This window comes from Rutidosis leptorrhynchoides, chromosome 3 (assembly GCF_046630445.1).
Source record: "Rutidosis leptorrhynchoides isolate AG116_Rl617_1_P2 chromosome 3, CSIRO_AGI_Rlap_v1, whole genome shotgun sequence".
Lineage (NCBI taxonomy): Eukaryota > Viridiplantae > Streptophyta > Magnoliopsida > Asterales > Asteraceae > Rutidosis > Rutidosis leptorrhynchoides.
This window is the reverse complement of record NC_092335.1, coordinates 314,595,409-314,667,497: the sequence shown is the minus strand read 5'-3', so window position 1 is coordinate 314,667,497 and position 72,089 is coordinate 314,595,409. Positions and strand designations below refer to the sequence as shown.

The following is a 72,089-nucleotide window of genomic DNA, read 5'->3' as shown; positions in this document are numbered from 1 at the left end:
TTTAGGTTAATGATCTTGTTAAATGTTGTTAACCCAATGTTTATAATATCAAATGAGATTTTAAATTATTATATTATCATGATATTATCATGTATGAATATCTCTTAATATGATATATATACATTAAATGTCTTTACAACGATAATCGTTACATATATGTCTCGTTTAAAAATCATTAAGTTAGTAGTCTTGTTTTTACATATGTAGTTCATTGTTAATATACTTAATGATATGTTTACTTATCATAGTATCATGTTAACTATATATATATATATATATATATCCATATATATGTCATCATATAGTTTTTACAAGTTTTAACGTTCGTGAATCACCGGTCAACTTGGGTGGTCAATTGTCTATATGAAACATATTTCAATTAATCAAGTCTTAACAAGTTTGATTGCTTAACATGTTGGAAACATTTAATCATGTAAATATCAATCTCAATTAATATATATAAACATGGAAAAGTTCGGGTCACTACAGTACCTACCCGTTAAATAAATTTCGTCCCGAAATTTTAAGCAGTTGGAGGTGTTGACGTATCTTCTGGAAATAAATGCGGGTATTTCTTCTTCATATGATCTTCACGCTCCCAGGTGAACTCGAGTCCTCTACGAACATTCCATCGAACCTTAACAATTGGTATCTTGTTTTTCTTAAGTCTTTTAACCTCACGATCCATTATTTCGACGCGTTCTTCGATGAATTGGAGTTTTTCATTGATTTGGATTTCATCTAACGGAATAGTGAGATCTTCTTTAGCAAAACATTTCTTCAAATTCGAGACGTGGAAAGTGTTATGTACAGCTGCGAGTTGTTGAGATAACTCAAGTCGGTAAGCTACTGGTCTGACACGATCAATAATCTTGAATGGTCCAATATACCTTGGATTTAATTTCCCTCGTTTACCAAATCGAACAACGCCTTTCCAAGGTGCAACTTTAAGCATGACCATCTCTCCAATTTCAAATTCTATATCTTTTCTTTTAATGTCAGCGTAGCTCTTTTGTCGACTTTGGGCGGTTTTCAACCGTTGTTGAATTTGGATGATCTTCTCGGTAGTTTCTTGTATAATCTCCGGACCCGTAATCTGTCTCTCCCCCACTTCACTCCAACAAATTGGACACCTGCACTTTCTACCATAAAGTGCTTCAAACGGCGCCATCTCAATGCTTGAATGGTAGCTGTTGTTGTAGGAAAATTCTGCTAACGGTAGATGTCGATCCCAACTATTTTCGAAATCAATAACACATGCTCGTAGCATGTCTTCAAGCGTTTGTATCATCCTTTCACTCTGCCCATCAGTTTGTGGATGATAGGCAGTACTCATGTCTAGACGAGTTCCTAATGCTTGTTGTAATGTCTGCCAGAATCTTGAAATAAATCTGCCATCCCTATCAGAGATAATAGAGATTGGTATTCCATGTCTTGAGACGACTTCCTTCAAATACTATCGTGCTAGCTTCTCCATCTTGTCATCTTCTCTTATTGGCAGGAAGTGTGCTGATTTGGTGAGACGATCAACTATTACCCAAATAGTATCAAAACCACTTGCAGTTCTTGGCAATTTAGTAATGAAATCCATGGTAATGTTTTCCCATTTCCATTCCGGGATTTCAGGTTGTTGTAGTAGACCTGATGGTTTCTGATGTTCAGCTTTGACCTTAGAACACGTCAAATATTCTCCTACATATTTAGCAATATCGGCTTTCATACCTGGCCAACAAAAATGTTTCTTAAGATCCTTGTACATCTTCCCCGTTCCAGGATGTATTGAGTATCTGGTTTTATGAGCTTTTCTAAGTACCATTTCTCTCATATCTCCAAATTTTGGTACCCAAATCCTTTCAGCCCTATACCGGGTTCCGTCTTCCATAATATTAAGATGCTTCTCCGATCCTTTGGGTATTTCATCCTTTAAATTTCCCTCTTTTAAAACTCCTTGTTGCGCCTCCTTTATTTGAGTAGTAAGGTTATTATGAATCATTATATTCATAGATTTTACTCGAATGGGTTCTCTGTCCTTCCTGCTCAAGGCATCGGCTACCACATTTTCCTTCCCCGGGTGGTAACGAATCTCAAAGTCGTAATCATTCAACAATTCAATCCACCTACGCTGCCTCATATTCAGTTGTTTCTGATTAAATATGTGTTGAAGACTTTTGTGGTCGGTATATATAATACTTTTGACCCCATATAAGTAGTGCCTCCAAGTCTTTAATGCAAAAACAACCGCGCCTAATTCCAAATCATGCGTCGTATAATTTTGTTCGTGAATCTTCAATTGTCTAGATGCATAAGCAATCACCTTCGTTCGTTGCATTAATACACAACCGAGACCTTGCTTTGATGCGTCACAATAAATCACAAAATCATCATTCCCTTCAGGCAATGACAATATAGGTGCCGTAGTTAGCTTTTTCTTCAATAACTGAAACGCTTTCTCTTGTTCATCATTCCATTCAAATTTCTTCCCTTTATGCGTTAATGCAGTCAAGGGTTTTGCTATTCTGGAAAAGTCTTGGATGAACCTTCTGTAGTAACCAGCTAGTCCTAAAAACTGACGTATGTGTTTCGGAGTTTTTGGGGTTTCCCACTTTTCAACAGTTTCTATCTTTGCCGGATCCACCTTAATACCTTCTTTGTTCACTATGTGACCGAGGAATTGAACTTCTTCCAACCAAAATGCACACTTTGAAAAATTAGCGTACAATTCTTCCTTCCTCAATACTTCTAACACCTTTCTCAAATGTTCACCGTGTTCTTGGTCATTCTTTGAGTAAATAAGTATGTCATCAATGAAAACAATGACAAACTTGTCAAGGTATGGTCCACACACTCGGTTCATAAGGTCCATGAACACAGCTGGTGCATTAGTTAAACCAAACGGCATGACCATAAACTCGTAATGACCGTAACGTGTTCTGAAAGCAGTCTTTGGAATATCATCTTCTTTCACCCGCATTTGATGATACCTGGAACGTAAGTCAATCTTTGAATAAACATACGAGCCTTGTAGTTGATCAAATAAGTCGTCGATTCTCGGTAGTGGGTAGCGGTTCTTGATGGTAAGTTTGTTCAACTCTCGGTAGTCGATACACAACCTGAATGTACCATCTTTCTTCGTGACAAACAAAACAGGAGCTCCCCACGGTGATGTGCTTGGTCGAATGAAACTACGTTCTAATAGTTCTTGCAGTTGGCTTTGCAGTTCTTTCATCTCGCTGGCTGCGAGTCTATAAGGAGCATGAGCTATTGGTGCAGCTCCTGGTACAAGATCTATTTGAAATTTAACAGATCGATGTGGAGGTAGTCCCGGTAATTCTTTCGGAAATACATCGGGAAATTCTTTTGCGACGGGAACATCATTGATGCTCTTTTCTTCAGTTTGTACTTTCTCGACGTGTGCTAGAACAGCATAGCAACCTTTTCTTATTAGTTTTTGTGCCTTCAAATTACTAATAAGATGTAGCTTCATGTTGCCCTTTTCTCCGTACACTATTAAGGGTTCTCCTTCTTCTCGTACAATGCGAATTGCATTTTTATAACATACGATTTCTGCTTTCACCTTCTTCAGCCAGTCCATGCCAACTATTACATCAAAACTACCTAACTCTACTGGTATCAAATTAATCTTAAATATTTCGCTACCCAGTTTAATTTCTCGATTCCGGCATATATTATCTGCTGAAATTAATTTACCGTTTGCTAATTCGAGTAAAAATTTACTATCCAACGGCGTCAATGGACAACTTAATTTAGCACAAAAATCTCTACTCATATAGCTTCTATCCGCACCCGAATCAAATAAAACGTAAGCAGATTTATTGCCAATAAGAAACGTACCCGTAACAAGCTCCGGGTCTTCCTGTGCCTCTGTCGCATTAATATTGAAAACTCTTCCGCGGCCTTGTCCATTCGTGTTCTCCTGGTTCGGGCAATTTCTAATAATGTGGCCCGGTTTTCCACATTTATAACAAACTACATTGGCATAACTTGCTCCGACACTACTTGCTCCGCCATTACTCGTTCCGACACCATTTGTTCCTTCCGTTCTGTTAACCCCTGGTCCGTGGACCTCACACTTCGCCGTGCTATGACCATTTCCTTTACACTTGTTGCAAAATTTGGTGCAGAACCCCGAGTGATACTTTTCAAACCTTTGGCATAGCTGCTTCTGATTGTTGTTGTTGTTGCGGTTTTTATTACTGTTGGGATGATTGTTGTAGTTGTTGTTGTTGTTGTTGTTGTTGTTGTTGTTGTTGTTGTTGTTGTTGTTGTTGTTGTTGTTGTTGTTGTTGTTGTTGTTGGGCCATTTGTTATAGTTGCGATTGATGTTGCGATTGTTGGGATAATTGTTGCGATTATTATTGTAATTGTTGTTGTTGTTGTATTGGTGATTCTTATCACCGTTTTCCTCCTACTTTCTTTTGACTTGCTTCACATTGGCCTCTTCAGCCGTCTGTTCTTTAATTCTTTCCTCAATCTGGTTCACTAGTTTGTGAGCCATTCTACATGCCTGTTGTATGGAGGCGGGCTCGTGTGAACTTATATCTTCTTGGATTCTTTCCGGTACTCCTTTCACAAACGCGTCGATCTTCTCTTCCTCATCTTCGAACGCTCCCGGACACAATAGGCACAATTCTGTGAATCGTCTTTCGTACATGGTAATATCAAATCCTTGGGTTCGTAACCCTCTAAGTTCTGTCTTGAGCTTATTGACCTCGGTTCTGGGACGGTACTTCTCGTTCATCAAGTGCTTGAATGCTGACCACGGTAGTGCGTACGCATCATCTTGTCCCACTTGCTCTAGATAGGTATTCCACCATGTTAACGCAGAACCTGTGAAGGTATGCGTAGCGTACTTCACTTTGTCCTCTTCAGTACACTTACTTATGGCAAACACCGATTTGACCTTCTCGGTCCACCGTTTCAATCCGATCGGTCCTTCGGTTCCATCAAATTCCAAAGGTTTGCAGGCAGTGAATTCTTTGTAGGTGCATCCTACACGATTTCCCGTACTGCTAGATCCAAGGTTATTGTTGGTATGTAGCGCAGCCTGTACTGCGGTTATGTTTGAAGATAGAAAAGTACGGAATTCCTCTTCATTCATATTCAGGGTGTGTCGAGTAGTCGGTGCCATTTCCTTCAAAATATTCAAATGGAACAAGTTAATCATACAGAATATTAAGAGTAGTTAATAGTATTTCGTAGCATAATATGAACTCATTTATAAAAGCTTTTTCTTCATATTAGCGTTTTATAAGTTTAAATTCGGGTAGTACCTACCCGTTAAGTTCATACTTAGTAGCTAATATACAATTCAACTACTACAATTCTATATGAAAAACTAATTATAATAATATTTCGCGTTCAAACTTTTACACAATATTTTACAAACTTACAATACCGCTTATTTTACATATAGCATGAAATATAGCACACAATAAATTTGAAACAAGATGGTTGTGAAGATAATTCTAGCTAGTACACAAGTCGTTCAGCAAAGGCAATAAAGACACGTAATTCATACGTCCAGAAACAAGTCATGCATTCTGGTTTTACTAGGATTACTTCCCATCCTTGGTCTTGTGGAACATAACCGTTATGGCCGTTGATAAGACAGCGTGTTGTAACTTCGTCAAAGGGACGTGGGTTACGTAATGTCCAACAGTCCCGTAACAATCTAAAAACCTCATTTCTTACCCCAATTACCGACTCCGTCACTTGTGGGAACGTTTTGTTTAATAGTTGTAGCCCGATGTTCTTGTTCTCACTTTGGTGAGAAGCGAACATTACTAATCCGTAAGCATAACTTGCTTCTTTATGTTGCATGTTAGCCACTTTTTCTAAATTACGAAGTCCAATATTCGGATATATTGAGTCAAAATAATTTCTTAACCCATTGCGTAAAATAACATTTGGGTTCCCCGCAATATATTCGTCAAAGTAAACACATCATAACTTATGGATTTCCCAATGTGATATCCCCCATCTTTCGAACGAAAGCCTTTTATAAACCAAGGCATTCTTGGAACGTTCTTCGAATGTCTTACAAATTGATCTCGCCTTAAATAGTTGTGCTGAGGAATTCTGACCGACTCTAGACAAGATTTCATCAATCATGTCTCCGGGTAGGTCTCTTAAAATATTGGGTTGTCTATCCATTTTGTGTTTTTATACTGTAAAATAGACAAGAGTTAGATTCATAAAAAAAATACTTATTAATACAAGCAATTTTTACATGTATCATAAAGCATAAGCACACTATATTACATATATTACACCACACGAATACAACTATCTTATTCCGACTCACTCGTTTCTTCTTCTTCGGTTTTGGTTCGTTTTGACAAGTTTCTAGGGATATATGATGTTCCCCTAATACGAGTCGTCGTTTTCCACATTGGTTTAGAAAAACCTGGTGGTTTAGAGGTTCCCGGGTCATTGTTACAACTTAAGGACTTCGGGGGTTGACGATACATATAAAGTTCATTGGGGTTGGAATTAGATTTCTCTATTTTTATGCCCTTTAACTTATTTTTTTCTTTTGCCTTTTTAAATTCAGTTGGGGTAATTTCTATAACATCATCGGAATTCTCGTCGGAATCCGATTCATCGGAGAATTGGTAATCCTCCCAATATTTTGCTTCCTTGGCGGAAACACCATTGACCATAATTAACCTTGGTCGGTTGGTTGAGGATTTTCTTTTACTTAACCGTTTTATTATTTCACCCACCGGTTCTATTTCTTCATCAGGTTCCGATTCTTCTTCCGGTTCCGATTCTTCTTCCGGTTCCGACTCTTCTTCCGGTTCCTCTTCGGGAACTTGTGAATCAGTCCACGAATCATTCCAATTTACATTTGACTCTTCATTATTATTAGGTGAGTCAATGGGACTTGTTCTAGAGGTAGACATCTATCACATAATATCAAACGTGTTAAGAGATTAATATATCACATAATATTCACATGTTAAAAATATATAGTTTCCAACAAAATTTGTTAAGCAATAATTTTTCAAGTAAACACGGTCGAAGTCCAGACTCACTAATGCATCCTAACAAACTCGATAAGACACACTAATGCAAAATTCTGGTTCTCTAAGACCAACGCTCGGATACCAACTGAAATGTCCCGTTCTTATTGATTAAAAACGTTCCATATTAATTGATTTCGTTGCGAGGTTTTGACCTCTATATGAGACGTTTTTCAAAGACTGCATTCATTTTAAAACAAACCATAACCTTTATTTCATCAATAAAGGTTTAAAAAGCTTTACGTAGATTATCAAATAATGATAATCTAAAATATCCTGTTTACACACGACCATTACATAATGGTTTACAATACAAATATGTTACAACAAAATAAGTTTCTTGAATGCAGTTTTTACACAATATCATACAAGCATGGACTCCAAATCTCGTCCTTATTTAAGTATGCGACAGCGGAAGCTCTTAGTATTCACCTGAGAATAAACATGCTTTAAACGTCAACAAAAATGTTGGTGAGTTATAGGTTTAACCTATATATATCAAATCGTAACAATAGACCACAAGATTTCATATTTCAATACACATCCCATACATAGAGATAAAAATCATTCATATTGTGAACACCTGGTAACCGACATTAACAAGATGCATATATAAGAATATCCCCATCATTCCGGGACACCCTTCGGATATGATATAAATTTCGAAGTACTAAAGCATCCGGTACTTTGGATGGGGTTTTTTAGGCCCAATAGATCTATCTTTAGGATTCGCGTCAATTAGGGTGTCTGTTCCCTAATTCTTAGATTACCAGACTTAATAAAAAGGGGCATATTCGATTTTGATAATTCAACCATAGAATGTAGTTTCACGTACTTGTGTCTATTTTGTAAATCATTTATAAAACCTGCATGTATTCTCATCCCAAAATATTAGATTTTAAAAGTGGGACTATAACTCACTTTCACAGATTTTTACTTCGTCGGGAAGTAAGACTTGGCCACTGGTTGATTCACGAACCTATAACAATATATACATATATATCAAAGTATGTTCAAAATATATTTACAACACTTTTAATATATTTTGATGTTTTATGTTTATTAAGTCAGCTGTCCTAGTTAGTAACCTACAACTAGTTGTCCACAGTTAGATGTACAGAAATAAATTGATAAATATTATCTTGAATCAATCCACGACCCAGTGTATACGTATCTCAGTATTGATCACAACTCAAACTATATATATTTTGGAATCAACCTCAACCCTGTATAGCTAACTCCAACATTCACAAATAGAGTGTCTATGGTTGTTCCGAAATATATATAGATGTGTCGACATGATAGGTCGAAACATTGTATACATGTCTATGGTATCTCAAGATTACATAATATACAATACAAGTTGATTAAGTTATGGTTGGAATAGATTTGTTACCAATTTTCACGTAGCTAAAATGAGAAAAATTATCCAATCTTGTTTTACCCATAACTTCTTCATTTTAAATCCGTTTTGAGTGAATCAAATTGCTATGATTTCATATTGAACTCTATTTTATGAATCTAAACAGAAAAAGTATAGGTTTATAGTCAGAAAAATAAGTTACAAGTCGTTTTTGTAAAGGTAGTCATTCCAGTCGAAAGAACGACGTCTAGATGACCATTTTAGAAAACATACTTCCACATTGAGTTTAACCATAATTTTTGGATATAGTTTCATGTTCATAATAAAAATCATTTTCTCAGAATAACAACTTTTAAATCAAAGTTTATCATAGTTTTTAATTAACTAACCCAAAACAGCCCGCGGTGTTACTACGACGGCGTAAATTCGGTTTTACGGTGTTTTTCGTGTTTCCAGTTTTTAAATCATTAAGTTAGCGTATCATATAGATATAGAACATGTGTTTAGTTGATTTTAAAAGTCAAGTTAGAAGGATTAACTTTTGTTTGCGAACAAGTTTAGAATTAACTAAACTATGTTCTAGTGATTACAAGTTTAAACCTTCGAATAAGATAGCTTTATATGTATGAATCGAATGATGTTATGAACATCATTACTACCTTAAGTTCCTTGGATAAACCTACTGGAAAAGAGAAAAATGGATCTAGCTTCAACGGATCCTTGGATGACTCGAAGTTCTTGAAGCAGAATCATGACACGAAAACAAGTTCAAGTAAGATCATCACTTGAAATAAGATTATTATAGTTATAGAAATTGAACCAAAGTTTGAATATGATTATTACCTTGTATTAGAATGATAACCTACTGTAAGAAACAAAGATTTCTTGAGGTTGTATGATCACCTTACAAGATTGCAAGTGAGCTAGCAAACTTGAAAGTATTCTTGATTTTATGTAACTAGAACTTGTAGAATTTATGAAGAACACTTAGAACTTGAAGAAAGAACTTGAGAGAGATCAATTAGATGAAGAAAATTGAAGAATGAAAGTGTTTGTAGGTGTTTTTGGTCATTGGTGTATGGATTAGATATAAAGGATATGTAATTTTTGTTTTCATGTAAATAAGTCATGAATGATTACTCATATTTTTGTAATTTTATGAGATATTTCATGCTAGTTTCCAAATCATGGTTCCCACATGTGTTAGGTGACTCACATGAGCTGCTAAGAGCTGATCATTGGAGTGTATATACCAATAGTACATACATCTAAAAGCTGTGTATTGTACGAGTACGAATACGGGTGCATACGAGTAGAATTGTTGATGAAACTGAACGAGGATGCAATTGTAAGAATTTTTATTAAGTAGAAGTATTTTGATAAGTGTATTGAAGTCTTTCAAAAGTGTATAAATACATATTAAAACACTACATGTATATACATTTTAACTGAGTCGTTAAGTCATCGTTAGTCGTTACATGTAAGTGTTGTTTTGAAACCTTTAGGTTAACGATCTTGTTAAATGTTGTTAACCCAATATTTATAATATCAAATGAGATTTTAAATTATTATATTATCATGATATTATCATGTATGAATATCTCTTAATATAATATAATATATATATATATATATATATATATATATATATATATATATATATATATACATTAAATGTCTTTACAACGATAATCGTTACATATATGTCTCGTTTAAAAATCATTAAGTTAGTAGTCTTGTTTTTACATATGTAGTTCATTGTTAATATACTTAATGATATGTTTACTTATCATAGTATCATGTTAACTATATATATATATATATATATATATATATATATATATATATATATATATATATATATATATATATATATATATATATCCATATATATGTCATCATATAGTTTTTACAAGTTTTAACGTTCGTGAATCACCGGTCAACTTGGGTGGTCAATTGTCTATATGAAACATATTTCAATTAATCAAGTCTTAACAAGTTTGATTGCTTAACATGTTGGAAACATTTAATCATGTAAATATCAATCTCAATTAATATATATAAACATGGAAAAGTTCGGGTCACTACAGTACCTACCCGTTAAATAAATTTCGTCCCGAAAATTTAAGCTGTTGAAGGTGTTGACGAATCTTCTGGAAATAGATGCGGGTATTTCTTCTTCATCTGATCTTCACACTCCCTGGTGAACTCGGGTCCTCTGCGAGCATTCCATCGAACCTTAACAATTGGTATCTTGTTTTGCTTAAGTCTTTTAACCTCACGATCCATTATTTCGACTGGTTCTTCGATGAATTGAAGTTTTTCGTTGATTTGGATTTCATCTAAAGGAATAGTGAGATCTTCTTTAGCAAAACATTTCTTTAAATTCGAGACGTGGAAAGTGTTATGTACAGCCGCGAGTTGTTGAGGTAACTCAAGTCGGTAAGCTGCTGGTCTGACACGATCAATAATCTTGAATGGTCCAATATACCTTGGATTTAATTTTCCTCGTTTACCAAATCGAACAACGCCTTTCCAAGGTGTAACTTTAAGCATGACCATCTCTCCAATTTCAAATTCTATATCTTTTCTTTTAATGTCAGCGTAGCTCTTTTGTCGACTTTGGGCGGTTTTCAACCGTTGTTGAATTTGGATGATCTTCTCGGTAGTTTCTTGTATAATCTCTGGACCCGTAATCTGTCTATCCCCCACTTCACTCCAACAAATCGGAGACCTGCACTTTCTACCATAAAGTGCTTCAAACGGCGTCATCTCAATGCTTGAATGGTAGCTGTTGTTGTAGGAAAATTCTGCTAACGGTAGATGTCGATCCCAACTGTTTCCGAAATCAATAACACATGCTCGTAGCATGTCTTCAAGCGTTTGTATCGTCCTTTCGCTCTGCCCATCAGTTTGTGGATGATAGGCAGTACTCATGTCTAGACGAGTTCCTAATGCTTGCTGTAATGTCTGCCAGAATCTTGAAATAAATCTGTCATCCCTATCAGAGATAATAGAGATTGGTATTCCATGTCTGGAGACGACTTCCTTCAAATACAGTCGTGCTAACTTCTCCATCTTGTCATCTTCTCTTATTGGCAGGAAGTGTGCTGATTTGGTGAGACGATCAACTATTACCCAAATAGTATCAAAACCACTTGCAGTCCTTGGCAATTTAGTGATGAAATCCATGGTAATGTTTTCCCATTTCCATTCCGGGATTTCGGGTTGTTGAAGTAGACCTGATGGTTTCTGATGCTCAGCTTTGACCTTAGAACACGTCAAACATTCTCCTATGTATTTAGCAACATCGGCTTTCATACCCGGCCACCAAAAATGTTTCTTGAGATCCTTGTACATCTTCCCCGTTCCAGGATGTATTGAGTATCTGGTTTTATGAGCTTCTCTAAGTACCATTTCTCTCATATCTCCAAATTTTGGTACCCAAATCCTTTCAGCCCTATACCGGGTTCCGTCTTCCCGAATATTAAGATGCTTCTCCGATCCTTTGGGTATTTCATCCTTTAAATTTCTCTCTTTTAAAACTCCTTGTTGCGCCTCCTTTATTTGAGTAGTAAGGTTATTATGAATCATTATATTCATAGATTTTACTCGAATGGGTTCTCTGTCCTTCCTGCTCAAGGCATCGGCTACCACATTTGCCTTCCACGGGTGGTAACGAATCTCAAAGTCGAAATCATTCAATAATTCAATCCACCTACGCTGCCTCATATTCAGTTGTTTCTGATTAAATATGTGTTGAAGACTTTTGTGGTCGGTATATATAATACTTTTGACCCCATATAAGTAGTGCCTCCAAGTCTTTAATGCAAAAACAACCGCACCTAATTCCAAATCATGCGTCGTATAATTTTGTTCGTGAATCTTCAATTGTCTAGACGCATAAGCAATCACCTTCGTTCGTTGCATTAATACACAACCGAGACCTTGCTTTGATGCATCACAATAAATCACAAAATCATCATTCCCTTCAGGTAATGACAATATAGGTGCCGTAGTTAGCTTTTTCTTCAATAACTAAAACGCTTTCTCTTGTTCATCATTCCATTCAAATTTCTTCCCTTTATGCGTTAATGCAGTCAAGGGTTTTGCTATTCTGGAAAAGTCTTGGATGAACCTTCTGTAGTAACCAGCTAGTCCTAAAAACTGGCGTATGTGTTTCGGAGTTTTCGGGGTTTCCCACTTTTCAACAGTTTCTATCTTTGCCGGATCCACCTTAATACCTTCTTTGTTCACTATGTGACCGAGGAATTGAACTTCTTCCAACCAAAATGCACACTTTGAAAACTTAGCGTACAATTCTTCCTTCCTCAATACTTCTAACACCTTTCTCAAATGTTCACCGTGTTCTTGGTCATTCTTTGAGTAAATAAGTATGTCATCAATGAAAACAATGACAAACTTGTCAAGGTATGGTCCACACACCCGGTTCATAAGGTCCATGAACACAGCTGGTGCATTAGTTAAACCAAACGGCATGACCATAAACTCGTAATGACCGTAACGTGTTCTGAAAGCAGTCTTTAGAATATCATCTTCTTTCACCCGCATTTGATGATACCCGGAACGTAAGTCAATCTTTTAATAAACAGACGAGCCTTGTAGTTGATCAAATAAGTCGCCGATTCTCGGTAGTGGGTAGCGGTTCTTGATGGTAAGTTTGTTCAACTCTCGGTAGTCGATACACAACCTGAATGTACCATCTTTCTTCTTGACAAACAAAACAGGAGCTCCCCACGGTGATGTGCTTGGTCGAATGAAACCACGCTCTAAAAGTTCTTGTAATTGGATTTGCAGTTCTTTCATCTCGCTGGGTGCGAGTCTGTAAGGAGCACGAGCTATTGGTGCAGCTCCTGGTACAAGATCTATTTGAAATTCAACTGATCGATGTGGGGGTAATCCCGGTAATTCTTTCGGAAATACATCGGGAAATTCTTTTGCAATGGGAACATCATTGATGCTCTTTTCTTCAGTTTGTACTTTCTCGACGTGTGCTAGAACAGCATAGCAACCTTTTCTTATTAGTTTTTGTGCCTTCAAATTACTAATAAGATGTAGCTTCGTGTTGCCCTTTTCTCCGTACACCATTAAGGGTTTTCCTTTTTCTCGTATAATGCGAATTGCATTTTTGTAACAAACGATCTCTCTTTCACTTCTTTCAACCAGTCCATACCGATTATCACATCAAAACTCCCTAACTCTACTGGTATCAAATCAATCTTAAATGTTTCGCTAACCAGTTTAATTTCTCGATTCTGACATATATTATCTGCTGAAATTAATTTACCATTTGCTAATTCGAGTAAAAATTTACTATCCAAAGGCGTCAATGGACAACTTAATTTAGCACAAAAATCTCTACTCATATAGCTTCAATCCGCACCCGAATCAAATAAAACGTAAGAAGATTTATTGTCAATAAGAAACGTACCCGTAACAAGCTCCGGGTCTTCCTGTGCCTCTGCCGCATTAATATTGAAAACTCTTCCGCGGCCTTGTCCATTCGTGTTCTCCTGGTTCGGGCAATTTCTAATAATGTGGCCCGGTTTTCTACATTTATAATAAACTACATTGGCATAACTTGCTCCGACACTACTTGCTCCGCCATTACTCGTTCCGACACCATTTGTTCATTTCGTTCTATTAACCCCTGGTCCGTAGACCTTACACTTCGCCGCGCTATGACCATTTCTTTTGCACTTGTTGCAAAATTTGGTGCAGAACCCCGAGTGATACTTTTCACACCTTTGGCATAGCTGCTTCTGATTGTTGTTGTTGTTGCGGTTATTATTGTTGTTGGGATGATTGTTGTAGTTGCTGTTGTTGTTGTTGTCGTTGCTGTTGTTGTTGTTGGGCCGTTTGTTGTAGTTGCGACTGATGTTGCGATTGTTGGGATAATTGTTGCGATTATTGTTGTAATTGCTGTTGTTGTTGTTGTATTGGTGATTCTTATCACCGTTTTCCTCCCACTTTCTTTTGACTTGCTTCACATTGGCCTCTTCAGCAGTCTGTTCTTTAATTCTTTCTTCAATCTGGTTCACTAGTTTGTGAGCCATTCTACATGCCTGTTGTATGGAGGCGGGCTCGTGTGAACTTATATCTTCTTGGATTCTTTCCGGTAATCCTTTCACAAACGCGTCGATCTTCTCTTCCTCATCTTCGAATGCTCCCGGACACAATAGGCACAATTCTGTGAATCGTCTTTCGTACGTGGTAATATCAAATCCTTGGGTTCGTAACCCTCTAAGTTCTGTCTTGAGCTTATTGACCTCGGTTCTGGGACGGTACTTCTCGTTCATCAAGTGCTTGAATGCTGACCACGGTAGTGCGTACGCATCGTCTTGTCCCACTTGCTCTAGATAGGTATTCCACCATGTTAACGCAGAACTTGTGATGGTATGCGTAGCGTACTTCACTTTGTCCTCTTCAGTACACTTACTTATGGCAAACACCGATTCGACCTTCTCGGTCCACCGTTTCAATCCGATCGGTCCTTCGGTTCCATCAAATTCCAAAGGTTTGCAGGCAGTGAATTCTTTGTAGGTGCATCCTACACGATTTCCTGTACTGCTAGATCCAAGGTTATTGTTGGTATGTAGCGCAGCCTGTACTGCGGCTATGTTTGAAACTAGAAAAGTACGGAATTCCTCTTGATTCATATTCACGGTGTGTCGAGTAGTCGGTGCCATTTCCTTCAAAATAGTCAAATGGAACAAGTTAATCATACAGAATATTAAGAGTAGTTAATAGTATTTCGTAGCATAATATGAACTCATTTATAAAAGCTTTTTCTTCATATTAGCGTTTTATAAGTTTAAATTCGGGTAGTACCTACCCGTTAAGTTCATACTTAGTAGCTAATATACAATTCAACTACTACAATTCTATATGAAAAACTGATTATAATAATATTTCGCGTTCAAACTTTTACACAATATTTTACAAACTTACAATACCGCTTATTTTACATATAGCATGAAATATAGCACACAATAAATTTGACACAAGATGGTTGTGAAGATAATTCTAGCTAGTACACAAGTCGTTCAGCAAAGGCAATAAAGACACGTAATTCATACGTCCAGAATCAAGTCATGCATTCTGGTTTTACTAGGATTACTTCCCATCCTTGGTCTTGTGGAACATAACCGTTATGGCCGTTAATAAGACAGCGTGTTGTAACGTCGTCAAAGGGACGAGAGTTACGTAATGTCCAACAGTCCCGTAACAATCTAAAAACCTCATTTCTTACCCCAATTACCTACTCCGTCACTTGTGGGAACGTTTTGTTTAATAGTTGTAGTCCGATGTTCTTGTTCTCACTTTGGTGAGAAGCGAACATTACTAATCCGTAAGCATAACATGCTTCTTTATGTTGCATGTTAGCCGCTTTTTCTAAATCACGAAGTCCAATATTCGGATATATTGAGTCAAAATAATTTCTTAACCCATTGCGTAAAATAGCATTTGGGTTCCCCGCAATATATGCGTCAAAGTAAACACATCGTAACTTATGGATTTCCCAATGTGATATCCCCCATCTTTCGAACGAAAGCCTTTTATAAACCAAGGCATTCTTGGAACGTTCTTCGAATGTCTTACAAACTGATCTCGCCTTAAATAGTTGTGCCGAAGAATTCTGACCGACTCTAGACAAGATTTCATCAATCATGTCTCCGGGTAGGTCTCTTAAAATATTGGGTTGTCTATCCATTTTGTGTTTTTATACTGTAAAATAGACAAGAGTTAGATTCATAAAAAAAAATACTTATTAATACAAGCAATTTTTACATATATCATAACGCATAAGCACACTATATTACATATATTACACCACACGAATACAACTATCTTATTCCGACTCGCTTGTTTCTTCTTCTTCGGTTTTGGTTCATTTTGCCAAGTTTCTAGGGATATATGATGTTCCTCTAATACGAGCCGTCGTTTTCCACATTGGTTTAGAAAAACCTGGTGGTTTAGAGGTTCCCGGGTCATTGTTACAACTTAAGGACTTCGGGGGTTGACGATACATATAAAGTTCATCGGGGTTGGAATTAGATTTCTCTATTTTTATGCCCTTTCCCTTATTATTTTCTTTTGCCTTTTTAAATTTAGTTGGGGTAATTTCTATAACATCATCGGAATTCTCGTCGGAATCCGATTCATCGGAGAATTGATAATCCTCCCAATATTTTGCTTCCTTGGCGGAAACACCATTGACCATAATTAACCTTGGTCGGTTGGTTGAGGATTTTCTTTTACTTAACCGTTTTATTATTTCCCCCACCGGTTCTATTTCTTCATCCGGTTCCGATTCTTCTTCCGGTTCCGATTCTTCTTCCGGTTAGGACTCTTCTTCCGGTTCCTCTTCGGGAACTTGTGAATCAGTCCATGAATCATTCCAATTTACATTTGACTCTTCATTATTATTAGGTAAGTCAATGGGACTTGTTCTAGAGGTAGACATCTATCACATAATATCAAACGCGTTAAGAGATTAATATATCACATAATATTCACATGTTAAAAATATATAGTTTCCAACAAAATTTGTTAAGCAATCATTTTTCAAGTAAACACGGTCGAAGTCCAGACTTACTAATGCATCCTAACAAACTCGATAAGACACACTAATGCAAAATTCTGGTTCTCTAAGACCAACGCTCGGATACCAACTGAAATGTCCCGTTCTTATTGATTAAAAACGTTCCATATTAATTGATTTCGTTGCGAGGTTTTGACCTCTATATGAGACGTTTTTCAAAGACTGCATTCATTTTAAAACAAACCATAACCTTTATTTCATCAATAAAGGTTTAAAAAGCTTTACGTAGATTATCAAATAATGATAATCTAAAATATCCTGTTTACACACGACCATTACATAATGGTTTACAATACAAATATGTTACAACAAAATAAGTTTCTTGAATGCAGTTTTTACACAATATCATACAAGCATGGACTCCAAATCTCGTCCTTATTTAAGTATGCGACAGCGGAAGCTCTTAATAATCACCTGAGAATAAACATGCTTAAAACGTCAACAAAAATGTTGGTGAGTTATAGGTTTAACCTATATATATCAAATCATAATAATAGACCACAAGATTTCATATTTCAATACACATCCCATACATAGAGATAAAAATCATTCATATGGTGAACACCTGGTAACCGACATTAACAAGATGCATATATAAGAATATCCCCATCATTCCGGGACACCCTTCGGATATGATATAAATTTTGAAGTACTAAAGCATCAGGTACTTTGGATGGGGTTTCTTAGGCCCAATAGATCTATCTTTAGGATTCGCGTCAATTAGGGTGTCTGTTCCCTAATTCTTAGATTACCAGACTTAATAAAAAGGGGCATATTCAATTTCGATAATTCAACCATAGAATGTAGTTTCACGTACTTGTGTCTATTTTGTAAATCATTTATAAAACCTGCATGTATTCTCATCCCAAAAATATTAGATTTTAAAAGTGGGACTATAACTCACTTTCACAGATTTTTACTTCGTCAGGAAGTAAGACTTGGCCACTGGTTGATTCACGAACCTATAACAATATATACATATATATCAAAGTATGTTCAAAATATATTTACAACACTTTTAATATATTTTGATGTTTTAAGTTTATTAAGTCAGCTGTCCTCGTTAATAACCTACAACTAGTTGTCCACAGTTAGATGTACAGAAATAAATCGATAAATATTATCTTGAATCAATCCACGACCCAGTGTATACGTATCTCAGTATTGAATACAACTCAAACTATATATATTTTGGAATCAACCTCAACTCTGTATAGCTAACTCCAACATTCACATATAGAGTGTCTATGGTTGTTCCGAAATATATATAGATGTGTCGAGATGATAGGTCAAAACATTGTATACGTGTCTATGGTATCTCAAGATTACATAATATACAATACAAGTTGATTAAGTTATGGTTGGAATAGATTTGTTACCAATTTTCACGTAGCTAAAATGAGAAAAATTATCCAATCTTGTTTTACCCATAACTTCTTCATTTTAAATCCGTTTTGAGTGAATCAAATTGCTATGGTTTCATATTGAACTCTATTTTATGAATCTAAACAGAAAAAGTATAGGTTTATAGTCGTAAAAATAAGTTACAAGTCGTTTTTGTAAAGGTAGTCATTTCAGTCGAAAGAACGACGTCTAGATGACCATTTTAGAAAACATACTTCCACTATGAGTTTAACCATAATTTTTGGATATAGTTTCATATTCATAATAAAAATCATTTTCTCAGAATAACAACTTTTAAGTCAAAGTTTATCATAGTTTTTAATTAACTAACCCAAAACAGCCCGCGGTGTTTCTACGACGGCGTAAATCCGGTTTTACGGTGTTTTTCGTGTTTCCAGGTTTTAAATCATTAAGTTAGCATATCATATAGATATAGAACATGTGTTTAGTTGATTTTAAAAGTCAAGTTAGAAGGATTAACTTTTTTTTGCGAACAAGTTTAGAATTAACTAAACTATGTTCTAGTGATTACAAGTTTAAACCTTCGAATAAGATAGCTTTATATATATATAAATCGAATGATGTTATGAACATCATTACTACCTTAAGTTCCTTGGATAAACCTACTTGAAAAGAGAAAAATGGATCTAGCTTCAACGGATCCTTGGATGGCTCGAAGTTCTTGAAGCAGAATCATGACACGAAAACAAGTTCAAGTAAGATCATCACTTGAAATAAGATTGTTATCGTTATAGAAATTGAACTAAAGTTTGAATATGATTATTACCTTGTATTAGAATGATAACCTACTGTAAGAAACTAAGATTTCTTGAGGTTGGATGATCACCTTACAAGATTGGAAGTGAGCTAGCAAACTTGAAAGTATTCTTGATTTTATGTAACTAGAACTTGTAGAATATATGAAGAACACTTAGAACTTGAAGATAGAACTTGAGAGAGATCAATTAGATGAAGAAAATTAAAGAATGAAAGTGTTTTTAGGTGTTTTTGGTCGTTGGTGTATGGATTAGATATAAAGGATATGTAATTTTGTTTTCATGTAAATAAGTCATGAATGATTACTCATATTTTTGTAATTTTATGAGATATTTCATGCTAGTTGCCAAATGATGGTTCCCACATGTGTTAGGTGACTCACATGGGCTGCTAAGAGCTGATCATTGGAGTGTACATACCAATAGTACATACATCTAAAAGCTGTGTATTGTACGAGTACGAATACGGGTGCATACGAGTAGAATTGTTGATGAAACTGAACGAGGATGTAATTGTAAGCATTTTTGTTAAGTAGAAGTATTTTGATAAGTGTATTGAAGTCTTTCAAAAGTGTATAAATACATATTAAAACACTACATGTATATACATTTTAACTTAGTCGTTAAGTCATCGTTAGTCGTTACATGTAAGTGTTGTTTTGAAACCTTTAGGTTAACGATCTTGTTAAATGTTGTTAACCCAATGTTTATAATATCAAATGAGATTTTAAATTATTATATTATCATGATATTATCATGTATGAATATCTCTTAATATGATATATATATATATATATATATATATATATATATATATATATATATATACATTAAATGTCTTTACAACGATAATCGTTACATATATGTCTAGTTTAAAAATCATTAAGTTAGTAGTCTTGTTTTTACATATGTAGTTCATTGTTAATATACTTAATGATATGTTTACTTATCATAGTATCATGTTAACTATATATATATATATATATATATATATATATATATATATATATATATATATATATATATATATATATATATATATATATATATATATCCATATATATGTCATCATATAGTTTTTACAAGTTTTAACGTTCGTGAATCACCGGTCAACTTGGGTGGTCAATTGTCTATATGAAACATATTTCAATTAATAAAGTCTTAACAAGTTTGATTGCTTAACATGTTGGAAACATTTAATCATGTAAATATCAATCTCAATTAATATATATAAACATGGAAAAGTTCGGGTCACTCCAGCGACGGCGTCGATCTCCAATTTCGTTGAACCGACGGTGACAAAAACTAGCCGTTTAATTTTGAATTTTAAAAAACTAGCCGTTTAACGGCTAGTTTGATATTTTTTTTCTTATAAATACCACAATTTTTTCTTCATTTTTCTCACACAACTTTATATTTATTTATGTGACGACCCGACAAAATCGCCATTGACGGCGCCGTCAACTTAGGTCCCGTTACGTGGTCATGGTCCCTAAATGAGACGCGTTTGACCAAATTTATGTCGCATTCATTTGAAACGTGTATGACTTGCAAAGTTTTAAGTTACCAAACGGTTCGACAACAAGTTTAAGTTTACAAAAGTTGTAAAGTAAAAATGAAATAACTTGCGACATAATATAAGTTGAAATTCACGAATGCTATCAATAGCGTATGCATGTATGCTTGACCCCAAGCAAGTAATCAAAGTGTGCGGAAGCATGTATCAAGTAGCCAAGTATGAACCTGAGAAACATATAGAAAACTGTCAACGAAAAACGTTGGTGAAATCATAGGTGTATTTGTAAACGTTGTTTTTGAACCACAAGATTTAGTATAAGTTAATTATCCAAATAGTTTGCATTCCAAAGTTGTTGTACGTTCGCGAGCACCCAATTATCAAGACTTAACTGTTTTACGAACCCCGTTATCATAGTGTTAGAACCTATACTATACCCGAAAATATATTTCATCCGCTAACGGTAGCGAACCGTCCGAATGAGGGCTCGTCAAGCTTGTATGGATCCACACAACATAAGTTCGCTTTTACACCCTACAAGTGTAACTAATGATAATTGAATTGAGGCTTTTTGTTCTAACTCACTGTGGAATGTTTGTTTTCGTACTTGTGTTCAAAGCATAAAAGTATGATACATATATGTTTCTCATCCCATGATTTAAAGAATAAAAGTTGTTGAAAATATGGGACTATGATCTCACGTTGAGTGCACGAGTATAAAGGTACTTCACAAAGTAAACGTGTGCATGAAAGTTGTTTAGTCTTGACCTAAACAAGTAAGTTGTTTAATCATGTTAATGAAGTTTTTCTAAGTCAACTTGCATACCAAAATGTAGCTAATGATGCTAGTAACACATTTAATACATGAACTTTAACATAACAATAACATTTAATCAACCAAAACTCAAGATTAAACACACCCATTTCAAGTGTTCATGCTAGTTACTCAAAACAACAAAATCGAGCAAACCAATCACATATTCATGTTAGAATCGAGCCATAGACACTAACTAACACACTTTAAATTTTAAAGGTCTAATTTATGAAATTTAGATATTTTGAAAAGCTTACTCCAAGTTATGAAATTGGTACCAAAACGTAGAGGTTGAAGAGAGGATTCCAAAAGTATAATTTGTTTTGATGTTAGCCTCCTAGATCGGATTTAGATGATGATTCTTTGATGTTGGGGTTTGAGAGAAAAAGATGGAAGTATGCAGAATGAGGGAGGTGGAAGATGGATGGAATGAATGGTGGGGAGGTGGGTTGACTAGTTGACCTAGTCAACTAGTTTGCCCACTTGGCAACTTTAGTCCCTCGAGTTTAAAAGCGGGTGCGTGAATTAACCACACGAATTATTTTAAATACGTTAGAGTAAACGAGAGATGTTATAATTAAATAACGGTAATATTAAAAACGCTAATTTACGGAAGTTACGAATTTAGGTAACGAAAGATATTATCTAAAAAAAATGGGCGTTAAAATAAATTAACGGAAAAATGCGGGTTATTACATTACCCACACCTTAAAAGAAATTTCGTCCCAAAATTTAGTTGGAAGTAGTAGTTGTTGTTTCTTTTTAGAGACCTTGCGATGCCAATTCTACGAATAAGTGAGGGTACTTCCTTCTCATTTGATCTTGGCATTCCAACGAACTTTGACGATCGGGATTTTACTTTGTTCTTAAGGCTTGGTTTCACGATTCATAATTTCAACCGGTTTTTCCATGAAGTGGAGTTTGTCATAGATAGTAAGCTCATCGAAAAGGGATAACAAGTTCTTGTTCGGCAAGACACTTCTTCAAGTTTGGCACATGGAATGTAGGATGAACGGGACTCAATTAAGTCGGAAGGTCTAAACGGTAAGTAACAGGTTTAATATGCTCCAAGATTACAAAAGGATCAATATTCCGCGGATTTAGCTTTCTACGTTTCCCGAAATGGATTACACCTTTTCAAGGTGCGACTATTAACATTACGCGGTCATTCACTTAGAATTCGAGGGGTTTACGTCTAACCTCGTCATAGCACTTTTGGTGACTACGGGCAGTCTTGAGCCTTTCTTGAATTGGACAATTTCTCGGTTGTTTCATGAATGAGTTCGGGTCTGGTGAGTTGCTTATCGCCTACTTCAGACCAACAATTAGACGAACGACATTTGCGGTCACATAAAGCTTCGAAAGGTGCGGCGTTAATACTCGAATGATAACTATCATTGCATGAGGAAATCGGCTAAAAGCAACAATACAAGTTCGTAATACGACTTCCAAAGTTTGAATCGTACGTTTGCTTGGTCCGTCGATTTGTGGATGGTACGCGGTACTCATGTTTAAACGTGTCCACAAGACTTCTTGTAAGGCACTCCGAAATTTAGAAGTGAAATGAGTATCTCAATACGAAATAAATGACAATGGCACACCGTGTCGAGATAGAATTCCTATAATGTATAGTCGTACAAGTCTTTCCAATCTTGTCGGTTTCTAAAAGACGTTTCTTAGGACAAGTTTCTTATTGGTTTCTGAAAAACATTTGTTAGGACCATTCACCCTCGTGGCGAATACTAGTATAACGTGAAGAGTCTCTCTCTCCATTGAGAATTTAGATAAAATATTTCCTTACACGGAAGTACGAGTGTAATGCGAGAGAAGTTTCCGCCTCGATGTGAGCATAACAAGCGTGTTGTAGTTCGTCGATAAAACTTGTGCGAAAATGAGATACACGTGTAACATATGTTTTGAAGTTGAAAGAATTTGTCATTTATTCAGAAGCATCAATATGGTTTGGAAATAATCAAAGATGTGTCCTTGGTATGGTTGTTATCAATATTCTCGGAGTTCTAGGATGTTCAATAAAGAAAAATAAAGTCATGTAACATGGCACATGGTGACGATTAGGTTGATAGAGTCTAATCACCATCACGAGTCATTAGAACTTTGCTATGACTTACCATAATATAACCACGTTGATCGAGTGTCGTTATATTATGCCAACTCATACCTCCATTCCCACATCACTCCATAGAATTAAGTTCGTGTAATCGTGAAGATTTAAAATGAACAAATTGTAACGACATCTCTAACGTTGCTCGTATTTAATCGAAAGAATTAGTGAAACTCTGAAGATGTGTTTCCGAAGGGAAGTGTATAACTGGTTGTTCACGTCAATGCGGTTCAAGTCAAACAATAATGTCTTTAGGTACGAAAAGAGTAACGGATTATGATAACAAATAGTACGCAACCGTAGTGATAAGTAGTGATGACGATACTCACCTAGAGTAGTGGTGGTAGTAACAAGAAGTGGTAGATAGTGATGAACACGGGTGTATCATCGGCAGTGGCTAGTGATTTCCATAGTGGTGGAAACTTTATACTACTTGTGGATAGTAAGCTGGGACGGTGGTGAATAACAATCTAGGAGACAGAGTTCCCGAATTAGCGTAACTTATGAAGTCGTCATCCTCCTTACGCGTATGAATCTTAAGTTTACGTGTCTTACCCGAAAGTGGCAGAGTACGAGTTCGTATGATGAAAATTTGGTACCATTAAGAAGTTCACCTAAGAAAGATTCAAGTATAAATGTACAAGTAGTCAAGTAAGTGCTATCTATAGCAAATGCAAGTCAAAATGCAATGATTAACTATCCGATTGTAGTCTAGATTCACTAATGCGTCCTAACGACTCTGTCAGACACACTAATGTACATCCTAGATCCCTACAACCAACGCTATAATACCAACTGTGACAACCCGATAAAATCGCCATTGACGGCGCCGTTAACTTAGGTCCCGTTACGTGGTCATAGTCCCTAAATGAGACGCATTTGACCAAAATTATGTCGCATTCATTTGAAACGTGTATGACTTGCAAAGTTTTAAGTTACCAAACGGTTCGACAACAAGTTTAAGTTTACAAAAGTTGTAAAGTAAAAATGAAATAACTTGCGACATAATATAAGTTGAAATTCACGAATGCTATCAATAGCGTATGCAAGTATGCTTGACCCCAAGCAAGTAATCAAAGTGTGCGGAAGCATGTACCAAGTAGCCAAGTATAAACATGAGAAACATATAAAAAAATGTCAATGAAAAACGTTGGTGAAATCATAGGTGTATTTGTAAACGTTGTTTTTGAACCACAAGATTTAGTATAAGCTGATTATCCAAACCGTTTGCATTCCAAAGTTGTTGTACGTTCGCGAGCACCCAATTATCAAGACTTAACTGTGTTACGAACCCCGTTATCATAGTGTTAGAACCTACACTATACCCGAAAATATATTTCATCCGCTAACGGTAGCGAACCGTCCGAATGAGGGCGCGTCAAGCCCGTATGGATCCACACAACATAAGTTCACGTTTACACCATACAAGTGTGACTAATGATAATTGAATTGAGGCTTTTTATTCTAACTCGATGTGGAATGTTTGTTTTCGTACTTGTGTTCAAAGCATAAAAGTATGATACGTAAATGTTTCTCATCCCAGGATTTAAAGAATAAAAGTTGTTGAAAAGATGGGACTATGATCTCACCTTGAGTGCAGGAGTATAAAGGTACTTCACAAAGTAAACGTGTGCATGAAAGTTGTTTAGTCTTGACTTGAACAAGTAAGTTGTATCAATACCGAGTAAGACACAAGGTTGGTCGAAATATTTTCAATTAGTCCTATAGCTCGTTACGACTCGATTATATAGCATGCGAATCAAATTGTCAAGTTTCATGCAAGATATAAGTATAAAAGCAAGTTAGAACGATCACATAAGTTTTTGGTTAAGTTTGACTAAAAGTCAAACTTGGTCAAAGTCAAAGTCAACGGGGTTGAGTCGGGTTTTTGACTATTGTTTCATGATGAGAAATCATATATAAGCATGTTGGCCAAGTTTCATGTTAATCGGAGTTACGAGTAAGCGGGGGTGAAAATGTGAAATCACAAGGTGATTTTGGTCAGGGACTTTCTCTGCACAGGAGTGGGGCACCAAGACCAGGTGCGGCGTTCTTGAGGACCCAGAAGCGACGCTCTTGTCTCCAGAAGCGGCGTTCCTGGCGCCTGATGAAAAACTCCACAATAGATTGACCAGGAGCGGCGCTTTTGGTACAAAAGCGGCGCTCCTATACCTAGGAAAATGTTGTTGCTGAATTTTGTTATGTGCACGAACCAAACTTCATTCAAACCCAAATTATGAACCGAAAACACTCAAAACGCATACCATACATTGTTGGAAAGGTATTTTAACAAGGAATGCAACTAAATACATATCATCAATCAAATCCATCATTTACAATAACCAAAACCTCGTCGAATGATCGTTAAAAGTTCATCATTAAAGTTTCAAGTTCATAAAATGCATTTCATGATTCGGGAATCCAATTTACACATACGATATGCCGTTTCGAAGGTAATTAAACATACATTGCAACTAAACACTTACCAACAACATTGCAAAGTATTCAATGCATCAAAAGTTCGTAATTAAGTCTATCAAACCCTAATCAAAAATCGCAAAATCATTAATCATGTTAATGAAGTTTTTCCTAGTCAACCTACATACCAAAATGTAGCTAATGATGCTAGTAACACATTTAATACATGAACTTTAACATAACAATAACATTTAATCAACCAAAACTCAAGATTAAACACACCCATTTCAAGTGTTCATGCTAGTTACTCAAAACAACAAAATCGAGCAAACCAATCACATATTCATGTTAGACTCGAGCCATAGACACTAACTAATACACTTTCAAGTTTAAAGGTCTAATTTATGAAATTTAGAGATTTTGAAAAGCATGCCCCAAGCTATGAAATTAGTACCAAAACGTAGAGGATGAAGAGAGGATTCCAAAAGTACAATTTGTTTTGATGTTAGCCTCCTAGATCAGATTTAGATGATGATTCTTTGATGTTGGGGTTTGAGAGAAAAAGATGAAAGTATGAAGAATGAGGGAGGTGAAAGATGGATGGAATGAATGGTGGGGAGGTGGGTTGACTAGTTGACCTAGTCAACTAGTTTGCCCACTTGACAACTTTAGTCCATCGAGTTTAAAAGCGGGTGCGTGAATTAACCACACGAATTATTTTAAATACGCTAGAGTAAACGAGAGATGTTATAATTATATAACGGTAATATTGAAAACGCTAATTTACGGAAGGTACGAATTTAGGTAACGAAAGATATTATCTAAAAAAGACGGGCGTTGAAATATATTAACGGAAAAATGCGGGTTATTACAATATATCATTTTCTCTCTAAAATATTCAAATTATTTACCATTCAACACAATCTTTTTATCTTATTTTATCACAAAATGTCTTCTTCTTCGAGTTCTTCCGGCGACTCGTTCACAAACTGTACACTAAACGTACTTGAAGATTTATCTTCTGAAGATGAAGTTAACTCACGTCGTTATATACGTCGAGATCATTATGGAGCACACGAACGTTTGATGGACGAAATTTAATAAATGTAATGTAGTTTATTTTATAAATTTCACTTTATTATTTTGTTTTTATTTTATTAAATTAATTTAAATACAATATTATAAATCAATTAAAAAATTAAAAATGGACACTGAATTGACACTGAAATGAACACTGTGGACACCTCCACCTTACACACCGTCAGTCAATTTCGGTATCCAAATGGACATGAACACCTAGTGCTCTTACACGTTTTTTTAAGGTTTTCAATAATATACTGTATCTGGTGCTATTCCTATTAACCTTTTCAGGTGACAAATGTCGTAGACTTTCATTAACCTATAGTGTTTATTTGCCTCATTTATAAATGTAAGGCTAAAAGGCTATGAGGCTATCACAAGTATTCTAATGCAAGGATCGTGGCCAAACAATTATCAGTAACAAGCAATTTGAACAATACCAAATAAATAGAAAAACAGCCGCAGCTTGTTTTTTTTATTCACATTAAATATCAAAACCTAAAAGCTGGATGAAAAAAACCCTATGAAAGGTTTAAATACTAGGAAAGAAATAATATAAAAAAAAGGAAACAAAATAACAAAACAATTAGAACTGCCAATAAAATCTTACAGAATTTTCCTTTGCTTCCTGGACAAGTATCACCCTATTCCCTGTCAACTTTTTAACAGCCCATCAGCCCACTCGTCCCAAGACGAATCCAACAACATATCCATCCGTTTCTACATCATATTTCATTATGTGAAATTTCATACGAATAATATACACGCATACACATATCTACTCTATACCTTAAAATAGGGTTTTTTTTAGGTAATAAGTATTTTGAAGCACCCTTTAATGACCATTAGATCAGGTATTTACAACACCTTACCCCTTCATCCAATGGACAAGAATAATCTATCAAACTTATTAGCTAATAAATCCTCATTTGAAAGACAATATGTCTAATATACCCCCTTACACTATAAACTAACGGGATCAAAACACAAAAATAGGGGTCCTTGCATATTACTTCATTTCATTTATCAAAGCAAAACCAATGTAACACTCTCCTCTCTATTCTCGCGTCATCCCTACCATCGCCTTCAGAATTACTGAATTCAGTCGATAAGTTTAAAAACCGCAAAAACCTCCCTATCCAGTCGATAGGTTCAAAACCTTCCTACAATCGCAGAAAGCAACCTTAAATATTTCGTCCATTAGGGTTCGTGATTTAGCGAATTGCCGAAGCATATGAGATTAATTTATCTAATATCACCAAAACGAGAGCATTAGGGTTGGCGTTTATACATTTTGATGTTCAATTCTGCCGATTATGATTTGTAGCTAACATGACTCCGATTTCTTCATCATCAATATCAGGTTTGGAAACTATAGATTAATCCTTTTGATTTGTGCAATTGTTTTAATTTCATATTTGAATCTGAATCAGGATCGCCAACATGGGTACTTTATATGGTTCATTCTATTGATATCAATTAGCTTCTTCATTTTCGGATGACAATTCCACACAAACTAAATTTTGATTTGAAGATCATATTTCTAATGAGTAATCGTGAAGAAAAATATGGTCAGAAGCCTATTAAGGGTACTCCACATCCAAAGGTACTTTTGTTTTGGTTCTAATTACTTCATTAAACCTTTATATGCTAACAGTAAGTGGATTAAACCTTTAAATTTACCTTTATAATCATTAAACCTTTCAAATCAAAGATTTTTCGATCGATTTGTTTATCTAGGGTTCAACTGAACATGTATACATGTCGTGATTGAATTCATACAGGACATTTTCAGATAAGTTATTTGCATACTTTTAATTATAGATTAATCCTTTTGATTTGTGAGCTTGTTTTAATTCCTTATTTGAATCTGAATCAGGACATGTGAGTCTGAATTAAAATGATTACAATGATATTTAAGGTCTAATAATTTTATAACAGTGATGACCAGTGAGGTGATATCTTACATATAATGATATATAAAATAGTTGTAATTTTTATATAGTTTCAGTGGTCGGCTATTATTTGTGAGTCTAATTTATTATATAGTTTATGCATACTGCAGGTCTATTTACAAGAGGAAGAATTTGATTAAACTTGTGACAGGTATTCCTAATCTCTTAGCATATATTGTCATTGATTTATAATAAATGCATATAAAGGTTTAATGTTGCATAATTTTAATTATATATCAAATACGCCTAAAACATAATCACAGTTTATGTGTGTGTAATATATTGTTTATGCATACAGGTCTATTTACAAGAGGCAAAATTTGATTAAACTTGTGACAGGTATTCCTAAACTGTTAGCATATATTGTCATTGTTTTATAATAAATGCATATTAATTGTATAATCTTGCATAATTTTAATGATATATCAAATACGCCTAAAACATAATCACAGTTATTTGTGATTTGCAGGAAAAATAAAATCTACAGCCATATTACAATTATTCTGCACTATTTTTGGTAATTATATGCTCCTAATTAACTCAAAGAAATCTTTACAACTTTTAAAAATATCATTCAACCCACTATATATAGATATGCCAATAGACCTGCTATTCACCACACATTCAATCATTTGGCAAAATCGTGCAGAATGGACAATATAGTGCAGTTCACTGACTTGAACAATTTACATCCTGGAATATTAAATCCTAATGTCCGAGTCAAGGTATGGGCAATAACGAGAAAATTCTTTTGGAAGACTCCGGCTAATGTAGTTTCTTTGGAGGTTGTGCTAATTGATCAACAGGTACTATCATCATTATGTTAATCATTATAAAGAATGTATATACCTAATAAATGTTATTAGATATTACAGGAACCTTCACATGTTTCCAATCCAATTTACAAATTGTCACTAATAATTATTTTAAATAGGGACATAAAATCTTTGCATCCATCAATCGGAATTTAATACCAGTGTTTGAAGGTATCTTAGTTGAAGGTCATTTTTTTGACATATCGGGTTTTAATGTGGTTCCATATGAAGATCGTTATAAGTTGCTAGATCACTTGTGGAAGATCCAGTTTCTACTTCACACCAACCTTCAGCCATGTCCACCTTTTAATCTTCCAAATGATGGATACCATCCTGTTAATTATCCTGACATCCTCTCGTCGGTATTAGATCCAACTCTTGCTTTTGGTATGATTTCTATATTTCCTTCCAAAATATATAGATACATTCCAATTATATTGTATTATATTAAGCGGAATAAGAATATACTGTTTTATATTTTTTTAAATTTAGATGTTGTTGGACAACTGGTCGAACTAAGACGTCTACGTGTGGCAATTGTGAACGGACACCCTATGCAGTATATTCGATTTACTCTCCAAGATTTAACGTATGTTTGAAATTTTTATGCTGATGTTTGAAATTGAAAACAACAATTTTAAAATGTCTTAATCATATGTGTGTATGCATGACAGTGGTCATAGGATCACAGTTTCGTTTAGTGGGACCAACGCGGTACAACTGTATCATTATGCAACAACTCATGGAGATGCTGCAGTTCCAATAATCTGCTTGCTTAACAACTGCTTCATTAAAGAGTGGGAAGGTAATCACATTTATATTTATATAATTATATAATGCCTTATAAATTTCTCATTTTCAATTACATATAAATTAGACCTGTAACCATTACAACAGGTTAAATTCAACTTAGCCCCTAATGTAATTGTTTCTAATAGGTGGTTCTGTCGTTACTAACCACGTTTGGGGTACTCGCCTTTTCATCAATGAGCCTATCGACTCTATAGTTGACTATACGGCAGTGTAAGACATATTATATTATTTCAAATGTTTTCATTTTCAGACTTAGATATTTCCATAAACAATTACATTACTAATAACTCTTATATTTATAAATATAGTCTACAAAACCTTGGTGGTGAAGGTTTCGTTGATGGTGTGAATGAGCAAAATGGTGGGGTTGTTTTTCTTGAAGATTAGAGCAATGAAGGCAATGAATGAAGGCAATGATTGACCAAAATAAAGCCGTCCTAATAAATGAAGTTTATTTTTCAATTATGTTTTAGCATTTTGCTTTGATAATCTCATTGTTATGTTATTATGAAACGTTTATCTATTTTGTTTTTAGTTATCATTTATATTTATATTATGGTGTCAATCAATTAAATCAGTGGTCCTTGCATTTGATTTCATTTCATTGCTAAACCAAAAAAAATAAAAAATGCACCAACATGCTATCTACATTAACATCCACAATAATTTGTGATTCGCTGGACTTAACCATGTTGCGATTTCATCTAATTATTATCCCTCACTGTATGCAATGTCATTTAATTATTATCCACCATGTTACTTATTAAAGATCTCTTCATCATCCTATAACAAGGGTCAGATATCTCGATTCCGGTTGCAACACTAATTTAAACCTTCAAATAAAACACTGAATTAAATGACATTGCAACAAAGGTAACACGCAGGATTCTCAAATTCGAACTATCTATATTTGGTGACTGAAATGTAAACATCGTATTCATTCTATCCTCATCTAGAATGCGCATAATTTATGTGGTTCTGTGGAAGTTTTGTTCATAAAACTGAAGGATTATAAGTTTTGTTCCAGATCCTATCCAATTGATGATCATCAAAGTGGTCCTGTATATATGGTTAATTAATATTTGGTTCCTTCAATAGCCATTTTCATTCCTTGTGAATATGTTTTTCATTTCAATATAGCAACAAATGATCTGGAATTAAACAAATGGTCTGGAATTTCACAAATCAGCATGCTCAAGTCTTCATCTTGCGAATCACAGAATTATAGCAACAAAGTTTGTTAATTGTTTTTGATTATTTTTCACATTTTATTTATTCATGAACCAGAAAATAAAAAAATTTGTTTATAAAAAGAGATCTAAAAACCAAAATTAGAACTTATTATGGATTAGTACAAACCCATCTACATCAGATATGTTTTTTTTTTGCTTTCTTAATTTTAACGAACATAATAAATATAATGGTTTTTTTGTTTTCTTATTTTTTTTGTTCTACGATTATTATGTATTAATTAAAATAATAAATGTATGTTAATATAGGTTTGACTAGGAAAATACCAGTTACACACAATGCTTAAATATATTCTGATTCACACAATTTGAATTATTTTTTAGTGCTTTATTTTCTAAACCGATCCCCTTGCAATCCCTAAGTAATCGCCACTCTTTTGACCCCTATTATTGCCATTCAATTTTAACAGTTGTATACACGCGTGCACAATCCCTGATTAACCGCCACTAAATTGAATCCTAATTTTCAAACGGGTAAGGTAAATAAACAATGATTCAAATCCATTTGGATTAATTTATTTGTGGTTTCTTTTTCATAACCGAACCTCTCTCTTCTAATCCCTAAAGAACCGCCAATCCCTTAAACCCTAATTATGGCATCCGATTTCAACATTTGTATACATAATAAGTGAATAACAATCGTCGTTGCATATGAGCATTTATAACCAAATCCCTTAATTGTCGGTATTGATGGCAGATTAACAAACAAAACGAGTATATTCATGCCAATCTTGCCTTCTAATTTCCATTAATTTCACAATATCATACACAAGTTCTTGATCTTCATTGCAATTTGTCAAACATTCCTAAATTTCAAAAGCTCTCTTTGTGCTATAAATACAGCTTTACTATTTTCGTTTCTTCTCACAAACCTACCATAACAATCATACACACACACAAACTATCCTGTTACAATGGCTGATGTAGTTGAAATTACCCCACTTAATTTGATCACCCAGGAGCGTGACGATTGGAAAGTGCGAGTCAAGGTGATCAACCAATGGAGCAAGACTGCGTACATGAAGCCGGAATCGATATTTTCATATGAATTTGTTCTTGTCGATTTTCAGGTAATAAATCAATTTACATTCAACTTAGTTATTAGTTAAATGCATTTTATAAAAGTAAATATAACTCACCATATCTTAATGATCATTTGAATGTGCAGGGACACAAGATGAGGGCATCGATTTACAAAAATCTAATGCCCTTTTTTGCTCATACCTTTAAGGAAGGTGGTTTTGTTGATCTTAGTACCTTTGAATTGAAACTGAATGATGATGATTGGAAACTTGCTGACCATGATTTAAAAATCTGTTTCTTGAGAAAAACTACTGTCAGAAGGTGTCCCCCTTTTAAAATTTTAAGAGATGTTTTTAACTGTGTTGCCTATAAGGATGTTCAAGATTGGGTTTTACCCAAGGACTCTGTGTTTGGTAAGAGATGTACTAATTTTAAAATTTATTTGCATTATATTTTAAACAAATATGTGTTACTCCCTAATCATCCATTTTTATGTTAAATTGACTAACCTAACTTAATCTAATCGTATGCCTAGATATTGTTGGCCAGTTGGTGAAACTGAATAGGTATAAGGTGGATAAAGATGATAATGGTGAGAAGAAATCAATTGAGTTTGAACTTTCTGATGCAAGGTATATATGTCTTCTTAAATCTCTGCAATTCACTATAATACATGCCTTTCAAAAAAAAAAATACCCTATAATACATATGAATTTACAGCCAGTTGTTTTAGTACACTTATGCATTCTGTTTCTTATTTACCAGTGGAGAGAAGGTGAGGTGTAAGTTATGGGGTGCACATGCTGAAAAGTTGCACGATACTTTATTGTCTGAATACAAAAAAGATGAACCAGTTATACTCATGCTTCATAACTGTCGATATAAGGACTGGGAAGGTACATATGATCCTCATGTCAAACTTACTTTTGTTACATAATATTAGTTCAATTACCATAATATTCATATATATGTTTGGATAAACCATTTAGGTCCTCAAGTCAATAATCTCTTGTGGGGCTTTAAACTGTTCTTAAATGAACCAATTCAACCAATTGAAGAATTTAAGGATGCGTATGTCTCATACCTTTACTACCTATTTACTTAAAATTACAATGGAGATTGTTATTCAGTTTCACATTTTAAATAACATGTTTGGATCTTAGTATTACATGTTTTAGTCTAAAACAAATATCAATCCGTACACAGCTTGGCAACTGCTATACGCGAGGATGATAAGTATGTGAAACCTGTGGTTGAAGTAGATCTTGGTAAGGATGAGTCGTCTGCTCTTACAAAATTTACTGATCAGGAAAATAATAAAGCATATATAATCGATGACGTTCGTCTGTTTGAGAAGGTATTTACATACAAAATTACATTCAACCTCGATTACAGTGTATCTCAATTGGGCTACTTATTAACAAATGTCTTTTGAAAATGCTTTTAATCCACTTTGATTTATATGTTAAAAAACATGTGACACAACATAGGTCTGCACATTTGTTGTCCGAGGACGTGTGAGCAGTTTTGCTGAAAAGGAAGGATGGTTCCAATACTACTGTGGAACGTGTGATAAAAAGGTGCAGAAAACCTATGATCTTGAGGAAATGATGTATTTGTATGATTGCAAAGTCTGCAACACAACGTATAAAGAAGCAAACCCAAAGTAAGTAAGATTCATTTATAATGTGACATACTTTATATTTTATTCTTCACATATTATACATTTTTTAAATTACGTTTAAAACATCATGTATAATTAGGGTTCGTGCGACGATCTATGTTCAAGACATAACTGGGGGATGTGAGATGTCACTATTTGATGGACAACTATCAAAGATGACACATCGAAGTGTTCAATGGCTCAACAATGCTGCAAAAAATGTGAGTTGACTACTTTTTTTTTAATTCCTTTTATTTTTATTTTTTTATTTTTATTTTATTTTACTTTTTTTTTTTGACATTGTACATTAATAATTAATAAATGTGTTCGGATAACGTATTAGTCTAACACTTGAATGTGGAATTAGGCTTCTGATATTTGTGATTACCCATTGGAGTTGAATAAACTTCTTAACAAGAAGTTTGCCTTCATTGTGAAACATAACTTGTATGGTGATGAGAACAAGTTGTCCGGATATACAATCTCTGATTCAACTGACAATGCTTCCGTTTTAAACAAACTTGATGCAATCCTTAAGGATAAAGAGGCAGAATATAGTGCTTTTGATGAGGACATACTTGTGTCTAGCACTCCAGATGTTAAGAAGGTAATATATAATCCCTCTAATTATAGAAATTTCATGCATTGAAAATTTGTATTCAAGTGCCTACTAACACTTGATGTAATAAATATTCTTGATAGATCCCCAAATTTGAAGACTCTGGTGTTGCTTCATCCTGTTCCACAAGCACTACTCCAAGTAGTATTGGTGTTAAACGCCCTTCTCCGTCGCAATCAACTAAAGATGAAACGCCAACCGGAGGGACAACCTCTGCTTTGGGTGATTTGAAAATCCCCAAAATGGAGAAGCTTTGAAGGATCCACTAATGGCCATCATTATAATATGTTTTTCTTGATTTTTCTTGACAATAATGCCATGTCTCATCTTTGTTGGTGAGATATGTCTAATTCAACCTGATGGTTGTCTTAATTTTGTTTTTGGTTGTTCAATTGTTAGCATTTAAACTTTGTGTTTGTTCTTTTTAAATTATGCAATTTATGAATGATGGCTTCTAATAATATAATGAATTTTATTTGATGTGTACACTTATTGCATTCTATTCTAGCTTTGTTCAACCTTGTTTAATTGATAGATATTTGTTCAACCTTGTTTAACTGATACATAATTATAGCTATTGTTAATATTAGAAGTTTATACTTCAGCCCAATAAGATTTGTATAACCCATTAAACTACCTGCTCCACTTGGTCAAATTATCATACGACTTTCGAAATTAAAAGCAAATAGTGAGAGCAATGGTAACAAATGGTAACAACAAAAGTCAATAGCTTGACATCAAATCTACCTTCTTAGTAAAACAAACACAGTTGACTATTTTTGTTTGACTAACAAACACAGTAAAACAATCACATTAATTAACAATTAAACGATGGGTGTTCTCACTATCAGAAATTGCCTCACCATCAACACCAACCACAGTTGAACGATTTTTATTTTGTTTTTTTTTTTTTAAATAATTATATTAATAACAAATAAATGTACAACTCATATAAAGAGTATGATCTAACACTAAAACCAAACAAAATACATCTTTCTGTGTAAATAATCCCATTATGGAACCGAAAACAAATGGAGCATACCTTTGCATATCAAGGACACAGTTTGGTCATCAAATGCACCATAAACCCATTATGGACCCGTAAACAAACCCAATGTTAGATTAACGTTTTCGCATCTTTCATTACATGATAAGACATAACTGCCGCATACACAATCACATACTATAGCATCATATCCAACTCTATTTCCAGTTTATCTCAGTCTGCTGCACCATTTGTGAATGTTTGACTTTTAAAGTCCACAGGTTGACTTTAATCGCACTCTACTAAAAAAACGAATTCTACCCTAAGAAATCGCCACATAATGCAAAAAAAATTGTCCTATCATTCAAAAAAAAAAACAATTTATCAATGATGCACACGAGTATATTGTTTATAAATGTTGCTTTTTTTATTTGAACTAATGCTGCACATAATCAGAAAGGAATACAAGGAGCCTTTAAAATCCAATTTTTTCTTTATGTTTTAATCCCTAAGAATTCGCCACACAATTGTACCCAAAATTTGACTGCCGATTTCTACAGTTGTAAATTGATTGGCATTAATAACATTCTTATAATTTTCCATTCTCTTTCTCAAAATTCCTTTCAAATCGCCATTTATGAATGATGCAGAGGAGTAAATTGTTTGCAATTTTTTTTTAATTTTAACACAAAAAACACAGAATCAGTAATAAGTCAAACAATCCGTTCAAATCCAAATTCTTCTTTATCTTTTAAACCCTTAGAAATCGCCACACAATTCTACCATAATAATGGAATCCGATTTGTAACAGTTATAAGAATCAATTAGCACAAATAACATTCTTAAATTTTTCAAATTTCCCTCTCAAATTTCCTCAAACCGAGTTTGTTTTAAAATTTTCAGCCTCTATATAAACCATCATTTAGGTTTGATTTCATCATTCAGAGTTCTCACATAACCCAAATCAGATTGTAGCGTCGTTAGAAGTATAGCAACGGCCGGGAGCAATGTCAGACAGGAAGAGGAAGAACAATACGTTTGAAAATAAAGAAAATATCATTCCAAATCAAAATTCACTTCATGAGTTTCATCCAAATACCACAGGTATACTTATATCGATTTAACAGTTCCATCATTCTGTTACATTCAATATTTAGAATATTTGATCAATTAAAAATTTGTATTTTTACGTATATGTTGTGCTTTAAATTCATGTGCAAGGTATGCTTTTAATTGTTGCTTACCCATACATTGTTAATCAAACTGCAGCATCCCAAACATACTCTCCAAAAACCCCCCAGTATCTCAATTCAAGATCTAACAACATACAAACAACGCCGCTCACCATATCTGGTATTGTCAACAATTACTTTCATAAACATTGTTATTTGTTCTTTACTCCCATAAAAGGCTGTATTCACATCGGGCACTAAATATACGCTCTTTACTTTTAGGACCTAATAAAGCAAGGAAAAAATATAATTCAACCAACACTACGAAAACTGCTCACGCAAAAGGACAAATGGGTAGACCCCCAAAGTACGAACTTGATCCAGATGACATCCCTCTCACTATGCCCACTGCGTCACACATTGATTGTGGTAATTCAGGTATTATTATTTATGCAACTACTTGAACCATATCTACTATTGTGCTATAGTTATAAAAAATATTGGAATAAAAACTAATGCAGGCAACCTACCGGATTCCAACATTGACAGCATGAGAACAGTTCTACAAACACATGCTGGAAGGGCACCCATTTTAGCATCAAACAGTATTCATTACGGTTTGTACAAGTAAGTACAATTCTTCATAACACTGACTAATCTTTAAAATTCAATTACTTGCAGATATAATAACAAATGGCAAGTATTATGACAAGGCAACAGAGGTTGCATCTTCATCTCGTCCTAGAGGCAGGCCTACAAGTAATGTTACAATTAAAAATAGAGTCGTCAACATTTCAGAAGAGAATACAACATCTGCAACCGGTATGACGTACATCCAACCCTTTAATAATTCATGATTAATAGATATTTGGAGTATATGTAGAAAATCGGTATGTTGTAATCCTTGTTTACTATATAATATAGGCAAAATTGCAGTAAAAAAGGAATACACAAAATCCACTACAAGCACTATAAGTAGAAAATCGAAAACCGGTAAACCGAGAGGCAGACCCCCTAAATACACAACTGTTGATGAAGATTCTGGAGCGCAAGTTTATTTGGGAATACACCATGGTAAATACATTATCTTTCAACAAGTTAAACTCTTCAAATTCTTGGATTTTTTTTTCCTAACATGGATTTTGTTTACAAACAGAGTATAGACACATAGGTGATCCTGAATACATTTGTAATGATTGTCATGCGAGGTTGTGGAAATCAGAGGCACAACGTGGAAATAAATTTTTGCGAAAAAAGGTTTACTCACTTTGTTGTTATAATGGAAAAGTTGAATTACCAAAACTCAATCAACCACCTCATTTACTGCTACAACTTTTGAGAGGTGATTCCAAAACAAGTAAGAATTTTATTGAGAATGTCAGACGATATAATATGATGTTTAGCTTTACATCGATGGGCGGTAAACTTGACTATAAAGTAAATTCTGGTAATGCTCCTTTTGTATACCGTATGCATGGTCAAAACTATCATTTGTGCGGCAGCTTACTACCTCAAGATGGTGAAGATCCTAGATTTTGTCAACTTTACATTTACGACACTTATAATGAGGTGGACCACCGGATAAATGCTTATGGGTTCGGATCTATTCCAACTTTAACATTCTTTTAAACTTTATTTTATGCAATTATACGTGTATTTTATGAACAAATTTGCTTAATTGTATCTGTGTAATTTATATTGAATGTTTACTAATCAATATGATCTCGACTATTATCTAACAGTAATTCAAACAAAGCAAAGCCAAAGAACACGCGTACTGACATTGATAAATCCATTGTATTTCAACTAAAGGGTCTATTGGATATTACGAATCCTTTAGTTGAACAATTCCGGCAGGCCAGAGATAGGTTTGACATGAATTCATCTGAACCTATACGTCTTAAGATAATAGGCAGTAGAAGCAAGGATGGACGTACACATAATCTACCAACAGCCCATGAAGTTGCCGCTTTGATAATAGGTGATATAGATGGCACGACTGACAAAAGAGACATAATAGTCGAAACTAAATCAAAGCGATTAGAACGTATCAGTGAGTTACATCCTTCTTATCTTGCACTACAGTACCCCTTATTATTTCCATACGCAGAAGATGGATATAGGCCAGACATTTATCATAAAGGTGTTGAAATAGAAGATGCAGTTGGTCACGCACGTCTTACTATACGAGAGTTCTTCGCATATCGTCTGCAGTTTAGAGATTCTGAAACTTCATTATTATTAATTTCTCTGACACTCTTACAGCAGTTTCTTGTCGACGCTTATACAATGGTTGAAAATACGAGGTTGAATTACATACGTAACAATCAGAAGGCATTCAGATGTGCACAAATTTCAAGTCTTCATGATGCTCAAGAATCTGGACAATATGATGTCTCAATCATGGGAACAAGGATTACGCTTCCATCTTCTTATACTGGTGGTCCTAGGTATATGAGACAAAATTACTTGGATGCCATGGCTATTGTTAGGGCTTACGGATATCCATCTCTCTTCATTACATTCACGTGCAATCATAACTGGCCGGAAATACTTAGGTATCTGGCCCCACTAAACTTGAAACCCGAAGACAGACCGGATATCAGTACACGCGTTTTTAAAATCAAGTTGGATTCGCTCATTCATCAGATTAGGGATGAGAAGTTGTTTGGTCAAGTTATTGGAGGTAATTGTAACTTTAAACACAATTTTATTCAAGATATTTTACTAATCATATATTTACTAAATGTTGATCATACATGATTTAATTGTATTTTTCGTAAATACTTGCAGAATTGTACGTAATCGAATTCCAAAAACGAGGTCTACCACACGCTCATATATGCTTATTCATAGACAGAAAAGATAGAAGCCCTAATGTAAATGATATAGACGATGTGATATGTGCTGAAATCCCAAATAAAGATGATGAACCTGAATTATACCAGCTTGTCTCAGATTTTATGATGCATGGACCTTGCGGGCCAGAACACCCATCTATGCCATGTATGAAAGGTGTTGTTAAAAAATGTTCCAAACGTTTTCCAAAAGATTTTACAAATGAGACGCACTTTGACCCTGAAGGATATCCATTGTATAGGAGACGTGATGATGGTAATTTTATCATGAAATCAGGCGAGAAACTAGACAACAGGTTACAAACCACCAAACTTTATATTATTAAAATTCGTAAACTTAATTTACCTATCTCATTAAATTTTTGAATTTTTCTACACTATAATTGTATTAAGCATACTTCATACACACTTCTTTTTGTGTTGTTCATTTTCATAACAGACATGTCGTTGGCTACAACAAGACTCTGCTAAAACAATATCAAGCACATATCAATGTGGAGTGGTGTAATCAGATCGGATCCATTAAATACTTATTCAAATATATCAACAAGGGTCTAGACCGATTAACTGTTGGATTTGTGAAAAACAACTCTTCAAGTTCTACCAATAATCCCTCAAAAAGTAATGATGAGATTGCTGAATATTACAGCTGTCGTTATATTTCAGCATGTGAGGCAGCATGGCGGTTGTTTGAATACGAGATTGTACACAGAACACCAGCTGTTTATAGACTCTCCTTTCACTTACCCGACCAACAACCGATTGTGTTTGATGCAGAATCAGTCATGGAAGTTGTACTTAATAAACCATCTGTTGGTGCATCACAGTTTTTAGAGTGGATGAACCGTAATAGGATTGATCCAGAAGCACGCCAGTACACTTACATTGAATTTCCTCGCCATTATGTATGGAATGGACCCGCCAGAAAGTGGACTAAACGTAAAGAGGGTAGAGTTGTTGGTCGAATGCATTTTGTACCACCAAAATCAGGTGAATGCTATTACTTACGTATCCTTCTTAACAAAGTGAAAGGGCCAACTTGTTATGAGGACATACGCACAGTAAATGGAACCCTCTACAATACTTTTAAGGAAGCATGCTACGCTATGGGTCTATTGAATGACGATAAAGAATACATTGCTTCTATCAAAGAGACCCATCAGTGGGCTTCCGGTGAATTTTGTAGATCCTTGTTTGTCTCCTTGATAACTTCAGACAGTATTTCATGCCCTGATCGGGTATGGAAAGAAACATGTAACCTACTTTCAGATGATTTGAACCATGAATGCCCTGAACAACTTAGATCTAATGGTATCAACTATTAATTCAGTATCTTCTAAATAATTTTATTCACTAGAATAGTCATTATGATAGTATACAACCATCTAATTTTTTTTACTTAACCTTTAATGTTTCTCAGATCCAGAAATTTTGAAGAAGGTGTTGCACAACATTGCTCTTGCGAAAATAGAAAGGCAGTTAAACAGTTGTGGGTCCACTTTGAGAAACATACCAAATATGCCTTTCCCGGATTATGAGTTTATTCAACAATCGTGTAACATGCTTATTCAAGATGAGTTGGCATATGACAGAGCTGCTCTACAGGAGGAACACCACACTTTGCACTCAACATTGACCCCTGAACAGAAAATTGCTTATGACACAATAATTGATTCAATTGAAAAGGATGATGGTGGTCTTTTTTTCCTTTATGGTTATGGAGGCACTGGGAAGACATTTGTCTGGAAGACTCTTGCAGCAGCTGTACGTTCACGTGGTGATATTGTTATAAATGTCGCTTCTAGTGGTATTGCAGCATTACTTTTAACAGGAGGACGCACTGCACACTCACGGTTTGCAATACCTATTAACGTACTTGAAGATTCTTTTTGTAAAATACAACCCGATAGTGATTTGGCTGCATTATTAAACCAAGCAAAATTAATAATTTGGGATGAGGCACCGATGATGCACAGGCATTGTTTTGAGGCATTTGATAGGACAATGCGAGACATCATTAAAGTCGAAGGCAGGGATTGTAGTTCCTTACCGTTTGGTGGTAAGGTTGTTGTTTTCGGAGGCGATTTTAGACAGATCCTGCCTGTTATTCAAAGAGGAACCCGTGCTGAAATTGTAGATGCATCACTACATTCTTCCCATTTATGGAATAAATGCAAAGTCTTGAGGTTAACTAAGAACATGCGGCTTAGAAGTGACAATGATAATTCTAAAATCAATGATTTACGCGCATTTGCTGACTGGATTTTAAAAATTGGTGAAGGGAGATTAAATGAGCCAAATGATGGTGAAGCTGAGATTGAATTCCCAAATGAGCTTTTGCTAAAATCTGGCTCAAACGCCGTCGAAACTATTGTTAGTTCAACATACCCGTCACTTCATGATCACTTAACAGATCCTCAATTCTTTCAAGATAGAGCCATACTTGCTACAACAAATGAAGAAGTAGACTCCATAAACGAGCATATTTTATCAAACATACCGGGTGCAGAAAGAGTATACTACAGCTCTGATAGTCTATGTCCTGATGAGGAAAATGACGTATTTGCACAACAATTATACTCAACGGAAACTCTAAATACGCTCAAAGTCCCAGGTGTTCCTAACCATGTTCTTGCTTTGAAACCAGGAGTTCCGATAATGTTACTTCGTAACATTGACCAAACAAAAGGATTGTGCAATGGGACAAGACTACAAATTGAAAGGTTAGGTGAACATACCATTGAAGCGCGGATTATTACTGGACATTGCTTTGGTAACCTCACCTATATACCAAGAATGATTGTTGCTCCATCTGACAATAAGATTGCAGTCAAGTTTCAACGAAGACAATTTCCAGTAACAGTTTGCTATGCAATGACCATCAATAAAAGTCAAGGTCAATCACTATCTAATGTTGGATTATACCTACGAAAACCGGTATTCACTCATGGTCAATTGTATGTAGCAGTTTCTCGTGTCACTACAAAAAAGGGATTAAAAGTCATCATAATGGATGACGATGGGAAAGATTCAAATATAACCAAAAATGTTGTATACAAGGAAGTCTTGAGACGTATTTGAGTTATATGTATATGTCTTATGTTTTTTGATCAATTATTTTTATTTATTATATGTTTGTTAACTCAAGAACTTTTCAATTTGTTACCAACCAAAACATACATAAAGTCTTTAGATTTTGTTAACATTTGTTCAAGTAAAGTCTAAATGGGCGTGATCATTTTGTAGCAACATGTATCGTATGGAAAATCAAATGGAGCAGACAAAATATAACCAATTTAAAGCCTGTATATGGACTGAAAAATCTTTGGCCCAAGCCAGAAATTACAATGGGCTTTGTTAGTCCATAAATTTATATAAAGAAGGCACAGAAAATTAAAATCACAAGTATCTAGCGTATATAGTTGGAGAAGAAGTTATGCATGTTTAGTACACTTGAAAAAAAAAAAAAGGTATAATGTTTCGGATATACTTCAACTTATAATACCCGTTTTATTATTTAGATATCTGTTTCACAAGATGAACATCGATAGACTAATCAACACAATCTCTTATACTTCTAATTTAATTTCCGAAATTTATGGCTAATAGTAGCAAAAATCGGATATACTTTTAAGTTGTACATATCATGTTTTTTTTTTTCCAAATATTTTGTTTCTAAAAATCAATGACAGTCGGATGGAGCATTTTCGGCTGGAATTAAGGAATATATATGTTACAAAATAAAATAAAAAGGGAACGAAGTATATAAAGCAAAAAAACCTCAACCGTAAAACAATACAGGCTGCTTATCATAAACAATAAAAGATAAACAATGGTTGCAAATACAGGCGTGGTACAAGAACAAGAAAAGGTAAATGTCTTCTGCAATTTATAACATATTCGATTACTGTATTGAATCCGTTGTGTATAGTGATCCCTGGAGTTATCTTTAACTGTCTGATATAGTTTGCATACCCTGTAACAATGGCGGAGCTACATGGAGATGAGGGTGGGCCTGTGACACCACTCATCAGTCCAAATGCTCACAGGCTATACATATTCTTGCAGTGAAAATTTAAGAATAGTTGTTGGGTGACACCAGTTGACCTTCTTAGGACCTCATTCTATTATTATTAAAGCCCAAAACTTTGATGAAAAGATCCAATAGATGATGAAAGTCAAAAAGGCCCAATACCCACCAACAATTATCACTAATAAGTACGGAGCAATAACCAAATACTCCGTAATATCAATTTATGAAAAACCAACGTTGCATAAGTCAGTTAACAATTAGATTTTGTTTAAATATATGTAATTCACAAACTCTTTTGATAGTGGCTGTCTTTAACTAATGTTGTATATTTAAATGTATTTATCCTGAGTCAATGCATTGAAATTACGTGTGACATCTTAATATAGTTCATAATGCATGTTCACAGTTTAAACCAAATATACAATCATGAATAATATGTTGTCTACATTTTCTCAGATAGAAAAGAAAAAAGCTAAGAATAGAGAAGCAGTTATGAAACACCGCCTCAAAAAGCAGGTTTTATGTAGTTAATTGACAATAGAATTTGTTAAATAGAAAACGCTATAACTAACATGCTATTAGCTTTTTATAAATGTAGACATACTTGAATAAGTTGGAGCTTAAAGTTATACAACTAAACAAGGATATACAACTGAAAAACGAACAACTACATCAGGTACTTTTACTAATATATGCTTGGAAGAATTATTGTAAATCTAAATCATATTTTTTGATTCATCTTTCATTCAATCTAATATTTGTAATCTAAATTCATATATATTACAGGTTGCCAACCAGCAAGACATCAATCGTGGTAGAACTTAATTAAAATCTATTATTTTCAATTTAACTTCATTTTTTGTAGAACTGCTTAACTAACTATTATTAGCGTCTTCATATTAACTTGTTATAATTTTTCATGAAGATCCAATTAACTTCAACAAACAATATAATGATTGGTTTGTTGAACATCATCAACGTATATTACACCTTCGTAGAAGATTGATTGGAGAATTCGTTGAAGACGACATTCTACCGATTGTCGAAAACATATTATCACAATTCTATACTATATTCAATATTAAAAAAAATGCTGCAAAAGTTGATGTCTTTAGTATTCTTTATGGTACATGGATGTCTCCTGCTCATCTGTCTACAATGTGGGTTGGTGGATTCCGTCCAACTGATATGCTAAAGGCAAGTACACGAGACTTTTACTTTAACTATTTTACTATTAATTATTAATTATAATATATAAACTGCTCAACTTAACACCTTTACAATACTTTAAATTCTATATTAACAACAATTATCTAATGTTTGTCTGTGGCAGTTAATCAGCAACCATATCGAGATTTATGGACCTCAAATTGAAAAAATGAAATTTTTGAATTCTGATATTATGAACGAAGAGATTGCACTAACTACAAAGTTTACAAATTTAGAAGCCAACATTTCAAATACTTTAACTGGCAAAGAATTTGTGAATAAAGGTGATGAAGCAGCAATGTCAAGTTATGCCAACTCTATGTCATCTTTAGTCGGAAAGTTTACTATTATGCACAACTTTTTGAATGAGGTATTATAAATAATAAACATTTTACTTTTTATAAATTTTATGAATAATTATACAACTACATGCATATGCTACAAAATATATTGTTTAAACACATGATAGGCTGACGAGTTACGCCAAAAGACAATATCAGGGATGCACGAAGTACTAACAACAAGACAGAGAGTTACTGCATTATTCGCAATTCATGATCACCTCAAACGATTGTCTACATTGTCGAATATGTTGCTAAGTACAACGACGATTTGAGATGAGCATCGACAACTATTGAGTCAATATCTTTCAACTACCTCAACAAATAAAAAAATTTTTATTTATATGCAACATGTTTCGTTTATTTGTAATAATTTTCATAGATTTTCATACTATTATAATTTGCAGCGGGTAAAAAACATTACATGGTATTTTGTTACTATACTTTGTTAACAAATATTTCTGTCGTATTTAACACATTCTTTATCTTTTAAAATCATAACTACATAAACCCGCGATTTCGCGGGTCTTTAACTAGTAGGTATATTATTACACACACATATTTACAGATACGCATATGTATATCCATCCATATGGGGCATACATATGAAGCAACAAAATCTGCGGGGAAAAAAAAAGGAATGAAGAGAATTGTAGAAACCTCTCGGTGGCGTGCATTTTCTGCATCCTCTGTTTCATTTTGTTATTTGTTCAGTTTCAAAATTTCATCGTAAAATTTTTGTTCAAACCCTTCATAAGTTAGGGCTGAAACATTAACCTCATAACCTATCTCCATATCTGCCTCACGAGACTGAGATCAGAGATCATTACCCTGTTTTTCAGAGTTTAAGCTTTGTTCAGACCTTTGCCCTTGACTCGGGTAATAAGATCTAGACGCATCTGCCCCTTGTCCTAAATATAATAGCATGACCAAGTATAAGAAGCCAAATAATGAACAATATAAAATATAATAATCTGACTGTTAACATCATAATGTTCATGTTTTGAATAGTAAAATCACACAATCAAAAAATTCTAGCAGAATCATAAGGATGTCAAAATATTTTTTTATATTAATAATTAAATCTCAGCTTCAATTTACGTTTTTTGGTAAATTTATATTTAAATGTCATTACTTATTTTTTTATAATATATTATTTGGGAATATTTATAGAATAGTTGTATTCTATGAAAATTAGCAGTGACTATGGGTGTAAAACTAACCGTCCTGCTGGACATATGCAGAGCACACAACTATAGATGGAAATTTGGCCCTTTTATCGATTTGGGTTGCTCTTGGGTTAAACACATAAAGAGATAAAAAGGAAATAAATCAAATATATAAAAAAGTTATTGAGATGTATTTTTAGTTCATTATAAAACCTCCTATTTAATTCTCCTAAAATGATTGCAACCATATCTACACACTAATTGCATAAAAAAAGAATATCTGTTTTAAACAAGATTTTAGCCAGCCAACCACATCCTAACTAGTGTTCATCAATAGATACTAGGCCATTAAACCCAATACCATGCAGGATTCTCGACGAGTAGACGCCGAGTTCTCGGTTTTAAGATCGGTCCGAGTACTCGGTTTAATTACTTGGTGAAACTTAGTCAAAACTCAGGATTAATAGGAATTACTTGGTAAAACACAATCAAAACTCGGTTAAACTCGGCCAAAATTCCGGATTACTTGGAAAATTGGTCAAACAGTCAAAATCGGTCAAAATCTCCAACCTTGATACGAAATGAGTTACAAGTTGGTGACATCTACGCACAACTACATCTAGGACAAAATATATAACAATAAGAAATTACAGTAAATAGAAAGTTAGAATGGTAGTGTGTACCTTGATTGAACAAACAAGATGATCCATCCCGTTTTAAACCGCCACACGCCACACGACTTCACATTTTCAGCGTTGAGATGATCTGCTCGCCCTTGATAATAATTCGATTTCTGCTCCATTCTTTGACCAGGCATATGTTGCATTTGAGCAACAGCACCATATGCATTATTACCACCAAAATCAACGTACTGCCCAGTTTTTCTCATCTCTTGTGTATCGCCTAATGATGATAATTAGCAAACATGATAATAAAACAAAATCAGATACGGAAGATTGTAAATGCTTAAAGAGTTTTCAAGAAATATTGGCTACATGCCTAAGCAAAAAAAATTTACTCCATAAATTTAAAAGGTAACATCACAAGATATTAAAATGTTTTCTCTTCATCTTTTTAAGGAAGAGTATCAATGAAATATACTATTGTGATTTTTCTGTATTAAATTATTGATATTAATATATAATATAGTATATTAATTAACATTAAATTTTAATTAACTAGTATTTGTCAGCCATTTGAAATATAATCAATATAAATTATAAGATTAAAATTGTATAATCGTGAATACCAAAATTCATGAAATATAAAAATTATATATACAATATAATTATATCCTAATTACAGTTGGTTACATTCAATTATTATCAAATTTAAAACGAGCCTCTTTTATAAGCTAAATTGGATAAAACCCTAACTGAGGTATACAGAAGATGATTAAGATTAAGATTCAAATTAGAAGAAAAATACGATTCAAATTAGAGAGAAACTAACCGTTAATTTTGAGACGACCCGTCCTAATCCATAAGGACGAATACAATAACGTATGATTACATCGTGAGGTAATTGACCTCTATATGATACATTTTACAAACATTGCATTCGTTTTTAAAAGACAAACTTTCATTTCATCGAAAGTTGACGGTATGCATACCATTTTATAATATATCTAACTATAATTGATTTAATAATAATCTTGATGAACTCAACGACTCGAATGCAACGTCTTTTGAAATATGTCATGAATGACTCCAAGTAATATCTCTAAAATGAGCAAATGCACAGCGGAAGATTTCTTTCATACCTGAGAATAAACATGCTTTAAAGTGTCAACCAAAAGATGGTGAGTTCATTAGTTTATCATAAACAATCATTTTCAATAATATAATAGACCACAAGATACTCATAATTAGAAAACAATCTGTGCAGGTCTATTCCTGCTGTAAAATCATTCATATGAAGAACACCGGAACCTTTCAAACAACTCACCAACGGTAGCTAATGCGTAGTGCAATGACAAAATCATCTCACCGTGGTAGTTAATACAATATAATTCTTACAACGGGGGCTAATGTGTACGCAATGCAAAATCATCCCTCCGAGGGTAGCTGAAACGGGGGCTAATGCGTACGCAATGCAAAATCATCCCTCCGTTACCAACTACAAAGTCGACTATAACACAATACAATACAATACAATACAATACAATACAATACAATACAATACATCGGTAGCTAACGCGTAGTGCAATGACGAAATCATCTCACCGATGATAGTTAAAACGGTAGCTAACGCGTAGTGCAAAGACGAAATCATCTCACCGTTACTAACTACTAAATCGAACCTCTGAATCCAAATAATTCTATCATAGAATGTAGTTTTGAATATTTGTGTCTATTTCGTCAATCATTTATAAAAGCAGTTCATGTATTCTCAGTTCAAAAAAATATATCTCAAAAACATTTAGAAAACAGTTATAAAAATAGCGCATGTATTCTCAGTCCCAAAAATGTAAAGAGTAAAAGGGAATCAAATGAACTCACAATACGATATTTTGTAGTAAAAATATGCATACGACGGAATTGAGCAATGCAAGGTTGGCCTCGGATTCACGAACCTATATCATTTATATATATATTAAAACATATAATCGTAATCGAACAATTTTGTTATATATTAGGATTAATATTCTTATATATAATTTATTAATACTTGTAATATGCTATAATACTTCGTTGATATATTATTTAGTTAACGTTATAATATTATATTTGTTAAAACATAATATTATGTAATATTATCATAAATATATTTATATACATTTCTCTTGTTTGCAAAGTATTACTTATAATAATACTAGCATGAGGATAATAATAATAATAATTAATAATGATAATCAAGATAGTAATAATAATAAAAAAAAATAAAAATGATAATTTTAATATAAATGATAAGATAAAAATGATAATTTTAATAAAAGTAATACATTTATTAATAAGGGCAGTGTTAATAATAAATATAATTTTAATAGAAATTTTAATAATCATATTAACAATACTACTAATATTAATACTAATACTTATGATAATAATAATAAAAATAATAATAAAAATCATAATCATGATAATCCTATTAATAATAATAATAATAATAATAATAATAATAATAATAATAATAATAATAATAATAATATAATAATAATATAATAATAATAATAATAATAATAATAATAATAATAATAATAATAATAATAATAATAATAATAATAATAATAATAATAATAATAAAAATAATAATAATAATAATAATAATAAGAAAGAAAACTACCTTTAAAGGCAAAAAAAATTAATAATCTGCCTAGGCCGGGACTCGAACCCGCGACCCTTTGAATACCCATACGCCCCTCTAACCAGCTAATCTGTTACCATTGTTTTTTCTGACTATAACTCCAAGTAAAAAGTATTTAACCCGTATCTATTTTAATTCAACTTCATCTTCCTCGCTTGATAATTCCATCGGTCAAATTCAAATCATCATAAAAATGATTTTTTTTTACACTTCAAAATAATAATGATTAATAACTATTAAGTGATTGTATTGTTTGAAAAATAAATAAAAATAAAATAAAAAGAAGTTAGTACCTGTGCTCGACGAAATAAAGAAGATGAACAAAAACTGGGTTTTTGATTTTTAGACGTTTTTAATTAAAACTTTCAACATGAATTGTGTTTGGAATCATTTATAGAAGCTTTAGAAATTATCAATTGAATCAGAAACCTCATAACGAATTCGAATTCCTTTAAAAATAAATTGTTTGACTTTTTAATTGAAAATTTTGACTTCAAAATTAAAACTCAGTTGAATGAATTGGAGTTTGAGAGTTTGCAGTTAGTTCAACTAGATGATTTCTAACAACACTGCAATTTTAGATTTTGAAATAAGTTTTGAAATTGAGCAAATGTATAAATGGGTCACGAACACAGAATAGAGACTGGTTCATCCCTTTTTTTATTAATTTTCAATCTGTTACAGACTGTAATTGCTTTAATTGATATTGAAAATGGAAAAACTGAATGAGTTAATCCGTAACACTGTACAATTCGTGGGTTAAATATAGATGGGTAGTCATCAGGATAATTGAACCAGGAAGAACACAACAACAAAAATAAAAAAGAAAAAGACTGGTAACCGAATTCAAAGAAAAAAACGTACGCTTGATTTCAATCTGTGACCAATTTAGGGACAATAATAAAATTAGTTACAGTATGTTAGATGCTTTATATTGATTCTGATTGTAATTGTATATATAATTTTATATAAATAATATTATTAATTAATTATTATAATTATATTATTAGTAATCAAAATTCTGATAATAATAATAATAACATTAATATTAATAATAATAACATTAATATTATCAAACAATACTAAAAAAATGATATTAATAATAATTTATGATAATAATTATTATTATTATTAGTGATAATGATAATAATATCAAAGAATAATACTAATAATCATAATATTAATAATAATACATAAATGATAACATTTATAATAATAGTAATAATACTTATAAAAATACTAATGATAATAATATTTCTAATGCTTATAATATAAATGTGATAATTGTAACAATAATAATTATAATACTAACAATAACAATGATAATACTAATCATAATAATAATGATAATAGAATAATAATAATAATCTTATTAATGATTTTAGTAATAATACCAATTACAATAATGATAATAATAATATAACAAGTTATACATATCAAATTATATATATATATATATATATATATATATATATATATATATATAATTATAATTATAATTATATTTACACATTCATTTACACAAAATTGTTCGTAAATCGTCGGGAATGGTCAAGAGTCAATTGAATACATGAACATAGTTTAAAAATTTTGAGACTCAACATTACAGACTTTGCTTATCGTGTCGAAATCATAATAAGATTAAGTTTAAATTTGGTCGGAAATCTTCAGGTCGTCACAGTACCTACCCGTTAAAGAAATTTCGTCCCAAAATTTGATTGTGGTCGTCATGGTTAATAATAAAAATATTTTCATGACGAATACGAGTTGATAAATAGAGTTTTATCATCATTGAGTAATACAGATAAAATAATTCGATTACTCGAATAGTGCGAATGAAGCTATCACTAAATAGTGATATGAGAAAGACATGTTTCATCATAACTTTTGACTAGTCATGGTTGAATTCCGGAATTCAAGGGATTCAATAGAAAATCTTGGAAATCTATATGATCTTATTCTTCGAGATTTAAGGAAATTAGGATCTCTTTAATTAAATACGATGATCTGTCCCGATTACTACATCTGATATTTCTATTATAAATTCACCTTTTCCGTTCCATTAGTTTTCACCACTTCTATACTCAATTCTCACATTCAAAAGATTGTGAAAATGCTTAATCCAGTTCTGATCCTTGTCCTTATCCTTACTATCACAACAATCACTCTCCTTTTCCAACTTTCACCGGAGGAATCTTTTTTTTTTTCCTACTTCGCCCTTGGGGTTATAGTGTTTTTTAATCCTCCCGTGTCTTTATGTTGCGATAAATATTGATATACACGGTTTGTAATTTATGTGTTGTTATCGGGCTTTATATTCTCCCTTATATTTCGAAGCTCTATGCTTTTGTTTTCTCTTCCCGATTTTAACTTGAACGAATAATAGTCCAGAATTCGTAGATACAAATTTTAAAATGAACAGAGTTAATGTTCTAAGAAAGAAATGGTAATAGTACAATTTGACTTGTCAAATTACCAGAATTCAAGGGAAAAGGTAAAACTATCAGGAAGATATGTTCTCGATATGTTTGGAGTTTAGATAGAATGTAAGAGTCGTGTAACATGGCACATGATGACGTTATGGTCTGTGAATCATCACGTTTCATTAGAAACTCAGCATGACTTACTGTAATATAATCAAGTTGATCAAGTGTCATTATATTATACTAACTCATGATTCAGTTCCAACACTACTTCAAAAACATTCATATTTTAAATTTGAATTTTTCAGAATTTAGAAACCAAAAATAGTTTCCTTTTTGATGTAACACTGATATCGCGAAGAGATAAATGATTTCAGATCAGAATAGTTATGAAAATATCTTCAGAAATATCGAGGATATTTATAATGAAAGATACGATGATATCTTAAAATTTCTAATATCGATGGATGATGAAGAAAATCTGTCCGCAAGAGTTTAAAGTCAGGAGTAAGGTATTCGTTAATGACTTCAGCAGATACTAAATCATTTGGATTCTTTAAAGGCATGTTTAGTCTTTGTGATTTATTCACGACTTCCTTCATAGTTTCGCATAATCCGCTTTTCGGTACTAAATTTTCTATTGAGTTTTTCCAACCTTCCATTCTTTTCTATCAAACTTTTGGCAGTTTAGACCATCTACAATTTTGATGTTTCCTCTGTATTTAATGCTACCATAACCGAATCGTCAGTTGTCAATTCGAGGTGGTTTCAAGTGAATTGTGTTTTTAGATGATTAAACGCTGATGGTAATATGGTGGAATATAAAAGGTTCCCCGGTAACAATAAAAGAGCACGCAGATATATCAAGATTATAATAAGGTTGTTTCGAACGTAAAGTCGAAGTTGACTTGCTGGAGTTGTGACAAAATTGGCGAATTTGAAAAAGAATGAAAATGTTATTTTGGGAAATAATAACACTAAGGAATTAGCACAGCTACGTGTTAAACGTTTACTCAGGTTCCGAGTGTTTTCAGGTGTATAACTATATGCATCAATCTTTTCTTCCGTAAATGAAGTGCGGTTGGTTCATTCTCTCGATTGAGGTGTTTTCAAGAATCATAAAAGGTTTGAACGCAGATTGTAATCGTCAAGATACAAATGAAGTTTAGGATGAAATCAAGTGGCAAACTTGAAGAAATGTTTAGTTTCATATGTTATAATCAATATTTTAATTCATTTTAACTGTCCAATGTTATTAGTCCACAGTTGTTAGTCCACAGTTAACAGTCCAATAATTTCATATATAGTTTAATATATAATATTCGAATTAATTAATACGTATCGTGACCCGTGTACGTGTCTCAGACTCGATCACAACTCAAAGTATATATATTATTATAGAATAAACCTCAACCCTGTATAGCTAACTCCAACATTACTGCATATAGAGTGTCTATGGTTATTCCAAATAATATATATATAGATGCGTCGATATGATATGTCAAAACCTTGTATACGTGTCCCGATATTTAAAGTGCGTAAAATAAATAACAGAAATTAACTGACGATAAATAAAATTGCGATAAATAAATTATGATAATTAAATTGCGATAAATAAATTGCGATAAATAAAATGTAATATGGAATTAATCAGTTAGCTAGGAACAGTTAGCTAGGAATAGTTAGCGTGGATTCTTATCAAAATTCTTCTCATAATTAAATTGTTTGTTTCTAACAAATTTTATTTTGTCTAATGTTTTCTTCATTATGCCACTTGTTGGATTCTTATAGGTCAAAATCTAAATATGAAATTGAATAAAAATGGTTATTCTGCGGTGAACGGATACGTTTATCTGTGGGTGTAAGTAGGATAGTAAATGACTGTTAAATCAGATTCGAAGAATGTACAGTGTAACTTATTAATGTGAAATCTAAATATTTCTCGGGTATTACCTACCCGTTAAAATATTTTCACCATTAATCGTTTGTACAAAAGAATTTTTAATTACAATCTTTATGAAAATATACTTACATATATATTCTCTTCAGATGTAATCATGGATTTAATGAGTCAATATGATATTAAACTCATTTGATTTACTGTTAGAACAAGAATATATAATCTCTAGAACATTAGAGATTACATAATAGTCATGTTGTACGAAGATAAATGATGTTGAACGTCATGTAGAACGATGATTATGCTCGCGGTATAGATTGCGATGTTGAGGTGTGAGATGTGGAACTTGGGTTGTTGGTGGTACTGGTATTGATGTTGATGGTACTGTTGATGCCGTTGATGTTGCTGAAGCTAGTACGTTTTGCACCATATTCTCCAAATTTATTACTCGAGCGCGAAGTTCGTTAACTTCTTCTATTATTCCGGGATGATTGGCGGTTGGAACAAGCGGATGAATAAGATCTAGAATTGTGGGTAGAGTATAATCGTGTCGAGCTACTCTGGAAATGAGAGAGAAGATGGTATTACGAACAGGTTCGCCGGTAAGTGCTTCGGGTTCTTCACCAAGAGGTGAATTAGGTTGGTGGAAAGGATCGCCTTCTTCTTGTCTCCAATGATTTAGTAGACTACGAACCCATCAGATGAATTGGGGATGGCTGATTGGTTAATCCATTCCGGTCACACTGCTTTTGGAGCTCGAGTGAAAATCCATATCGGAATAGCTGTCGGAATCCGAGGAATTCGAACTGGTTGAGGGATTCATCTCGTACGATCAGATGAAGGATTTTCGATAAGAAATAGATTATAGGATGTAGATTAGTACCCTACAATACATAATTTACATATGCATATATTATACTAAAATCCCATAAGTTACGGAGGAATCTACGGAAGCTGTCAGGCAAAGGTAACAATAACAGATACGCTAAGATATGAATTTTTGTCTATACACTATTCATGCAATCATTGCAGTAAGATGTGTCTAGACTAAAAATAATAAGCAGGTAATTTCTTAAGGATGATAAGCAGGTAATTTTCGACACAAAATGATAAGCAAAAATTTTGACATGCAGACACGGTCGAAGTCCAGACTCACTAATGCATCTAAACAACTATCAGTTAGACACACTAGTGCAAGACCTGGTTCGCTAAGACCACCGCTCTGATACCACATGAGACGACCCGTCCTAATCCATAAGGACGAATACAATAACATATGATTACATCGCGAGGTAATTGACCTCTATATGATACATTTTACAAACATTGCATTCGTTTTTAAAAGACAAACTTTCATTTTATCGAAAGTTGACGGTATGCATACCATTTCATAATATATCTAACTATAATTGATTTAATAATAATCTTGATGAACTCAACGACTCGAATGCAACGTCTTTTGAAATATGTCATGAATGACTCCAAGTAATATCTCTAAAATGAGCAAATGCACAGCGGAAGATTTCTTTCAAACCTGAGAATAAACATGCTTTAAAGTGTCAACTAAAAGGTTGGTGAGTTCATTAGTTTATCATAAACAATCATTTTCAATAATATAATAGACCACAAGATACTCATAATTAGAAAACAATCTGTGCAGGTCTATTCCTGCTGTAAAATCATTCATATGAAGAACACCGGAACCTTTCAAACAACTCACCAACGGTAGCTAATGCGTAGTGCAATGACAAAATCATCTCACCGTGATAGTTAATACAATATAATTCTTACAACGGGGGCTAATGCGTACGCAATGCAAAATCATCCCTCCGAGGGTAGCTGAAACGGGGGCTAATGCGTACGCAATACAAAATCATCCCTCCGTTACCAACTACAAAGTCGACTATAATACAATACAATACAATACAATACAATACATCGGTAGCTAACGCGCAGTGCAATGACGAAATCATCTCAGCGATGGTAGTTAAAACGGTAGCTAACGCGTAGTGCAATGACGAAATCATCTCACCGTTACTAACTACTAAATCGAACCTCTGAATCCAAATAATTCTATTATAGAATGTAGTATTGAATATTTGTGTCTATTTCGTCAATCATTTATAAAAGCAGTTCATGTATTCTCAGTTCAAAAAAATATATCTCAAAAACATTTAGGAAACAGTTATAAAAACAGCGCATGTATTCTCAGTCCCAAAAATGTAAAGAGTAAAAGGGAATCAAATGAACTCACAATACGATATTTTGTAGTAAAAATATGCATACGACGGAATTGAGCAATGCAAGGTTGGCCTCGGATTCACGAACCTATATCATATATATATATATATATATATATATATATATATATATATATATATATATATATATATATATATATATATATATATATATATATATATATATATTAAAACATATAATCGTGATCGAACAATTTTGTTATATATTAGGATTAATATTCTTATATATAATTTATTAATACTTGTAATATGCTATAATACTTCGTTGATATATTATTTAGTTAACGTTATAATATTATATTTGTTAAAACATAATATTATGTAATATTATCATAAATATATTTATATACATTTCTCTTGTTTGCAAAGTATTACTTATAATAATACTAGCATGAGGATAATAATAATAATAATTAATAATGATAATCATGATAGTAATAATAATAAAAAAAATTAAAATGATAACTTTAATATAAATGATAAGATAAAAATGATAATTTTAATAAAAGTAATACATTTATTAATAAGGGCAGTGTTAATAATCAATATAGTTTTAATAGAAATTTTAATAATCATATTAACAATACTACTAATATTAATACAAATACTTATGATAATAATAATAAAAATAATAATAAAAATCATAATCTTGATAATCCTATTAATAATAATAATAATAATAATAATAATAATAATAATAATAATAATAATAATAATAATAATAATAATAATAATAAAATAATATTAATAATATTAATAATATTAATAATAATAATAATAATAATAATAATAATAATAATAATAATAATAATAATAATAATAATAATAATATTAATAATAATAATAATAAGAAAGAAAACTACCTTTAAAGGCAAAAAATTAATAATCTGCCCAGGCCGGGACTCGAACCCGCGACCCTTTGAATACCCATACGCCCCTCTAACCAGCTGATCTGTTACCATTTTTTTCTGACTATAACTCCAAGTAAAAAGTATTTAACTCGTATCTATTTTAATTCAACTTCATCTTCCTCGCTTGATAATTCCATCGGCCAAATTCAAATCATCATAAAAATGATTTTATTTTTTTTTTACACTTCAAAATAATAATGATTAATAACTATTAAGTGATTGTATTGTTTGAAAAATAAAAAAAAATAAAATAAAAAGAAGTCAGTACCTGTGCTCGACGAAATAAAGAAGATGAACAAAAACTGGGTTTTTGGTTTTTAGACGTTTTTAATTATAACTTTCAACATGAATTGTGTTTGGAATCATTTATAGAAGCTTTAGAAATTATCAATTGAATCAGAAACCTCATAACGAATTCGAATTCCTTTATAAATAAATTGTTTAACTTTTTAATTGAAAAGTTTGACTTCAAAATTAAAACTCAGTAGAATGAATTGGAGTTTGAAAGTTTGCAGTTAGTTCAGCTAGATGATTTCTAACAACACTGCAATTTTAGATTTTGAAATAAGTTTTGAAATTGAGCTATTGTATAAATGGGTCACAAACACATAATAGCGACTGGTTCATCCCTTTTTTTTTATTAATTTTCAATCTGTTACAGACTGTAATTGCTTTAATTGATATTGAAAATGGAAAAACTGAATGAGTTAATCCGTAACACTGTACAATCCGTGGGTTAAATATAGATGGGTAGTCATCAGGATAATTGAACCAGGAAGAACACAACAAAAAAAATAAAGAAGAAAAAGACTGGTAACCGAATTCAAAGAAAAAAATGTACGCTTGATTTCAATCTGTGACCAATTTAGGGATAATAACAAAATTAGTTACAGTATGTTAGATGCTTTATATTGATTCTGATTGTAATTGTATATATAATTTTATATAAATAATATTATTAATTAATTATTATAATTATATTATTAGTAATCAATATTCTGATAATTTTAATAATAAAATTAATATTAATAATAATAACATTAATATTATCAAACAATACTAAAAAAATGATATTAATAATAATTTATGATAATAATAATTATTATTATTAGTGATAATGATAATAATACTTAAGAATAATACTAATAATCATAATATTAATAATAATACATAAATGATAACATTTATAATAATAGTAATAATACTTATAAAAATACTAATGATAATAATATTTCTAATACTTATAATATAAATGTGATAATAGTAACAATAATAATTATAATACTAACAATAACAATGAGAATGATAATACTAATCATAATAATAATGATAATAGAATAATAATAATAATCTTATTAATGATATTAGTAATAATACCAATTACAATAATGATAATAATAATATAACAACTTATATATATCAAATTATATATATATATATATATATATATATATATATATATATATATATATATATATATATATATATATATACACACACACACACACACACACATTCATTTACACACAATTGTTCGTGAATCGTCGGTAATGGTCAAGAGTCAATTGAATACATGAACATAGTTTAAAAATTTTGAGACTCAACATTACAGAATTTGCTTATCGTGTCGAAATCATAATAAGATTAAGTTTAAATTTGGTCGGAAATCTCCGGGTCGTCACATAATTGAAGACACAAACAACAAATTGCTACGATTCATCTCGCTGCTCTGCTTTATTATAAATTTGTATTTGTATTACTCCGTAGTGTAGTTGTATTTGTATTTGTATTTGTATTTGTATTTGTATTTTTATCTGTATAAACTTCAAAAACAGTCACTGAATTTTAGTATAAACTAGTCGTTAACCCTCGTTTCGCGCTGGAGGTTTTCAATGTATTTTATTGCGTTTAGTTTGTAAAATTATTTTGTGGAATGATGTCGTTGAAACGCAACTCGAGTCGAACTAAAAGGTATAACCCGTGAAAGATTTAAATGTTATTTTAAATTAACAATATATGTCCATCTCCGCGTTTAACTATGTAATTATCGACTTTTAAAAATTTAACGCAAAATCAACGTGTGTGAAAAGTACCCTAGATATTTAGCGTTTATTAAAAAGCGTCCGTTTTGCGTATAGTTAGTGACATTGTGTTCCTAAAATTATTTCGAGTTTAACGATGGTGTCGAAAAAATTTAACTCGTTGCGAGCGAGAAGATATGACCCGTTGAATATTTGGGTGGAGTTTATTTAAGATTTTTTATGAAAATGGTTATTTGACACTTTAACTCCCTGTTTGGGGGTCGATTTGAATATTTGAAAAAAGTGTAGGGGTCTTTATTGGTGTATTGAAATTTAATTTAGAATTTATAAAAAAAGGTGAAATGACAAAAATGCCCCTAGTTGCTATTCACCATTTTTGTCTATCAGATAATATTGTAATTTAAACGAATCATTCTTATAGTTTTATAAAGCACGCACATGTTGTCCTTTACTTTTTACTTGTCTCGTTTAAATTCTTTTAGATGTAAATTAAAACACCGATAGTTCTTTTAACAGCATTTGTTTAATTGTAAGTTTGGTGTCGTTTAGTTTAGGTTAAGTAAAACTCGGTATAGATAGCTTGTTAGTTCGTCGTTTTCTGGATACGAGTTTTATTGGGGGTCCTCTATTAGACTTCTTGTTGAATTCGTATTTTTTTTTTTTAAAACATTTACATTTTTATAAAAGTTTTCGATATTTTCATAAAAAATACTAATATATAAAGCAAATTGTGGACACCCGGTAAAAATGATTAAATGGCTTTTATACATGTTCACATTACTTTTCCCTTTTTGATGATGGAATTAGCTTTAATTTATTATTCTTTCCATTCTAAAATGTATTTCTCATAAAACTTTTATTGAATTTTAATCAAATATGTTAGATGAGTATTAATTTTACTTTTATATTCATACGACCAAATAGTTGTCAAAACTATCTCCTTTCCAATTTAATTGTTCAGGTATTTATACAGTTATATATATATTATTTCAAATTAATTGTCCAAATAAATAAACAAGAATAAAATAACAAGTTTCCTTTGTTTATCCTATATACTAAATGTCGTCGAGATTTTGGTCGGATTTTACATTCCCGATTTATCAAACTGACAATCAACCAAAACTTACAGAACAGCTCTCTAAACTATGATACAATCTACAACTTATTCAGGGTATAACATGTAAAATTATTATTTTATTAAAAACTTTAAACCAACTCCACCCAAAATTTTTAACGAACCGTATATTTCCGCTCGTGGCGAGTTAAATTTTTCCGATACCACCGTTCAACTCGAAATAATTTTACGAACACAACGTAACTAACTATACGCGAAACGAACGCATTTTAAAAAAAACGTTAAACATTTCGGACTATCTTTCATACATATATATACACATATAATAAACAACTTAAACTAACTACATCATATCAATTGTGAGACTTCTTAAATTCTTTAAATTTTTAAATATTTTGATATTTATATGAATATATGAATGATTACCAAAAGTTACAACGATAAATTAAGAGTGAGGGGATGATGGAAATCACGATATTTGAGATGGAAACTATTAGTTAAATTATCTCATCATCAAACTCTTTTTAATCACCATTATATTCTAATTGCTATAGTTGGTAATTTTAGTTATGATTGATCATAATTTAGCTTTCATATACAACAAAGAATAAGTTTGAAGTGATTTAAACCGTATGCAGTGAAATTACATTATACGAGTAGCAAAATTCAACCCAATTGGTACACTTCAATTTTAACTAAACTTCAAAAATTGACCTGTCTTAACCCAGAATGACCCACTCATGATAGTCAAATCGGTAAAATTACCATTATATATCATCAATTAGTTGATATACCGACAGAAAATAACGAGATAAATGAAGTTATAAATTAAAACGATTGAAAGTGTAAATCATTTGTAGCATTGAACAGATATGTAACTTTACTTCAAACAAAATGTAAAATATTGGTATAAAACAGTATCAGCAGATTCTGCCTAATGCCCACACAAAGCTGCAAGTATTTGATAGTAGCAGTTGAGCATGTAATACCTAATCTTAGACTCTTCAATATCCACAATCTACGGCGGCTACTGCTCATTGTATTTTTGTTCGTCACAATTCGCTTGAGCATTTGTACTGCTTTTCCACTTTACACCTTTTGGCATGACTTGTTCCACACACCAAACGAATTCCCGCAGCACTTGGGCTTCACACACGTGTAAACTGTAACATACGTACAAGATAAGTATAACTTTAAACAAGTTATGAACAAATACTTGTTTGGAAGTTAATTTTTTGGACATGGTTTTACATATGTGTGGCGATAAGTCTACACGCAAAACCAGACATGCGAATAACCTAGATTACTCTAATAGTAATCGTCCAAGTATTTTTCTAATACAAAATTTTGTGCTTGGTGGTCCAAACATTTGTGTGATTTGAAGGTTTTATATAATTGCAGATTCATGTTTACAAGTCTATAATCAAACTAATCAAGACTCTAGAGATAAAATGTGTAATTATTCGTATATTGTGAGTTTTGGACTTAATCATCTCATTATTTGTTTTTTAGTGTTTGGATTCAACAGATTCTGCTACTAAAAATCAGTTTGATACACAGTTGTACAAAAATTAATTATCTAATGTTAAAACCTAATTTCAAACAGCAAAAGCAGCAGCAAATACAATAGTCTACAAGCCATTTCATTACATGTGATTATCTGATTCTTAGTATCCTTGTTATTAGACCTCCATCCCTATTTACTCAAATACACATGGAAGCATACCTATAATAATGCGAAAGGCAAACAGAATAAGACAAAAATGGTCATGGCGTGCAGCTCTTTCAGTTATACTAAGCAAACGGAACAGGTTAAGCAGCACAATACGATTAGGCCAATAGCCCTTTGGTAACGTTTACTGAATATTAGGAACCAAGAAAAAGAAGTTTTCCTTTTTTTCTTCTAGTTGGCACATATGCCTTTTGTTTAACCAATTCCTAATACAAGAACAAGTGGTACGAAACAAAAACAATAAGACAAATGAGTCACACTACATAACACAAATCAAGCAGACCAACAAAATAAGTCACTTTCTAACATAACACACCCAACATGTTTGATCACCAACCTAGCATTATCTTCACCTTTCAATAACATCTACTTTATCATCATATTAGAAATAAATCCACGCAACAAAAATGAGAGTAATTACCAGAAGAAATCAGTCGCGAAAAATGACCTCATTAGCCATATTCATCAACGGCTCCAAACAATCAGGGGAAAACTTCCTAGCAAACATATACGGTTTCGTAAAATTAGACTTCCTAAGCTCGTATATAAGCTCTTTCGACACCTCATTAGGATAATACGTACGAGGATGTCCATCAACACTATCCGTCCAATTCACACGAGTCAATGTATAACTAGTACACCCTTTTAAATCCTCCATTGACAACAATGTTGGAAAATAATGTTCTTCAGGGTAACAAGATTGCGGCCGCAAACAATTTATCCTAAATTTCTTCCATAACTTCCTATCACCAACAACCATAACTGCATGCCTACGCGTCAATGTAAAAAACTGTGAACCCATTCGAAATTTATCAAATGGAACTTCAGGCACCATCACATTTTCTCCTCTAGCATTATACCTATCTAAAATATATGGATCTTTAGATACAATTTCAATAAAACTTTTATACTTCAAGTGTCTCAATTCAGCTACTTGATGTGTATTAACTTCAAAAAGGGTATCATAAAAGTACTTAAAGGAATGAAGAGGTATACAATGTTGCGAAACAAGAGTAAAGAATGCGTTATTCGGGTCGTCAAGAAGCGCGGTGGCAAGAAGGCGGCGAGCGGCGGCAATTAGTGTGGCGGTACCACGGCGAGTCTGTTTCGCCCGAATAAATCGATCGTCTGTAAAAACCCCACCTGGGATTTTGACTTTAGGGTTTACAGTTGGGTCAGCATGAACATAAATAGTAAAAAGATCAAAACTTTTTGATGAATTAGTGTTAAAAAAGATTTCCCATAAAGGGGCAAATTGTAAATCTGAATTAGTAAGGAATAAAAAAGCAATCTTGGGTTTTGAATTGGTGGAACCAAGACGTATGGGTTTGGATTTTGAAGGGTTGACTGAGTCAACGATTGTGGCTCGCCGGAAAAGTGTGAGATCTTGGAGTTCGTCCGGGAAAGTGATGGGCGGTGGTTGTGGTGGTGGGAGAATGTGTGGGCCCAAGTAAAAGAGGATTGGTATACAAAGAATAAGAAGAATGATTGCGGGGATTAATGGTGATGAATAAAACATTGTTTTTAATTTTGTGAAGAAAAAAGATTGATTTTTTATTTGGGATTTTGAAGTTTGAAGTGATGATTTTATTAGAGGTTTTGACTAGATGATTGTGTTAATGGGTTGTGTGTAGGATGAATGGTTTTGTTGGAGATGATGAGATTTCTTCAAATTGTATATGTGACGGTGACGTAACTTTTTATATTTTTTATTATTAATAATTTTAATTTTAATACAATAATCATCATCTCTCATCATATAAATAAAAAAGAACATGTTAGCATCTTTTGAATATGGAGTTTTTTATTTTTATTTTTAAGATTATATATAAGATTATATATATTACGGAGTACAATTTTGGTCTTTATTTTTGCTTGTTAGACAAAGATAACGCACCGCCATCCACATGTCACCACAAACGCCGCCACAAATACCGGGAATGAGCGTTTGTGGGCGTTTGTGGTGCGGCGTTTGTCGGCCGATCACGGAGGGAGGGAGGGACGGTTTGGGGAGGTGTCGAGCTGTGATTGGTGGATGAATTCTAGCCGTTGGGTTTTTTAATTTTTTTTTCTTCTCCTATAAATACATACACATTTAACCTTAATTTTCATTATTCATTTCACACTTTTCTCATACTTTATACATACCAATCCAATTTATATCAACAAAAAATGGAGTTTTTAGCCGCGAGTTTAGATTTGTTATTCGATAGCACCTCGTCCGACGAAAAAGAAGAAAACCCACCTAGAAGAACTCAGGTGCAACAAAACCCACGACGTTTTATTAATAGAGATCGTGAACATGCAGGTATTAATTTGTGGAACGACTATTTTTTCTCAAACTCCGACGTAATCACATGACATTTTCAAGAGACTATTTCGGATGCGAATTCATTTATTTCTCCGTATCAAAGACGGTATTCCCAATCACTCTTATACTAATAATGCTTCTAAACACTTTGTATTTTTACAACAACGTCCGGATGCACTCGGACGTCTTGGTTTTACTACGTTTCAAAAAATTACTTGTGCGTTATGCCAATTGGCGTATGGATCATCCGCTGATATTTTTGATGAATATATAAAAATGATGGAGAAAACGGGTTATGTTTGCTTAAATAGTTTTTGCAAGTGTATTATTGATTTATATGGTAAAGAATATTTGCGAAAGCTGACGGCAACTGACGTTACTCGGCTGTATTCGACGCACGAGGAGAAACATGGTTCTAAACGAATGTTAGACAATATTGACTGTATGCATTGCGCTTGGAAAAATTGTCCCGTTGCATGGAAAGGTCAATATACTAGAGGTGATCACGGTCACCCTACGATCATGCTTGAAACGGTTGCTTCATACGATATGTGGATATGTGATTCGTTTTTTGGGATGGCTGGTTCAAACAACGACATATATGTGTTGAATCATTCTCCGTTGTTTGATTCACTCAAAAAGGATAGACCTGCACCGTCTCCGTTTGAAGTAAACGGACACGTCTATCCCTTTAGTTACTACTTGGCGGACGGGATATATCTTGATTGGACAACCTTAATAAAGGGATATTAGACCCCTATTGATGAGCCACGAGTCAAATTTACTAGATTTCAAGCGAGTGCTCGAAAGGACGTAGAGCGTACATTTGGTGTTTTACAAGGTAGGTTTTCAATTTTAAAAACTCTGGCACGAGTTATGAGCGTTAACAAGATGAGAAGGATAATGTACAGTTGCATTGTTATGCACAACATGATACAAGAAGATAACAGTTTTGCCTTGAGTACTTGGGAACAAGAATGGTTAGATTAACCCGAAAACAGGCCCCGTCGTAATATTAGGTGTAACGACCCGACTTTTTCTACTTGCTTTTGTGCTTTGTGCTTTCACGAAACTGCGTATTTGTGGATACTGAGCTATACTGTACTCTGGGATCTTACTACATGTGGATTACTTTCGTTTATATATTAAAATGTTCCTTTAAGTACGTAGGTTACTTAACTTGAACCCTGGAAGCCTTTATGACCGTTAGTGTCACTTGACGTTTAGAACGAACTGCGTACTGTGCACACGTTTAACTTTTTGTCGTAACCGGAATATTACGACTACGAAATACTAATTGTTATTTTATAGTAACAATTACTTGGGTTTTTGGATGCTTAATTACGCTTAGTAATTTACTAGAGCACACTAGTTAGTCTTGTTGGACTTTCTACCTTTTTGGACTTTAGCCCACCCTACACTAGCTAGTGGACTATTTAATTAGCGCAATTTAAATAAGTTAGTGACCCATATTAATGAAAGACAAATGTCCATTTATTAGAGGGAACATACAAGCATTTTTGTTAAGCATTATCCTTAATGTTGCATGGGATCCTAACATAAGCAACTACTTTAGACAACCATTAACCAAACAGCAAAAGTTTGTCCCCTTGTCCCCCACCAATACCCACGGCCACCATCACCCTCCCACCTCCTCACCACCTATAAATACAAGCCTTATTTCACTCATTTCACACTTGATCTCATTTGCAATTTACACACACTTACTCTCTAATTCTCTCTCTAGTCTTTCTCACTCTAAAAAGTGTAAGTTTTTGATTTATTTCTTCTTCTTCTCCCCTTCATCCACATGACATCATCATCATCATCATTTTGTGAATCTAGCTTTTAGCTTTTGATCTTGTTATATCTTAAAGATTCAAACTTGGGTTTGAATCCTTCAAGAACATAGAAGATTCAAGCTTTCTAGCTTTGAATCTTCACTTATTTTGTAGATCTAAATCTTTTTAGCTTTAATCTTGTTATTTTGTTATAAAGATTCAAACTTGTGTTTGTAATCTTCATGTATCTTAAAGATTCAAGCTTTATGCTTCAAGATCTTCAAGAACACTAAAGATTCAAGCTTTTTAGCTTAGGGTTTCATTATTATGTTAAAGATCTTAGCCTTTTAGCTTATGGTCTCATTACTTTCATTATTTTGTTAAAGATCTTAGCTTTCTAGCTTATGATCTCATTAATCTTGTAAAGATCCAAGCTTTCTAGCTTAGAATTTTCTTAATACTTGAGATCTAAGTTATTATTGTAGAGCTCACTTACTTGAAACCTTTTTGTGTTTTATTGTGATGATAAAGATCAAGTCTTCATCATCACATATGATATAGATGCATGAACTTGTGTAAAATGGACAAAGGTTGAAGCTTTATTGGATTTATGCAATAAAGAGGCAATCTTGATGTTCAAAACTTGTAGAATGATAGATTTTACTCTTAATTGTGTGTTGATGGTTGAACCTTGGTCAAAATGATACTAAAACATTAAAGAGTTGCACACTTGAAGCTTACAAGCATCAAGGATGAGAACCGTGATAAGCATCAAGCACCGAGAACCTCACCGGAGCACTTGTTTGCTATTTTTCGGGGTCTGATCAGACTCCTGGGCTTCTGAAAATTAATTTTCAGATAGTTAGTTTCGAGTAGATGACTTTTCGTTTAGGCCTCGACTTAATCCGATATACGGTTTAGGATTTATGGCCTTCCGAAAGTCACTACGCCCTTGTAACGTTGTGCTGAAATTTCTGACCTACTTGCACTTAAACCATCGCCATGGTCAAACGAAGACGAGTTAGGTTATGAAAATTGGTCAGCAGTTAGAGGACTCACATACGGAGCAATAGCCACTGACTACGCGTCTTTTAGATTTGTATAGAGGTCGTAACAGCTGTCCGAATTCAGCCTTTTGTTTCGATCTCTATTCTTGTTAAACTTACCTTAGTGTTGATGAATGATGATGATAATGACGATGTCGATGATGACACTTAAACTTAATTTATTCACTTTTAAACCTTTTGGGACAACAAATTGACCTAGTGACCTTTGACTTAGGTTGACGACCTTTCGGACCGACTTACTACCTGCATACATTTTGTATCGACTTTTACTGCTTATTCACTGTAAGTTATAGCTTCCCTTTTTAGTTATACTATTTTTGGGACTGAGAATACATGCGTTTTTTTTATGTTTTACTTACTTGACATGATTACTTAAACTTTACATATGTGTGGGTTATATAACGGCATAAAGATTCCCCTTAGCACGGTAATGTTTAATCATTGGTTTTGAACCGGTGAACGCGAATATTAGATATGGATCCATAGGGTTTGACATCCCCACTCGGGCTAGTCGCGCTAGCATTTAATGGGTGTTTGATACTTCGAGGACATACGCACTCGCCAAGTGTACTTTTAGGGGGTATTACTATTACGTTAAGTTAGTTACCGGGTGCCCACGGATAAGCATATACTTTTTATACTATTTTGAATACGATAACTCGTGGTCTACATTACTTTACTGATTACAAACTATAGCTCAACAACATTCATGTTGACTTTTAAGCGTGCATTTCTCAGGTGCTTAGACGATGTTGCTTCCGCTGTTAGACTTGATGTCTTGGTGTTATAGACTTGCTGTTATGGACCTGCTGATAATGCTAAAACCGAACATATATTTCATAGCATTATCCTTCAAGAAAGACAAGCTTTTGGTTGCAATTGTTCTATTTACAAGTGATATTCGTTTAAATAATAAAAGGTGAAGACAAAAGACAGATTCGACGATTTGAAGATGCAAATGACCAAAACGCTAAAAAGTACAAAGTACAATCCAAGTGGTTCAATTTATTGATGAGAAACGTCTAAAAGTTACAAGAGTACGAGCCGCGAAACGCAAAGTACAAGATATTAAATCGTACGAAAGGACGTTCGAAAATCCGGAACCGGTACATGAACCAACTGTCAACGCGCAAGTCAACAGACCTAAAATTATAAGTCAACGATGCACAAGAATATAATATAATATATATATAATTATATTATATTATATATATTATATTATATATATATATATATATTAAAAAATACGAGTAGCCCAAGTTTTTAATGCATGGTGACCAGTGGAAGGTGGCCATGCGATCGCATGGCCTGGAGGCTTTAAATCCATGCGATCGCATGGATCACTGTACATGGCCAAGTCCTATAAATAGTAGCGAATTCGACGAGTTTATGTATACCTTATTCAGTCTTATCTCTCACTCTCTCAATATATATTTATATTTTAATTATAATTTTAATTTTAATATTAAGTTAATAATAATAAGGTTATAGTGGCGAATGTTTTAAGTTTGTAAGTCGAATTTCTGTCCGTGTAACACTACGCGATTAATACTCATTGTAAGTTATGTTCAACCTTTTTAAATTAATGTCTCGTAGCTAAGTTATTATTATGTTTATTTAAGCCGAAGTAATCGTGATGTTGGACTAAATAGTAAGACTAGGTTATTGGGATTTGGACCATAATTGGGGTTTGAACAAAAGACCGACACTTGTGGAAATTGGACTATGGGCTATTAATGGGATTTATATTTAATTAACTAAATGATATCTTGTTAATTTAATATAAAGGTTATAATTTGATGTATTTATATTTAACCACATACGCTTAACTGGGTACGGTGGGCGGGATATCTATAAATACTGATAATTGTTCATTTGACCGGACACGGGGATGGATTAATAGTCACTGGACTCATTAAAATAGGGGTGGATTACATTCAAGGGTAATTGGTGTAATTGTTAACAAAGTATTAAAACCTTGGATTACACGCAGTTGATAACCTGGTGTATTCATTAAACAAAGTATTAAGACCTTGTACAGTTCGAATCCCCAATTAGTTGGAATATTTGACTTCGGGTATAAGGTTAATTTGGCGAAGACTCTCGCACTTTATAATTATGACCGATTGTAACGACCCGACTTTTTCGACTTGTTTTTGTGCCTTGCGTTTTTGCGAAACTGCGTATTTGTGCGTACTGTGCTACTTTATACTCTGGAATCTGTATACACATGGCTTACTTTCATTTATGTGTTAAAACGTGCCTTTAAGTACGTAGGATACTTAACTTGATCACCGGTTATGACCGTTAGTGTCACTTGATGTTACGAACAAACTGTGTACTGCGTACACGTTTAACTTTTGTCGTAATCGGAATATTTTGACTACGAAATCTTAATTATTATTTCATAATAATAATTACCTGGGTTTTTGGATGCTTAATTACGCGTAGTAATTTACTTATGCTTACTAGTTAGTCTTGTTGGACTTTCTACCTTGTTGGGCCTTAGCCCACCCTACACTAGTTAGTGGACTATTTAATTAGCCCAATTATTAATAGCTAGTGACCCATTAATATGTAAGACAAATGCCCATTTATTAGAGGGAACATGCTAGCATTTATGTCAAGTATTATCCTTAATGTTGCATGAGATCCTAACATAAGCACCAACTTTAGACAACCATTAATCAAAAAGCAAAAGTTGGTCTCCCTTGTCCCCCTATGAAAATCACGACCAACGCCCCCCTCCCCTCACTTCATTCACCTATAAATACAAGCCTTATTCCATCCATTTTACACTCGCTTTCATTTGTAATTCACACACACTCACTCTCTAATTCTTTCTCTAGTTCTTTCTCTCTCTAAAAAGTGTAAGTATTAATTTTTCTTCTACTTCTTCCTCTCTCTCTCACGAATTCATCATCATCATCATCATCATCATGGGTCTAGCTTTTTAGCTTTGATCTTGATTACATCTTGTAGATTCAAACTTGGATTTGAATCCTTCAAGAACATGGAAGATTCAAGCTTTCTAGCTTTGAATCTTCACCTACTTTGTAGATCTATATCTTTTAACTTTAATCTTGTTATTTTGTTATAAAGATTCAAACTTGTGTTTGTAATCTTCATGTAACTTAAAGATCTAAGCTTTATGCTTCAAGATCTTCAAGAACAACCAAGATGCAAGCTTTCTAGCTTGAATCTTCATATCTTTTGTTGGATCTAAGTTTCCTAACATATGACCTCATTATTTTGTTATAAAGATCAAAACTTGTATTTATGGTCTTCATATAACTTAAAGATCTAAGCTTTATGCGTCAAGTTCTTCAAGAACACTAAAGGTTCAAGCTTTCTAGCTTTGTGACCTTATAACTTGTGTGAAAGGGATCCAAGCTCTCTAGCTTAAGGTTCCATCACTTCATTTGACTTAGATTATGTTCATACTTGCTTGATTGAAGTAAAGTTTGTAGCTTTAGTTGTAAATGTAACTTGTAATTGTGTTAAGACTAAGGATATGATGTAACCTTGGTTCATCGTCCATCTAAGACTCTTAAATGAGTTATGTTCTTACTTGGCCTTAAAATATTATGTGTTTATGGTAGAATCTTGGTCAAGGTGATGCTAACCCATCAATGAGTTGTACACTTGAAGCTACAAGCATCAAAGACGAGAACCGTGATGAGCATCAAGCACTAAGAACCCCACCGGAGCACCTTGGTTACTGTTTTTGGGATCAGATCAGACCACCTGGGATACTGAAAAGTTTATTTTCAGTTATTTCGGTTCGAGTAGATGATTTTCCGTTTAGACCTCGTCTTAATCCGAGTTACGGTTTAGGATTTATGGCCTTCCGAAAGTCACTACACCCTATTAATGTCGTGCTGAAATTTCTGACCTACTCGCACTTAAACTGTCACCACGGTCAAACGAAGATGAGTTTGGTTCTAAAAATTGGTCAGCGGTTAGGGGACTCACATACGGAGCCATAGCCACTGATTACGTATCTTTTCGTTTTGTATAGATGTCGTAACAGCTGACCGAAATCAGCCCATTGTTTTGATCTTTATTCTTGTCAAACTTACTTAGCTTTTATGATGATGAATGATGATGATAATGACACTTAAACTTATTTTATGAACTATTAGAACTTATGAGGATAACATACTGACCTAATAACCTTTGACTTAGGTTGACGACCTTTCGGACCGAC

At 33.2% G+C, this 72,089-nt stretch overlaps 6 protein-coding genes across 6 annotated transcripts; 5 read left to right on the top strand and 1 right to left on the bottom strand.

Moving 5' to 3' along the window:
- The first annotated feature begins 28,711 nt into the window (after positions 1-28,711).
- LOC139901086 (uncharacterized) lies at positions 28,712-31,135 on the top strand. The gene is made up of 9 exons (XM_071883825.1): positions 28,712-28,771; positions 29,045-29,049; positions 29,419-29,472; positions 29,770-29,926; positions 30,055-30,322; positions 30,428-30,524; positions 30,610-30,740; positions 30,874-30,958; positions 31,057-31,135. The coding sequence occupies exons 1-9, from the start codon at positions 28,712-28,714 to the stop codon at positions 31,133-31,135; spliced, it is 936 nt and encodes a 311-aa protein (XP_071739926.1).
- A 1,777-nt stretch (positions 31,136-32,912) lies between these two features.
- Positions 32,913-35,560, top strand: LOC139901085 (uncharacterized). Its single transcript, XM_071883824.1, has 10 exons — positions 32,913-33,068; positions 33,167-33,443; positions 33,557-33,653; positions 33,787-33,917; positions 34,011-34,092; positions 34,228-34,378; positions 34,512-34,687; positions 34,785-34,905; positions 35,052-35,291; positions 35,387-35,560. Exons 1-10 carry the CDS (start codon positions 32,913-32,915, stop codon positions 35,558-35,560), a joined length of 1,605 nt encoding a protein of 534 aa, XP_071739925.1.
- A 1,735-nt stretch (positions 35,561-37,295) lies between these two features.
- On the top strand, positions 37,296-43,399 carry LOC139901084 (uncharacterized). Its single transcript, XM_071883823.1, has 11 exons — positions 37,296-37,392; positions 37,510-37,588; positions 37,699-37,898; positions 37,982-38,077; positions 38,142-38,282; positions 38,385-38,534; positions 38,617-39,055; positions 39,203-40,146; positions 40,254-40,614; positions 40,758-41,629; positions 41,739-43,399. The coding sequence occupies exons 1-11, from the start codon at positions 37,296-37,298 to the stop codon at positions 43,397-43,399; spliced, it is 5,040 nt and encodes a 1,679-aa protein (XP_071739924.1).
- Positions 43,400-44,150: 751 nt separating this feature from the next.
- On the top strand, positions 44,151-46,176 carry LOC139901083 (TGACG-sequence-specific DNA-binding protein TGA-2.1-like). Its single transcript, XM_071883822.1, has 8 exons — positions 44,151-44,189; positions 44,285-44,335; positions 44,808-44,867; positions 44,950-45,027; positions 45,138-45,165; positions 45,277-45,548; positions 45,685-45,930; positions 46,030-46,176. Exons 1-8 carry the CDS (start codon positions 44,151-44,153, stop codon positions 46,174-46,176), a joined length of 921 nt encoding a protein of 306 aa, XP_071739923.1.
- Positions 46,177-61,803: 15,627 nt separating this feature from the next.
- LOC139897451 (glycosyltransferase BC10-like) lies at positions 61,804-64,340 on the bottom strand. The gene is made up of 2 exons (XM_071880149.1): positions 63,142-64,340; positions 61,804-62,151 (listed from the first exon to the last, which is right to left on the bottom strand). Exon 1 carries the CDS (start codon positions 64,237-64,239, stop codon positions 63,151-63,153), a length of 1,089 nt encoding a protein of 362 aa, XP_071736250.1. The 5' UTR covers positions 64,240-64,340; the 3' UTR covers positions 61,804-62,151; positions 63,142-63,150.
- Positions 64,341-65,310: 970 nt separating this feature from the next.
- On the top strand, positions 65,311-65,784 carry LOC139901082 (uncharacterized). The gene has a single exon (XM_071883821.1). The coding sequence runs from the start codon at positions 65,311-65,313 to the stop codon at positions 65,782-65,784; it is 474 nt and encodes a 157-aa protein (XP_071739922.1).
- The last annotated feature ends 6,305 nt before the right edge of the window (positions 65,785-72,089 follow it).

What these genes read in the sequence shown, in the direction of transcription:
- LOC139901086 (XM_071883825.1), top strand. Translation starts at nt 28,712, where the DNA reads ATGAGTAATCGTGAAGAAAAATATGGTCAGAAGCCTATTAAGGGTACT. An exon ending in GTGACAGGTATTCCTAAACT is followed by an intron (nt 29,473 to 29,769) that starts GTTAGCATATAT and finishes AAAATCGTGCAG; the next exon opens with AATGGACAATATAGTGCAGT. An exon ending in TTGTGCTAATTGATCAACAG is followed by an intron (nt 29,927 to 30,054) that starts GTACTATCATCA and finishes TATTTTAAATAG; the next exon opens with GGACATAAAATCTTTGCATC.
- LOC139901085 (XM_071883824.1), top strand. Translation starts at nt 32,913, where the DNA reads ATGGCTGATGTAGTTGAAATTACCCCACTTAATTTGATCACCCAGGAG. An exon ending in TTGTTCTTGTCGATTTTCAG is followed by an intron (nt 33,069 to 33,166) that starts GTAATAAATCAA and finishes TTGAATGTGCAG; the next exon opens with GGACACAAGATGAGGGCATC. An exon ending in ATTGAAGAATTTAAGGATGC is followed by an intron (nt 34,093 to 34,227) that starts GTATGTCTCATA and finishes ATCCGTACACAG; the next exon opens with CTTGGCAACTGCTATACGCG.
- LOC139901084 (XM_071883823.1), top strand. Translation starts at nt 37,296, where the DNA reads ATGTCAGACAGGAAGAGGAAGAACAATACGTTTGAAAATAAAGAAAAT. An exon ending in GTTTCATCCAAATACCACAG is followed by an intron (nt 37,393 to 37,509) that starts GTATACTTATAT and finishes TTCATGTGCAAG; the next exon opens with GTATGCTTTTAATTGTTGCT. An exon ending in TGAACAACTTAGATCTAATG is followed by an intron (nt 41,630 to 41,738) that starts GTATCAACTATT and finishes AATGTTTCTCAG; the next exon opens with ATCCAGAAATTTTGAAGAAG.
- LOC139901083 (XM_071883822.1), top strand. Translation starts at nt 44,151, where the DNA reads ATGGTTGCAAATACAGGCGTGGTACAAGAACAAGAAAAG. An exon ending in AACACCGCCTCAAAAAGCAG is followed by an intron (nt 44,868 to 44,949) that starts GTTTTATGTAGT and finishes TTATAAATGTAG; the next exon opens with ACATACTTGAATAAGTTGGA. An exon ending in AAAACGAACAACTACATCAG is followed by an intron (nt 45,028 to 45,137) that starts GTACTTTTACTA and finishes TATATATTACAG; the next exon opens with GTTGCCAACCAGCAAGACAT.
- LOC139897451 (XM_071880149.1), bottom strand. Translation starts at nt 64,239, where the DNA reads ATGTTTTATTCATCACCATTAATCCCCGCAATCATTCTTCTTATTCTT.
- LOC139901082 (XM_071883821.1), top strand. Translation starts at nt 65,311, where the DNA reads ATGGAGAAAACGGGTTATGTTTGCTTAAATAGTTTTTGCAAGTGTATT.